Source organism: Helicoverpa zea, chromosome 23 (genome assembly GCF_022581195.2).
Source record: "Helicoverpa zea isolate HzStark_Cry1AcR chromosome 23, ilHelZeax1.1, whole genome shotgun sequence".
Classification (NCBI taxonomy): Eukaryota; Metazoa; Arthropoda; class Insecta; order Lepidoptera; family Noctuidae; genus Helicoverpa; species Helicoverpa zea.
Window position 1 is genome coordinate 9251154 of NC_061474.1, and position 60948 is coordinate 9312101.

Here is a 60948-nt window from a genome sequence, read left to right on the forward strand (position 1 = left end):
GGTCATTCACCAACCAATCAACATCATGTTGCAGTACGAGATTCACCACCCAGGATTCTTGCCTGTGCTTGCCTGGCTTGATTCAATGCGATAGCAGTGTTGCATCAGGCGTATCAACTTTTGCCACTAGAATCTTCACATTTTGAACACGTGGGCGATGCAGGGCAATCCTTAACAGATGTGGGCATTCGGATTGTATCCCACTTCTGATGTCGGCGTCAGGATCCGACATCGTTAAATAAAACAAAGGGGTTCTCACACAATCACTTGGTTTATTCCAATTAACACAGTATTAGTCACTACAATTATTTATCACTAATTTGTGGGAGGTGTGCACTCGGCAACGGTCGGCGAACGAATGACCCGAGTCGTGCGCGCGCGCCGTTTTATATAAGGTCCACCGTTGACAGATCGACGGTTGACACATCGACGGTGGCGCCGTCATGTATATATGAAATCTACTTCATATCCTTTCTTAGAGCCTTAACTGTCTGTGTTGAAAAGTTCATTGGGATCGGTTGTGTAGTTTTATTAATGAAAGCATGATAGACAGTCAGAGTTACTTTTGATTTTATAATATCGGTAAAGCTTTTAAAGTAATCCTACTAATATTATAAATGTGAAAGTTTTTGAGTATGTATGGACGCATGTTTGTCTTGCATTTTTTCACGCAAAAACGGATGTGCCGATTTGATTGAAATTTGGTATGTAGTTAGGTGATACCCTGGATTAACATATAGGCTACTTTTTATCAACACAACACGCGAGCGAAGCCGCGAGCAGAAGCTAGTTGATTATGAATAAAAATACAATCGAAAAATGAATCAATTGCATCAACATAATTTCAAGCTTCTGCAAACTGTTCTGCAAGTTTACTTGTATCATTAGCCAATTAACGCGTATTTCATTGTCACTATTGAAGAACCATTTTCTCTAAACAAAAGGTATCTTTCAAATAGAACCGTTTTCCTCCACTTCTTCACTGAAAGTGCAATTTGTCTAGCATTGTTCTTGGAAAATTGTTGCACCGTATTCTTAGAAATGCTCAGACGAATATATTTCTTACTAGCTTCTGCCCGCGACTTCGTACGCGGATCCTGTCCCTTATGCCAGCGACTACGGGGTCAGCAAAATCAAAGATCTGAACCGTCTGATATTGAATTTTAAGGGCCCGTTGACTTGAAAACAACGGAATACGGATAAACATTAGAAACGTTCCATATATTTAATTAAATTGGACTAAACAAAACGCTGAGAACTGAACCGCAATAGGCGTGATCATAGGGATAAAAGTAGTGATTCTAATAAGTCTGCATTTAAGTTATGTGGCAAAAATGTTACACGTATTATTACGTAAAAAAACATTAAATAGATGACAAAGTCGTGGTGACTTAGTGGAAGTCGTGGTGGTTTAGTGGGTAGAGAACCAATCTCTCAAGTATGAGCGTGCGTCTTTGATTCCAGGTCTGGCAAGTGCCTGCCAATGCAACTTTTCTAAGTTCGTATGTACTTTCTACGTATATTTTGGATACCAATAACCGTTATTTGGAGGGGATGTTAAACTGTAGGTTCCGGCTGTCATTGAACATTCTTGGCAGTCGTTATGGGTAGTCAGAAGCCAGTAAGTCTTACCAAGGTATGTTGGGTTGAGCGGGTAACCAGGTTGTGGAGGTCAGATAGGCACTGGCACTGGTACTCAGTTGCATCGTGACTGGAAGTCGACCATAACATAATTGGGACAAAGGCTCTTGAGATAATAACGACAATAATAATGAGATATAGGCACCGCAGGACATCTGAGGCTGATGACGGGGAGTAGCAACCCCGCGGGGCTATACTATATGCTGAGTTCTCCAGGGAGAGTATCCCCCATCTCCGGCCGGTCGGAGTGAACCATGACGGGGGTAGGTCTCACGCCTCTGGCTTGGCTTGGCCGTCCAGAGTGGAGTCGCTAGAGCAGGATTAGTAGCCCTGCTCGGAGGGTAGGTGCCTCATGGTAAGCACAGGGAGCGCGTAATCTGTGTTTAAAGTCCGCCGAGGTATCCTCACGCTTCAGGTTCCCGGGGGCCCAGTAAGTGAGGTGGCGAGTCTCCACCTGCCATTTTTACATGTACCATTGACATCCACTAACATCCCATCACAAATAGCCCAAGTAGTTTCCCTCAATAGTTAGCAATAGTTTAGCACAGAACCGGGGATTTTCTTTTTTTTAACGACGTCCACCGGTGAATGTCCTTGGGTTCATTTCTATAGTGTATAAAGGGATAATCGACGGTATTGTGTCACCATTTCATTAAAGTTGTCTCAAAAGGGCTTCAGCGTGTTGGCTTCGGCCCCACGTTTGCCTCCCAAAAATTCGGAACTCTGTAGTCCCGAGGTCTGGAAGAGACATACAAAATAATAATGAGATATAACGCAACAAAGTCGGAGAGTGAGGGCTCGTGACGCCACGTCTAAGTATGTAAAATTTGTACTAAGCAGTGACTTAACGAAGCGTTGTTGTATCTTCGTTATTATTTGTTTGTGAGAGAGAGAGAAAAGAAAAATACGTGTCCATTATTTTAGGATAGGATTCACCATACCTATTTCATAACATTCATTTCTATACATTTCAAGTGTAGTATTGCTCTTGAAGTTTCATATCAGGTGTTCCAGATCTTCGATGTTTATACATCAATAGAGAGTGCTTATCAGATTGAACCACTTTTGCTAAAACGTCATATCTTCATATGCTATAGTCTAGCTGGACTCCTGGAGTTCCACATCAGGTGTTTTACACCTTCAATTTGTATAAGTCAACAGAGAGTGCTTATCAGATTGAACAACTTTTGCTAAAACGTCATACCTCTATATGCTATAGTCTAGCTGGGCACCTGGAGTTCCACATCAGGTGTTTTAGATCTTCAATTTGTATAAGTCAATAGAAAGTGCTTATCAAATTGAACAACTTTTGCTAAAACGCCATACCTGTATATGGTACAGAGAAGCTGGGCTCTTGGGGTTCCACATCAGGTGTTCCAGATCTTCAAATTTATTATCTCAACTAAAAATGCTCATCACATGAAACAATTTTTGCCATGGCACCATTTTTATATCTCTTATAGTTTTGTTGGTCTGTTGGAGTTCTGCATCAGGTCTTCAAGTTTCGAAGATATATTATAGCCTATATGTTGACCAGGCTTAATACTGATACAACAAAGAAAAAATCATTGAAATCCGTTCAGTAGTTCCGAAGATTAGCGTGTACAAACAAACAGACATACAGACATACAGACATACAGACATACAGACAAACAGACAGAATTTTTTTTTGGATTTGTGCTCCATTACTGTTTCTAAACCCCACCCAATTATTATTTTTTAAATATATTCAATGTACAGACACAGTTTTTTTACAGATTTATTATATGTATATAGACTATGGAAGGTTATGTTTGGGAATAAAACTAGCGAAATACCGCAGTTTTATGTATGCACTGAAAATAGTAGTTTACCACCTGAAAATGTTTTTGAAATTTTAGAAATGTGAATGTTTGTTTGTCAAGCTTATACAATAAAATAGGTATCCTTGAGAGGTATCTTTGAGATGGTTATAGTGAAGTAGCGTAAGCTAGAATTTTTACTCGTATTCCTTTGGGAATTGTTCATTGCATTCAGATAGCGTTCCTCGATAAATGAGCTATCTAACACAGGGATAATTTGTCACATTGGTACACTAGTTCCTGAAATTACCGTGTTCGACCGAACAAACTGTTCCCTGAAAATGTGTCGCTGAAAACAGGCTCCATTTGGCTTCGCGTGACAAAAATTTAAAACCATTGTATTTTTTTTTTAATAAGAATAGTAATTTATTTCTAATTAGATTACGCCCGCGTCTTATTCGGTTATATCGCGTTTCCAAGACAACTCTTCAAAAGTCCGGGATAAAAACTATCCTACATACTTTGTCAAGCTCAACTCTATCTCTGTACCAAATATTAAAATCAGTTCAGTGGTTTAGACGTGAAAGCGTAACAGACAGACAGACGAGAGTAACTTTCGTATTTATAATGTTAAGGGGTATGCAATATATATTAATGTGGAAGGTTATGGTTACTTACCGTGAAGGTAACCATTTCTAGGAAAATGATATTAACTTATATATTGAAAGAAAATGCTGAAGATAATAAATAGACCGGTCAATTGGTTTGTTCCAAGGATTCAATTTCAATCAACAATTCACTTGCTTGATGAATTCAGGATTTATTACCCTCATTGTAAACTCAGTTGCCTGAAAATTGCAATCACTTTGACACAGATTCTAAGGTTTGGTCCTTGTGATTAAATTTTTAGGGTCCCGTACACAAAAGGTAGGGTACCCATTACGACCCATTACTATGTACTGTCGTACCAGGAATAATTATCTTGCTCAAAATGAAAAACTGATTCGATATCACGACGTTTATTGCTTGGGCTCGAGAGGTGAAGTGACACACTTCAATATAAAAAACTTATTCTATGGAACAAATCGAATACATTTGAAATGATTGCCCGGTCAGTATCAAAAATATCTAACGAATAAAACCTTACAAATGAAAAAGTTTCTAACTACGTTACAGTACCTATTACTTCGTTGTCCATCCGACCTTATGCCACCAGGCTGCAGTTTATTGAACCGTGATATCTAGACCATCGAAACTATACATAACATGCTGCTCAAACCAAAAAGTATTTATTTAAAGTACCCTGAAAAAATAGCACTTTTTAAATGACAAAATTAGATGACACCCGCCCGTCACCACTTCCTATAGGTTATTGCTGGGAAGAAGACACGCAAATATAAAAACAAAATAAAATAAATGCTTAACGTGAATTCCCATATTGCATAGATGGACTGTATTCTTTTAGGTTTTTTAACCGACTTCCCAAAAAGGAGGAGGTTATCAATTCGGCCGGTATGTTTTTTTTTTTTTTTTTTTTTTCTATGTATGTACATCGATTACTCCGAGGTTTATAAACCGATTTACGTGATTCTTTTTTTGTTCGACTTGGAATAACTGCCAGTTGGTCCCATAGTCATCAGGTCAGGATCTGATGATGGAAACCCTGAGAAATCGAGGGCAACCTTCGAAAGTTGTAGGCATACATAGGGTAAAAACTTGATACTCAGGTGTACGCCCAAAAGCACTATTCAACAGTGAAGATTTGGAGCTGATCTGATGATGGAAACCAGAGAGGGTCGAGGGAACTCGACAACTGAATATGTAAACTACCTCGTGTTTGGGCTTAAATTATTTGTATTGACAAAACCTTTGCAACAGTGAAGGTTTGGAGCTGACCTGATGATGGAGACCAGAGAAAGTCGAGGGAACTCGACAACTGAATATGTAAACTACCTCGTGTTTGGGCTTAAATAATTTGTATTGACAAGACCTTTGCAACAGTGAAGGTTTGGAGCTGACCTGATGATGGAGACCAGAGAAAGTCGAGGGAACTCGACAACTGAATATGTAAAATACCTCGTATTTGGACTTATATTCTTTGTATTGATGAGAACTTCCCACTTGTATGGATAGTGACAACTATTCGTATCACTGAAAAGCTTTAAATAAAAAACTTTTTTACAAAAAAATTAAACCGACTTCCCAAAACACTAAAAAGCAAAAAAAAACTATTTTTAGGTGCATCGGCCTAGAAGTCGGTGGCAAAATTAACTTAGTAACATCCATTAGACACCGACTTCTAGGCCGATGCACCTAAAAATAGTTTTTTTTTGCTTTTTAGTGTTTTGGGAAGTCGGTTTAATTTTTTTGTAAAAAAGTTTTGGCTCGATACTTAAAACTTTAGGTTCGGAACCCTCCATCCTAAGTTCGTCTCGTATTTGACCATTTTGTCCTTCACCCATAAATAAATAGCTCATATGTACTGCACTCAAAATGCACCTATACAAGGTGAAACAAGGATAAAGTAAAATTGCAGTAACTGAGATTTTGAGTTATTAGATGCTTGCTAGCTAGCTGTGTGAGGAAATAGGTATTTTAATAGGTAATGCAATTTTGTATCCTAGCTAGTTGTTTTCCAGACGTGTTTTCTTACTAATGATGGCGTCCACGGCAGATTTCGGCCACGGCGGCTGTTCTCATTTAAGGAGATCAGCCAGCTGCGCAGGACATTATAGTGCACGAGCATTTGCGCAGACACAGGTGCACTCCCTATTCCTTTACTCTCATTACCCGATGGGACGGCAATCCGACACGACCGGAGAGAGATCAGGCGCAGGACCGACATTTACGTGCTCTCCGATGCACGGGTGAATCAATCACCAACTTCCAGACTACGGGCTGCTTTGTGAAAGTTCAAGAAAACCCACAAAGCGATTTCGGTCCGACCCGGGAATCGAACCCGAGACCTCGAGCACAGCAGCCGCGCTTGGGACCACTAGACGAACGAGGCAGTCTTTTTTTTTCTTACTAATAGGTAATAAGTAAAATGCGAAAGTTACTCTTATCTATCTGTCCGGCTTTCAAGCCAAATCGATTAATCCATTGTAAAAGAAAAGTAGTCAGATAGTCTAGTCATATAATTTTTTATCCGGGTGCAGTGAGTAATTCTCTCGTGGTGTGGGTGAAACTGCGGGTGAATGCTTGTCACAAATAAAGATTTATATACATGAATAATAATTTAAAAAATAACACAAAACAATATTGTCACTTTATTTCAGTAATTTTGACAAAGTGATTTAACAGAAGCTGTGATTAAATGATTTTACGACGGTCTCACTTAGGCCCGGTTTTATAGACCAGCGAAAACAACAGAAGGGTCGGTATAAATAAAAAACTTGTTGGTTCCTGCTGCAATCTCGTATATGTCCCATGATAGCAAATTCCCGCAACGGGTTAAAAAGTATCCTAAAAGCCCAGGCTCTACACTATATTTTTGTGTCCTTTTATTTATTTTTAAGTTTTGGCGTAAAAGCGAGACAGACTGAAAGATTAACTTACGCATTTCACAAGAACATTAGGTACATAACATAATATTTTAAATAGTGGAACTTCTGACTTTTCCTCTTCATAAAAGAAGTCCAAGAGCTTTAATTAAAATCTGTATTTTTTTTTACAACTCGACCACGATCCGACATTTTAGACTAAATTAGATTTATGTTTCAATTAGTTTTTCCTACCGCTTTGCTTATAGTTCTTTGCAAAGGCGCGTGGGACGGTATTTTCTCGACGTTTATTTGTCAGGAATTTTAAAGTGGTTTCTTAAGCATCTTACTTAGAGATTACCTTGAAAACTAGCGCCTTCCAACTGTTTCCAAGAACTATTAAAAGTTTTGAGAACGCTTAGGTTTTAGAATTCCGTGCCGTTAAGGGAAAAACATGACCCTATTGCGAGAACTTCGATGTCTGTCCGTCTGTAACCAGTAGTATTGTTGCCGCTACAGCAATAGATCGTACAAACTATTACTAAATAACTATTGTTCTAAAAGGTTCACATACAATAAACGTGATCTTTTCTTTCGGTTTATAGATATAGTGATAACTGTAAGGAACCTTTTATACGGGAATCTGACTCGTACTTGGCCGGTTTTTTAAGTACCAATTTTTCTTGTCTGCAAACGTTTCAAGCTAAAATATCCACTCAACTTCAGACATCAATTAGGTACCTCTATTTGTAAAAAACCCAGTAAAAAGCATGGAAATAAGTTTCCCAATAGATGATACGATGTTATTACCATCGAAAATAAACCGGTTAACATCGGATCAGTGCATTCAAAAGTCTCTTCACACCGCAAAAGGTACCAATAAGTGACGTGCACTGCAAACGTGACTAGAATGCAAGTATTCGCATTCAGGAATGCACCTGCATAGCATTTTTATCAGCATTTTGTGTTTCTGTAAGGGTGCGTCCACATCTGGCGAATGCGCCGCGAATGCGCAGCACGCGAGCCGATCGCGAGCTGTCCGCGAGCTGCGCGCGTGCATTTTTGTTCGTGCGCCGCTTCTGCGCCGCCCGCGCGCAGCTCGCGCGCGACCTAAGCGCCGCACGCGAGCGGCGCGCAGGCGGCGCGCGACGTCTGACATCTTCGATAGTACTGAGCCAATATACGGAACTGTAAGGGCGAGAACTGATTGCGCGCAGATCGCGCGCCGCTCGCGCGCCGCTCGCGCGCTCTATACGAGCCTTGCGTGAGTTGCGCTAAAGAGGCGCACCGAACTATTGCAGTGACTGCACGCGCGCAGCTCGCGGACAGCTCGCGATCGGCTCGCGTGCTGCGCATTCGCGGCGCATTCGCCAGATGTGGACGCACCCTAAGAATTTTTCTTTGTTTCAGAAAATAACATGATACATTTTTAGAATAAAAAAATACTAGAAAATTGTGCTTTATTAGTTGTGTTGTTTAAGAGTCGTGGTGGCCTAGTGGGTAAAGGACCAACCTCAAGTACGAGGGCGCGGGTTCGATCCCAGGTCAGGCAAGTACCAATGCAACTTTTCTAAGTTTGTATGTACTTTCTAAGTATATCTTAGACACCATTGGCTGTGTTTCGGATGGCACGTTAAACTGTAGGTCCCGGCTGTCATTGAACATCCTTGGCAGTCGTTACGGGTAGTCAGAAGCCAGTAAGTCTGACACCAGTCTAACCAAGGGGTATCGGGTTGCCCGGGATACTGGGTTGAGGAGGTCAGATAGGCAGTCGCTTCTTGTAAAGCACTGGTACTCAGCTGAATCCGGTTAGACTGGAAGCCGACCCCAACATGATTGGGAAAAGGCTCGGAGGATGATGAGGATGATGATAGTTGTGTTGTTTGCGTAATAATAAGTAGGTACCTATATAAACTGTTTCATATTTAGACTAGAAAAAGTTATTATTATTATTACGTTGTTTGCGTAATTTTAAGTATGTAAGTAGTTAGGTACTGGTGTTATATTAGCTATTCCAAAAATGAGTCTAACTTTTAATAGAGCCTTTAGTTTTAGCTAATTCTGAATGTATTCCGCGTATATAAATGTTTGTTAGTTTATAATTTCAAAAAGTTATGAACATATTTTTAATAAAATATAGTAGTAGTAGGTTATATTAATAACGAGTGATAAAGAGGAATGGAATCGGAAAACATATTGCGCCAACCCCAATGTATAAAATTGGGAACAGGGCTGAATGAAATAGGTAGAGTGATTCATAGGTAAGATTTAAGTAATAATGTATACCCCTTGCAAAGGCAGGAAGCCCCATACTTCTTAAAAAATATGTTCTCTTCAAAATCTCCACTCTTGTTCAGTGTCGTTGAAAATAATAATCATCATGAGCTTTTTTATGGGCCTCAAGGCACAGGTCTCTCCTCATACAGAGAAGGAATGAGCGTTAAACATCATGCTTGCTTAAGGCGAATTAGCGATTGTAGACTTTAAAATATCTACAGGTTTCTTCAAACATTTTTCGTCACTTTTACTCAAATATTACATGACTAGCTTTTGCCCGCGACTTCGTTCGCGTGGAATAGTGACTTCCAGATGGCATATTTTTGGCAGATTTTTGGTTTTACCCACATAGTTCCCGATCTCGCGGGATTTTTGAGAAGTTCCCGCTCCCGCAGGATGAATTAAAACAATAACATGAACCGAACACGTGTAATGACACCATTGCGCGATTAACGCCATCTATCTACGGAGCATAGGAACAGCTCGACATTTGACCAATAGATGGCACTGTATGTCCGTAATAAATTTTATTTTTTATTTTTATTTTTTGTAATAAAGACTATTCTATGTCCTTTCTCAAGTTTCAAACTATGTCTGTACCAAATTTCACACAAATCGGTTCAGTAGTTTAGGCGTGAAGAAAAGACAGACAGACAGACAGACAGAAAGACAGACAGGCAGACAAAGTTACTTTCGCATTTACCATATTAGTTTGGATGATGATGTCCTTTTAGCCGATTATCGGCCCTGACAGCTGTTCTCATATAAACAAATCGGCCAGCTATACGTAACTTCGAAAAGATGCATTGCTGCTTGCCTCACCGGGAATCGAACCCGCACACGAATACTTGAAAGACAGGTACTTCAACCATGACAGTACCAAAATAATGGTGAAAGGAAATAAAAGGAAATGTCTCGTTATTTCTTTATTATTTAAATGTTTTCATTTCATTAACATCTTTCTCTCTTGTAGACGTACCAGTCTGAAAACAGAAAAAAAAAACAATTTAAGTAAGAGCACACTGCCAACTTTTAGTCGGCCGATATTTTTTTGGGCTCATAAATCAGTATGAAGATGAATGAATGATCAGGTATTGAGCTGTACAAGACCGACTGAAAATTTAATTATTAATCAAGATTTTCCTGATATAAAAAAGTTGCCAAATTTCGAGTCAACTCTCAGCCGACTATTTAGTTTGCAGGGTGTGGGTAGGGTACCTCGAGAAACTGTGTTTTTCTTTGATTTTCTTTTGAAAGAACTGAGTGCGAAAATGAGTCATTTTATACTTTAATCTACTTCTACAAGAATGTCGGTACCTAGTTACCTAAATTTCTCCAAATGAATTTTATTTTATATTACATTGAACAATTCTTGGAGTACTGAGAACTTTCTCAACTTGGTCATGTTCAGTAAAAACGGAAGGCACAATATTTGAGATGTTTCTAAGGATAAATAGACAGCATATTCTTATTGTTTTTTTTTTTTCTTCACAATCTTTACATTGACTACTATTTGATATTATGCGGTTTCATCCACGTCGCTTGCCGCAACCAGGTAAAAAGTAGCCTTATAATTTTTCAGGCTCTATACTATACCCTGCACCAAATGTAATTCAAATTGGTCCAGTAATTTTACAGACATACAGACTTTCTTATTTCTAATGTTAACAAAAATGCACCTAAGTAAGATAACACGCATGGCTTCTAACAATAATCCATTTTTATTCCTTTTCCGATCATAAGCAGACAAAAACATACATACAGTATTATACAGTTATTGGAAAAAGCCTATAACATAAAAATGCTTTTTAATTCGTTTCATTTTCTTTGGCTCACAGCCAGGTGGATAGTTAAGCTGAATTGCAGGCAGCCATACTTTAAGCATTATAACTTACAGGTATGTAGTACTTAATCCTAACTTATTTCTGGCACAAAGCCAACCATTCGTTTAAGTTACTGAATCAGCTTTATCGAGACTTTTCATATTTTTTGTGGTATTAAAATGGATTTTTAAGCAGAGTTATATTATTATAAAATTGAAATTCAATGTAAAGAGAAAGGTTATCATCCGCCTAGCCTTTTGACAACTATGTTGGGGTCAGCTTTCAGTCTAATGAGATGCAGCTGAGTACCAATGTTTGACATGGAGCGACTGTCTATTTGACCACTGCCAAACAGACATCTGGATGACTTACCATTGGTAAGACTTTTAGTTAAACTTTCTGGCTTCTGACCACAATGACATGTTAAGAAAAACATTTTAGTAAATTAACATACACATTTCGTATAAGCCATCATCATCATTATCATTATCTGTTCAGCCTTTTCTCAACTATTTTGGGGTCGGCTTCCAGTTTAACCGGATACTGCTGAGCTAACCAATGTTTTCAATGTTCCAATATATTTAAATAGGCATGCCTTGTTTATTTATAGATCTTAATTAACCATCAAAGTCAATTAGGTTTCATCAATTTATAACCATCAGTTTCGGAGCGAAAACTCTCGTATTTCTATTTTGGTATTGGTAACACTCTTAATTATTTACGAATAAATGGGCTTGGACAAACAAGCTATTTTTAGGATTATTGCTAACTCGTGTATCCTGTGATATTGATAGAAAAACAGATAATTAAAGTTTACACGAGAATAATTATCCAAATTATTTATACATAATATAGAACTACCTATTGACTTAACACATGTTTAAGTATCAATATTAACATAGCTATTTATATAAAAAAGGTAAAGAATAATCTATGTAAAAAGAGATTAGTCGCTTTTAAAATCACATATAAATTGTAGCTCGTTAAAAACTAGTGAATTAATGATGAATTTTTTTCCACTTTCAGTATTATTTCTATAACTAATTGATTAAGTGTTAAACAAACTAATCCTAACAATATTGTTATAAATATTGGAACATTATAAAATACAATGAAAACCAATTTATGAAATACATGATGTCTGCCCGGGGCTATTGGCTCGTGTATAAAACATTCCTAAAATTGTATGTTATTTGTAACATATTCATGTTCACTTCATTTAGTTATTAAATTGTTACAATGTTCGAGCTTTCTTACGTTTTACGTTTACGGATATTGTAATTTTTCTATTTTTCTATTAGTAAATAGCTTTCGCTCTCAATTTCATCCGCTATTTCCCATACCCGCATTAAAAGTAATAATTACTTTCCCTGTTTCTAGGCAACCTCTCACTTTTGAACGTGCCTATTTTGCCTCATTTTCATCAAAACTAAGCATTAATTCGTTCAAATTAAGCTGAAAATTGTATTTTTCTGTCAAAATAACAAAAGATTCACCAAAATATTTCATATTCAGGTATAAATACGCATGAAGGTAAGATAAGCAATTTTAACTTTGAAACGTCGTGTTTAAAAAAAATCTTTATTATTTTTTAATACATACTTGCAAAGGTGCCATTAGGAAGGTAGGTCCGGCGCCTTTTTCTGGGTAAAATACGTAAGGCAGGCGTGACCAAACACATATTTGATACATCTGCTGAAGACACTTGATATTACAAAAAATGGGCGCATCCCATGGGGTAGCCAGTAACGTTCCGAACACCCACGTTATTTTCTTAGGAGATTTTCCGTTATGACATCTCCGCTTGTTATTTTGTTTTTCAGTGTCTATCTTCATTTATTTATATTGTAGGAGAAAAACCAGAACACATGTTACCAATTAATTGCTATTTCGGAATAATTTTTTATTACATTTTTACAAGCAATATGAGACCATTATTTGATGTAATAGTCCATTTTCGTCTAGACTAGACTGTTACATTTTATTGTTATGACTTTTCTATTGAAATAAGTGTATCGGCACGTTTTTGTCGTTCGTCTTTTTTGAAAATTAATTGGGAGGAATATAGATATTCTCTGCTCTAGATATTCTCGTGATTTATATTAAATTCCACAATAATATCAATTATGAACATATTAGATTTGTCTGTCTCAATAAAGTCAAGAACTAAAATGATTAAAAATCTTACACAATTTAGAATTTAAAATTTAAGTTTTTTACTGGAATAGTTTTTAATTTATAAATGTAAATAACTATTGAAATAAATTATTTATCTCTACAAAATTACATTTATGGTGAAATAAAAGCTTAATGTAAATCATGCTATTTGATCCCTAACTTACATAGGCTTTATTTTATCCGAATGGGTGAAATCATTGCCACTGAACACGGGTGAAATCGCACGAAACAACACGTCATGATGTTGTAAATTGGACGTGGTTATGCAGAAACGTTCCAACCCACAAGTCACCCGAAATCGAGTTATTGTGATTGAACAGCCTAAAATTTAGCATATGGTTATCTAAACTCAATATAATTCAACAATAAAACCTCTAGTACCTTTACTAGTTAGAATAAAAAAGAATACAACTGAAACGCGTAAATGCTTATATCTCAAATTCAAGTTTAATTTGAGATATAAGCATTTACGCGTACAGTGGGTTGGAACGTTTCTGCATAACTACGTCCAATTATGAAAACGAAAAATGACTCCTGTGGCTAAACCACTGAATAGATTATGTTATTTTTTTTACAATTCACCGTAGAATGTAATAAAGTAGGTATATGTGATAGGATTTAATGTGATTAGGTACGACACACCCGATATGATGAAAGAGGTCAAATATATAGTAATGTTTAGACTTACTTTTCCATGTATTACAATTCTCATATTGCATTTCGCAATAATTGTTGAAATCCAAAAAGTTGCCGTCGTAACTCCGAGCGCAGATTGGTTGTAGTCTGTGAACATACATAAAAACATGTATTGTGTAAAAACTTGGTTTATATGTGAAAGGCGGAATCGGTACAAGTTTTTTTATTCTTATTAGATGATGTAGATAACAAACTAATCTAACAAAAAGTCTTAAAGGTTTTCTTGACAGACTTATATAAATTACTAGCCGTTCGTCGCCGTTCGTCGCCGTTACACCCGCGTCCCTACAACCTACAACTTGGATAATCCATATCTGTATCCAAGGTTTCAGCGTCCTGCCAAATTTTATCAAAATTGGTCCATCCGTTTGCGCGTACAGAAGTGACAAACATACACAGCACTGTGGAACTCTAACCTACCGAGACAGTAATTTAAACAAAGCTACTTATTTTTAGTGCTATTTTTTAAATTAATAATGAATTCACATACTTGTAAGCCTTAGGACATCGGTCTAAGAAATTCTTGCATCCTTTAACAAAGAAGTCTGTTGCCCAGAACTCCGTGTCCTGTGGGTACTTGATTATTGTCTTTCTGTATATCGACTTTGCATGTGTATTGTATAAAATAATGAAGACTGTGAGGAAACCTAGAACAAATAGAAGAAGAATTACTAAAGTTAAGAACATATGTAAACATTTCTAAAATGGAATATAATTAAACCACTTCTAAGTTAGTCATAACAGTCGATATTCGTCATAAAGTCAAAAAATACTACACAGTTTTTCATGTGGTGTTCAACAATACATAGCCATTACATAACAGTGCCAGTGCATAGCCATACAATTCATGAGAAAGGTTGCGTCTCAATTCTGTAGGTACCCACAAGACTAGACTGGGTTGTGCACTATATTTATAGCTATAACGATAACCAAACTGCAACCAGCCGTTTTTGCCACCAATAATTCAAATCGTTACATGGACAACTCATGCTCAAAGAGTCACTTTTCTTCACCAGAAAGGTTCAAGGCCTAACCTCAATTGAGCTAACATTCCTTAACTAATAATATCGTTAATTTTCAATAGTATATTGCTAGTACATTACCCACCACGCGCCCCCACATTGCCTTTATATTGAGAAGTAAACAGCTACTGTTTGAAGGGAATCATAAATTGTAACGTGAATGTTTTCAAATTGGCGGATGGAGAGTTAGGTTTGCGTTATACTGGTTTAGCTGAGCGATAGATTTTTGTAGCTCTATATGTCACTAAGTTCTGCGGCATTATTCACCTCCCGTGGGAAATTCTTCGTATATATTTATTTATATAGGATAAAAGGAAGCTTGTAGTTTCCTACATAACTATTAATTACTACTGATTTTTAAAATCGGACAAGTTGTCAAAAGTTTTTGAATTATCGCAAATTGTGCACATTGTGATACTGTATATAGAGGTACCATACCTTTTTATTTTCTACTACAACTACTTTCTGTGATTAACATGAAAACAGGCAACCAAGCTCTTCCGGTTTTTAACATTTGTACCGGTAATTGAAATGAATATCTTAGAATCGCTTCGCTTATCACTGTAACAATAACCTAAACCTGAACCTATAAATTTTACGATTTTAATACTATAAACTCAGTTTTAAATCAAATTCTTAGTTTATCGAAACTATAATTTACCTTGTTACGAGAACTACATGCAAAAATAGACTTTCATACTTTATTCTTTTAACAACTTCCATAATTATAAGCTGGGCATTTTATCATCCGCCTAGCCTTTTGAAGCTTACCTATCTTGAAATATCTTTTATTGAAAATATCCCTTGCCTAGTTTTGTACAAGTAATACTTTCAAAAATATTCAAATGCCAACCGGAACCCACAAAAACGTGCCTTCCGAAATACTGAGGAACTCATTTGGACATTCATACTCAATCGCTCCCAAACATAAAAACACTTTTTTGCCATTTGCGTAAGAAACTACAGATTATGAATACAAATTCATTTTCTACAGCTTAAAAATTTCTCCCATAAAGCTTTCTATAGCTTCTGAGGAAAACTTCGATTTCATCAGCTCACGTATTCTAGATAAATATAGCAATTTGTTCGATAATCGCATATTGACGTGTTCTATGCGGCACAGAAAATTATGTATTTTCGATCTCCGTGGACGGATGTTTTTGACTTAATAGGATAATTTAAACCTATTCGGATGTTGATTGAAGCTGTGATTGTCGGCTGTTAGTCGATGTGTAATCTATCTATTAAATATTCAGTTTTACCGACAATCACATTAACTTTGACTAGAAAGTGATATCCTGGAATAAGTTATTTAAAATTAATAGAATTAACTATTATATTTAGTTCACTGGTACTCAGCTGCATTCGGTTAGACTGGAAGTCGACTCCTACATAGTTGGGAAAAGGCTCGGCAGATGATGATGATGATCTAATTTAGTTTTATTGAGCATTTTATGTTTTTTTTCTTTTCGGTCTCAAATGGAAGCGTGGCAAAGAACAACTAAGAGGATAGATCGATCGATAAGGTTCGTTAAACTAGCAAGAGCAATCGAAAAAAATCTTTTGCTTTAGATCGCCCATTTCTTAAGAAAGGTAATGATGTAAAGTCAAGTAAAGTCGAAAAATGTACGAGAAAGAAGTGCGATTTGGTATTTAAGTAGGTGTAGCCGCGAGGCACAATAAATTGATTTAATATAACTTAGTACCTTTAGTGGAACAGTTTCATTAAGTGCCCTGCGGTTTTAAAATTTGCTATCAATTCCGGATTTGGTTTGAGAGAAATTTTTATTGCCATTTCAAGGTAAATATTCAATTTTAAAGACCTAGTTTTTTTCTGTTGACCGCAGTTATTATTGTAAGCTATTGATCTAATATAGCAAATGCGAAATTGTTGCATCTTTCTGACCTTGTTCGACTTTTATAAGACATCGATTTTTTTTAAGCAATTTGATAATTGGCATATTTTTACAAGATAGCGTTTTAGGCCTACGTTATCACTTTCGAAGGTTTTATTTCGTGTTAAAACCTTTATTAAAATGAGGCTTCGAATGCCCAAAATCCTACGTATTTGCTGGGAAAAAGTTGCGCAACATACTCCCCTAAGTACAACACATGGCTATCTAGGTATCTTTAAATTAGGTATTGACGTGTGTAGTGTGTATGTAAGCATTATCTTAATTGTACACATTTGTTTTTAACGTTAAATAAAGTAAACAAAGTATAGGTTTGAAGAACCAGATTTATACAAAACTGTGCATCCAGTTAGACTAGAACAAAGTTGAGAAAAGGCTTGGCAGATGAAGATGTGCCCCATGCAATGTACCTACTAAAAAAAATATTTACCCTGCTTTTCTTCCCTTAACAAAAAAAAATTCTTCACATTATTTACCATGAAATGCAAATCCAGACAATTATTTTAAATTACAATTATGGTGGTTTTCGCTTGTAACGGTAATGGAATGTCTCCCAAAACGTGTAATTTGTTTTATTGTATGCGGAAGAGAATTCTGTGCAAATATGTTATAAATAATTTGTGTGTATGTGTTTTGTGTTGTTTATTTCTGTGAAGAGAGTAAATGTTTACAGGGACTTGCAGTTATGATAAGGTTTTGTATTCAAATATACCGCAGCACCCATTAAGTAAGCAGGTAGGTATGTAACATCATGATACAAATAGCTTATATACTAATGTTAGTATCATTGTAAATGCGAAAGTTACAAAGAAGTATCTAATAGTTGGTACTCATACACTACGTAAAAACTTCTGAATAAATTTTGATTGAACTTGTCAATAATATAGCGTATACATCAGAATACTTAACATATAGGTTGCTTTTTATCCATATTTTCGAATTTTTGTTCGTCAATTTGCGCGTGAAAACGAAACAGAGATACACACTCATAATCTTTTGCTTTTCATCATCATCATCTCAGCCATAGGACGTCCACTGCTGAACATAGGCCTCCCCTTAGATCTCCACAGATATCTGTCGGAGGCGACCTGCATCCAGCGTCTTCCGGCGACCTTTATAAGGTCGTCTGTCTACCTTGTTGGTGGACGTCCTACGCTTTCGCTTTTAATTTATTGTAATATTATAAAGCCCTACAACTCAAAATTATAGCAAAACGTGCTTGTCATCAATTAGGCCGCCATCACATTAAACCTTCTACTTAAAGCCAAGGTCACAGTTAAGTCGGCCATTTTTCACGCACAGCTCTGTTTAACTGTCGGTCATAACCGGAAAACGGTTCGTTTTTAATCGCGTTTTGCATGCCACGAAACGCCCTTTTGCCCTTAGCTTCGTAGATCTTTAATTTGGGGAGAATTAAGTTAAGTAGCTTTATATTTTTGGGTGATGTGAAAGTCGGACAAAAATACAAAAAAAAAATGTACCTTTACGAAAAAAGGTCATTATATTTAAACAAATATAACTTATGTTAAAAGGTTTATAAATTAATATTTATTTATTAAATACTTCTTGCACATTTGACAACAGTGCACTTAACGCCTTGGGCAATTCTCCCAGTCTACTTTTGTCGGTGGAGAAATAGTAGTAGGTAGTAGATCCAAAGCATTTTATCATTCAATATCATATTTTCATCATGTTTATCACAAAATATTTCGAGAAAAATGTGAGAGAAAACAACTGGTAAGAGTATATTTTTTAAAGTAATTTTTACAAAGGAAGATAAATCATTCCTCAATCGTAATCATCATTAAGAGATAAAAGTGTTAATTTTTCATTTTCATAAAGACAATACGGCAATTAGAGTATAATGTTCGATTCTATCTTTATTTTAAACGAATCTTTATAATTATGATTGCTTAGTCTTGATTAATGAAAAATGTATATAATCAAATGTCATATTGTTTTCTTAAAATAGAAAGTCGTGGAAAATTGGCACTCTCTATTCATTTTCTTAAAGGTTTTATAAATATTTTTCGCAATATGGATCTCACTTAATACGCAGTCTCGTAATACACGTAATGCACTTTTAGGCAACCTTCTTACTATACTATCATTGATCATCAACCTTATACAACCCAGATTACGCGTCAAAAAACTTTTTCACTTATGTAGGTGTTTTGTACGATAGATTTTCTTCCACTGACAAAGTATTCTGTCTTAAGAAATCACATAATTAAGCACTTGACAACGTTGAGTCCTACAAAAGTGGTGGCTACATTATTTATCCCACTTACCCACTTATCTTATGAAAGAAAAGCAAAAACAAATAATAATAAAAATAAATCATTTCCGAAATGACGTTATCTAACAATTTATTGTTATGTGATAGTATCAAACACGTAGGTACTTAATTTATTTACAAAGAAAAAAACAAATGTGTATGCTACTTACGGAACACGCTCGTTTTTCATAATGAAATTATTAGTGACGTGAAAAGTTCAATATCTGCAAAACTGTACCACAAAATATCCGAAAATGTCATATCGCAAACGTAAATCAATTCAATTCACCATCAAATTCTTTAAACGAATACCTATCGATCAACCAAACAGATTTTAAAATATGGTCTAGCTTCGTACCAAAAGCATTTTTCTATGCAGATCACTTCTACAATGCACAAGGAAAACACGTCTTTTCTGAAAAAAAAATAGTTTTTTTAGTTAAACCTCTTTAGATCTAGGTGCACGATATGTACTTTGTTTACTAGAAAAGAGCAAAGAAAAAACAAATTTGTATGCTACAGAACACGTTCGTATTTCATAATGCGATTTCTAGTGACGTGCAAACTTCAATATCCGCAAAACTGTATCATAAAATATCCGAAAACGTCATACGGAAAGTTGTTTAATATCCGAAAGTCGTATTTTTACGGTATCTAAAATTGGAGTAAACAAATTTGTATTTTGGAATATTGGAAGTTGCATCAATGTAAGTTTTTTGTAAAATATATCGGTTTACAGGAAATTGTGTTAGAGACAAGTAATTTCAATATTTCTTTAGTCAAGTCTCTTACTAAAATACTCATTTTAATACCTGAATTTCATCCCATCAAATCACTGGTGAATACACACACAGTGTATCAAAATAAAAATAAAAGTATTATTATGTTATGTAGAAAAGAAAAATAAAGTTACTCTCTTTAATTTGTTCTTCGATTCACGACTGTTAAACTCACATTTCTAAAGAAACTTATCAATTGGATTGCAAGTGAATTAACGAACTTTTATCCTCTTATTCACAGTAATAACTCAACAGCAAAGAAAATAATATAAAATTCAAAAAGTCTAACTGCTAAGAAATTCTTTCTTATTTTAGAACTAGTATATTTCTGAGAGCATAGCAAAGTAGTTAGGACTTGAGTAAGGTTAAATATTAGTTTTAGATCTCTTTCTAGGTATTCAACGATTGACTGGGACCGTGTTGGCATGTCTTTGTAATTATTTCCGTTCGTATTCTTGTTTACCTTTATATTTAGTTATGTGTTTAGTTAATATTTTTCTACCTCTTCAAAACACGTTAGATCTATGCTACATATATATGCAACACAATACGGCATTTCCGTTCTTCCAACCTTTTTAATTAGCAACAATGAACTCCAATTAATTACGTGTTCAGTATAGAGTCCAAAATAAAAAAAATCAGAAAATCCGCATTGCAAATATCCGCACACACATCACAGCACAACACTATTCCCATACTGTTTACCTATATTTTATACAACATCCGCTTCAGTAACATTTTTCACACATTACTGAATAATTTAAGGTCGTATCGTATGAAATGAGTATTCTATTTAGATTATGTTTACAATTGGGTTGCGTTTAGTTTTTCAAGGTTAGCCATAAAATTGTTAGTGAGTATTGATGCGTGAGTGAGCTTCTAGTGATTGGAACATTGAAAGATTTTTTATACTTGTGCTATTTTTGGGAGATAATGTCATTGATAATTGAGCATTTTTACATGGAATCTTTTCAGTGAGTTTTCGTTATATAAAAATATAAAATTTACTACTTCTACCTTACTGTTATATTGAAACAGACGAACGCTCAAGTTTTTTTGTTGCAATTTTATTTCCGGGTGTAAAAAAAGACTTACACACAAAAATGTATATAAAGTTATGAAGTAATTACAAAACAAAGTTAACCTTAACTATGCATGCAAAATAAAACAATTCTTCTATCCCTTCCAAATTTTACTATCACCAAAATTCCTACAATAGTCCCCGACAAACTCGTACTACATCGTACAAATATTTTCCATTTCTATCTAGACCCAATTCCATTTGATGCTATAGTTATGTAAAATTCTCGCGACTAGGACCAGGCAATCCACTTTGTCGCTACCCTCCGTATATCAATTAGGTATTGGGTGGTAGTGGGTAACTAAATGTATTTAGGACAATGTTACCTTGTTTAATTTTAGGTAGGTACCTATGTTAAGGATACGATTTTCTTATATATTTTGACTTAGGTATTCTACAGGAGTCGTGTTAATTCATTTTCTATTTTCACTGCTAGGTAATTATTATAAAAATAAAGTACGCCATTGATGGTAAGAGAGATTTTTGTTAATTTTTTACACCTGTACTTTTGTTTACCTATTTATGTTCTACAATTCATAAAATATTATATTTGCTGTTTTTGACACAATTTGACAAAAATGTAGTGTAGTGAGAAGGTTTTGGGAAGGTTAAATAAATTGCACATAATTATTATTTAAATTAACGCAAGAATTGTGGAACTTAAAATAATCAATATTTTAACTTTATAAAGCCTTAAAAGTAAGCTGCAAATTAAAATGATATAGGAAAATGGATCTATTTTTCGTCGTTTTCCTCAATTAAATTTAAGACATTGAGGAACCTACATTTATTAAATCTACAGATCCTGAAATTATCGGCGAAACCGGATAAAATAATGAATTCCTTTAATTATTTTACTTCAATATATTTTCACCTTTTAAGTATAGCTCGAGTAAAGATATTTTCTTACTTGCTTTATTTTGAAATGGACACGAAAATAAAAATGTCACTTTAGACTTCACCACACTTTTCCTTTTCACTGACATATCACGCTCTGAACTTTATTTATTTATACGTTCATAAATTTGTAACTTGGCAACGACCAGAGTTCACTGACCTCTAAGTATGAGTTACTTGGAAAATGCAAGTGTAACGTAATACAAGGGAAATCGGGGGATCAGATGTATAGCTGTGTTTGTAAGTAAAAGTTGAATTTATTAGATTGTTAGGGATTTTCCATAAGCCTAGCCTTTTCTTAAATAAGTTGGGGTTGGATTCCAGTTTAATTGGATGCAGCAAAGTAACAGTGTTTTACGTAGACAACCCTTCATCCCTTGGTAAGACTTTCTGGTTTCTATATAGTTTTGACTATCCATAACTACTGCCAAAACGTGTTCAAAAGACAGCCAAGACCCTATTTAATACGGGAGAAACTTGTCATGACAAGACGGTCACCCATCCACAGGTGGACCACGCCAAGCGTTGCTTGACCTTATGAACCCACAACACGACAAATAACACAACGTACCTACAAAAGTTATTTTTAGAAAATCATACAGAATCTCGAAAAACCATCCAAAAACCACCATAACCGCAAAATGCTCTACTTAACACCATGAACTTTTACTATCATGGTAAAAGAAATCCCTTCAATCAAAGATTATTCAACATTTAATACGGAATAAACTAAAAGAAAAAGTGAGGGAAACCGCGGGACAAACCATAGCTATGGCGTATCGTGTTATAGTTTCAATTCTAGATCATTTAAATAGCGAATCAGGAGCGTTCGTTTGACATTGATCTTGTAACCACCGGCGCTCGCGCATTGCAAAATAGAACTTTTTTTTTGTTACATATTTTTTTTTATTTTATTTGTTTTTTTTTTTATTAGTTTGATAGGTAAAGTGAAGTGTTGTGTACATATTTTTTTCTTGGGGTTTTGAGAATTTTTTTTTGAGTGAGTATTTTTAACTATTTTTTGCTTCGGTTTGAGAATACTTGAATTAGGTATTGCCCAAACTTCTTCCGTCTTACCACAAAAACTTTTAAACGTCAGTTTAAGTTTTGTCTAAAAAAATGACAAATTATGACGTTGACATATTTTATGGTTCATTTTTCAGCCACAATTTTTTTAGACAAGTGTAAATCAGGTGTTTAAGTTCTTGTAGTAAGGCCACTTATATTTTCCGCGCGTAACTTTTAATGAAAAAATCCCAAAAGGCATTTTTCTGGAGTAATGTACTTACATATTTTTTTTATGTTGAATTGAACTAAAGAATGATTGCTTAGTACATTCATTCACGAGTATCAAAAACAGTTTCGTGACCGATGACCGTAAAAAAAATTGGTTACTATCAAATTGTTTAGCGAATCGTCAAAGGCCTATTTCATAGACTGGTAAAAGAAATCTTCGGTTTTGATTTTTTTTTTAATGCTGACGTCATACATACATACATAGCGCACTTAGATATTACAAATAGATACATAAATATTTCTGATTCTGATTCTCAAGAACGCCTGTGAAAGTATACGAAGATCCTTTTGGACGTGGGTGAAACCACGGTAAAAGGCTAGTATATACAAACATTTATTACTTTTCCATTTCTCACATAATCCGTAAACACGTTACTTGTTATAAATACATACATTTCTTAAGCCTTTTACATAATCCAAAAGAAAAACGGAAGATTTCCACGTTTCGATTTAATTCCAAAGAGAAAATAAACCATTCCTTTTAGGTACTGTATTTATATTATTATTTTATTGAATACGTAAATCTTAATAAAAGCAGATTGAGAAAATAATCCTTTTCACAAACACATTGAATCGCTGAAATACGAAAAAGTAAATGTTCATTTTTCGTTTCTGAAAATCTTTAAATTAAGCTCAGCTTACATCTTAACAATTCGTAATTATGTATACATACGTTTTTTTAGTAAAATAAAATATACATATAACGTTTGATACTTTTTTTGTCAAATTAATGATGCTATATTAACAGCATACAACATCTGACAAGTCCCAATTATGTGTCATACAAAAAAAGCTTTTTCATAATTTTCGAACATCAACCAATATTAAAAAATCTTTTCAATAATTATAATTTTCTAACATTGAAAATTAAAATTGAAAATTAACCTGAATAGCACAGAAGTAAATCGATTACATAGCCTTTAAAGACTTTCTTGAAAATTCAGGTAAAAGGGTCATTTGAAATAATCAGAACACATTATCCTTACTTATATGGATTAAATCTAATCTAAAATAAGTATACACGGCACAAATACGAAATGCCATTACATTTACAGTAACGTATAATCGCTGAAATTCGGAGATATTACGCGGGTACAGAGAGACTGAGCATACAGCAAACTTTTAGTCGGCCGATAGTTTGTTTGGGCTCATAAATCAGTATGAAGATGAATGGTAGTACGCGCATTACAAAGGCCAGATATTTAGCCGATATGAAAACTTTGATTGGAAACAAGATTTTCTTAAAAAAAACATTTGCCCAACCATTTTGGTCAACTGTGTGCATACTACCATTAAATGTCGGTCCTGCGCCTGATCTCTCTCCGGTCGTGTCGGATTGCCGTCCCATCGGGCTATGAGAGTGAAGGAATAAGGAGTGCACCTGTGTCTGCGCAAATGCTTGTGCACTATAATATGTCCTGCGCAGTTGGGTAATCTCCTTACATGAGAACAGCCGCCGTAGCAGATAATCGGCTAGGAGGAAATCATCATCATCATCATCACTACCATTCATCTTCATACTGATTTACGAGTCCAAGCAAACTGTCGCGTCGGCTGACTAAAAGTCAGCCGACGCGACAAAGGAAAAAGAGGAGGAAAGTAATCACATAAGATCGTCCCAATTGAATGGTGACCTAGATGGACTGTTTCCAATTTGATGATGACCATATACTTTGTCACCCATTTAATGGTGACCACATACTTTGTCTCCAATTTAATGGTGACTCCATACTTTGTCACCCATTTAATGGTGACCACATACTTTGTCTCCAATTTAATGGTGACTCCATACTTTGTCACCCATTTAATGGTGACCACTGGCCAATGTATGGCCAATGTATTGTACGCTCATTTTATTATGTTAATCGACTCGCCAACGCACCACCACACAGGTCGACAGTCTGACAACGACTGACTCCCCACCGCTCGATCCGGTATTTATAACCGAGTGACGTATGCGCACGAGGCGTCATAATAATGACATAACCTATACAATGATGCACATGTACCTGCATACACTACATCTCTCCCTTGTTGTTTTGATTTTAACCTTGTTTCAAAAAGTCCAACAATCAAACTCATAAATATTTTGGTAATTTCTTAAAGATCTATCAAACACCTGCAGCACAACAAAACCACGCTATCAGATCAGTCCACCGATCACACTGCCATCAAACTGATTTACTTTGTTCCGTTTCCATTTCATTTCCCTTTCCATTTAAGGAGACGACAGATATCGGTGATACTGCAGGACACTACATCCCTTCCCTTGTGAAATAAACATAAATAAAAATCCGTCCCTTTGCAGACGGTAACATACCAGCATCTGCTTCAGGGTCAACAAGACAAATTCGTAGCAGTGATATCAGGCCGGAAAGTTTAACTTCAGGTTTTGTAGCCGCTGTTCCGGCCCTGTATTATATCTACACTAGAGATGATCCGTCCATTTGGCAGACATCCCGCCAATCAGTCCATGTGAAATCAAGCAAGTCTCAAATATTGCTGTACCTTCAGATAATGAGCACTCATCTTGCTTGGTTCGACTTCACTTAAAACTGATACAGAATGCATTGTTCCAAGGTAAAAGATCGGCATTAGGGTACCTCATCAATGCTTTTCACTCATTCAAAACCGTACGAGCCGTACGAGGAAAGTAATCACATAAGATCGTCCCAATTGAATGGTGACCTAGATGGACTGTTTCCAATTTGATGATGACCATATACTTTGTCACCCATTTAATGGTGACCACATACTTTGTCTCCAATTTAATGGTGACTCCATACTTTGTCACCCATTTAATGGTGACCACATACTTTGTCTCCAATTTAATGGTGACTCCATACTTTGTCACCCATTTAATGGTGACCACATACTTTGTCTCCAATTTAATGGTTTAAATTGTAGTTCTATGTACGAGTTAAGTACTTTGTGTGCCTTGTAAGCAAGAGAATGCTAACTCAAGTAATTTTGGTAATATGTATATTATTATATTATTTGGTAATATGTATGTATATGTATATTATTGTATATGTATAGTAGTGTGCGCTCAAATTCTGGGATATTCCGCACGTAGGTAGGTATAGAGAGGCTAAAGCCTACATATTTGAAGCCTTGCTTGTTTCTCGTATTGCGGTACATAAATTGAATTTCAATCTGTGTATGAGTGGAGACGATTTGAGTTTTGTTTGGTTAGGGTTGTTAGACAATGCGTATCTAATATTTTTAATACTGTAGAGGTATGAGAGCAGAGAGTAAAGCTCATCATACCTCGCACTAAAGGGAGGATCCTCCGACCGGACAGGTGTTTTTGTCCGGGCTACTGCCCGATAGTTGTTGTCGGGGTGATCTATGCGTATTCAATGTGCGCGCGAACACTGCATGTGCGATGCAGGATAGTTGTTGAAAGTTGCGTCGACGAATGTGTAGTGTAGATGGCGGTGTTGTCAGCTGTAGTGCCGCTACAATACTAAAAATCAGTTTCAAATGGTGACAATTTGATTGATGACAAAATCACAGACAAGTCAGCAGCCAATTTGACAGCAAATGAAAGTATATAGGTTGCAGACTCTTCTTATATATCTCACTAGCCGTTTTCCCGCTATTTCACTTGCGTCCTGTGGGATAAAATATAGCATATTACTATACTACTCGGCAGAGTGTAGCTTAGCAAGAGTAGACGAATTTTTTTAAATCGATCACGAGTCATTGATATCTAAGAACCAGTTAGGTATTATAATAACATTCCCTTTTAGTCCGTATATCCGTATGAAAATGTAGCAGAAATATTCATCCTAAAAATCCAAAGGTACAGCCCTAAAACCCAGATGCATGCGAAATATGGTGATCACCCGATTTACGTGCGCCGCCGAACGCGAGCAAACTTGAGAACATCTGGCCTATAGCAGATCTGATATATCCATAGTAGTATGTGCTATCATTTAGCGTTACTTGCAAAACTTAAATGTGCTATTATTACGTGCTCCTAAAACGTCAGAATTTAGCTCTTAATTGCATTTATACATTACAATAATTAAAAAATATAGACATACGAACCACTTAAATTGGCTCTGATCTATTGAAAAACTACGAGCTTTTGATTTACAATCCATATTTTAATTTATTTCCATATTAAGTTTAATTCTAATTGGTCTAGCAATTCTTCTGAAGAAGCATAACTGTGAGAAAAAGTCGACAAATTACAAAAAATAATACGAAATTCACACCATCTTACCACAAAAAAGTTTAGTTCATTTGTTAAACCTCCTATTTCATATAACTTAATTTTCAACTCTATTGTCGTACAAATAAAGTTCATAATAAAATCTTCCCAATTTCGACCTGCATTAGACAGTTCCAAAGTATTATAAACTTTGTGAAAGACAGAATAAAGTTTGGAATACAAAAGCCGTCTTGACAGTTTAAGAGGCCTAAAGATAAACTTCCTACTATGAATTAGCTTGGTTATGACTGATCGTTTTTTTTACGAACTTCTGGTTTTTTTTTTGGGCGTCACTATAAAAGCTAAAGAATTGGTGAAATTAAAAAACCTAGTCTCAGAAACGACTAGAATGATTTGGAAAATATATTTATTTAGCTCATTTAAATAAAGATAACTTTTAACCGTTTCTGTCTTCACTGCAATAATTCCTTAAATCAGTTTAATTCATTTCACCGTAGAAGACAAAAATCTTTTAACAATAAAATAAAACTAACTTCATTAATATATCTAAGACCTTCTCATAACTTTGACAAATAATATATAGGTATTTATACTATGCTGAACAACGGTAAAACGTACATGCTGGTCAATCTGAAAACATCATTTTTTAAACTCGGTTAGAACAGGATAAATTCATGATCCACTTTCCGTTGATTGCAGCCCACTGTGTAAAGACAGAGATAACCATCGTCTCATAATAACTTGACGCCTCGTTCCAAGATGACAAGTTAAACCATCAGTTAAAGTAGTTTCACGGTTACTGCGGCGAAATCGCAATCTTTTTGTAATTAGGAGAACTCGCTTTTGTAAGTTAAAGACACTTGATTTAGATAATCGTAATTAGGTATTTAAATAGGTTATAAAGATGCGTATTTTCTAATGATGAACAAAATAACCTGCACGGGTTGATTGATACTAAAGTTAAGCAACGTTTGGTGCGGTCGATGGTTGGATGGCTCACCGTCATATGAGCGTCATATAACAAATTCCTCAGAGTTTCAGAAAGCACGTTGAATTGGTGTATTTTGGCAGTCGTTGCGGATTGTCAGAAGCCTTTCTGGCTTCTTAGCAGTGTTACCAAGGAGAATTGGGTTGCCTAGACAACTGGGTTGGACACCCATAGGTATAAAATTATAGTACCCAACTCCATCCTGTTACTGGGACTGAGAGCTAACCTCAACAAAGTATGAGAATAGATTAAGCAAGCCCAGTTCCTATAAACGAGTAATTATTAGTTTTTTGACATATTTAAGCCTCATAGAATAAACGTCAACACTTCAAAATATTATGAGGTCTATAGAGCAAGTTTTTATTCTAACAAGTTTTCTAACTTAATCTTAATTTCTAGACCAGCTAGCAAAACATGTACAATTATAATTTCACTTATTTCAACGCGACGTTTTCTTTCAAATTGCATGGTAGCCATTGCGTGTTTGGAAAAAATAATTTCTATAATTTTCTCTGCGGTTACAAAGTACGGATGAAGGGGATTTTCAAGAAAATTGTGGTGTATTTAAAATTAGCTTTTCTACTGGAAAGCCCATGGTTGATTGGTATACATGACTTAATTTATTTTTCACCCTACAACTCAAGAAATAGGACGTTTGTTAATCTTTCACCCAAAGACATCTAGTCGAATTTGGATGTTCTCTAAACACTAGTTCATATAATTAACCTTAACTATCTGTTTTTCATCGTTTCACTCGTGCCAGAGAGAACTATTTCCCATACCAAGATGGAAATCAAAAGTATTCTATGTACTTCTCCTGGTTTTAAGCTGTGTCTGCATACATTTTCTACCAAATCGCTTCAGCAGTTCTTGAGTTTTAAATAGTGTAACTAAAACGACTTTCATTATAGATTTACCATTACAAACTTACATATAATGAACCTAGTATTAATTACAAAATTACACGGGGTCAGCAACCCGATAAATTTTCCCCTATCACACCATAATTAATTGAAAGTAAACCATAGTTATTTACTAGCAGTATCAATATTAATTATATCTTGACATATTTAACACATGTTATCGTAAATGATCGGCAGTTGACCCTTATAACGAGAGTTTAATTAATTATTAGTTTGTTAAAATATGAAGGTAGTTGTTATAAGTTTTTGGTTAGCAATTTAGATCAGCAATTTATATAAATGGTTTGTAATATGTAGAGCGTTTGAAAATCAGTTAATATGGGATCTTTCCTTCTGCCAAGACTTCTCTCAACTTTGTTGCTCCCAAACGTATGTGTTTTATTTTCAACTATCTTTTCCCCCTGTTTTTCTTTGTTCGTTCTCTTTATCTAATCCTTATTAAAATACCAGGAGTTAATTACATCAGATTAGCTTGGAAGGCAATCCCTACATAACTGGGAAAAGGTCGGTATGGGTGATATCATCTAACTAAATAATGCTTAAAATATTTTAAGCTCAGTGGTTTAAAATATCAATACTTAGTTTAAAGAGAAAAACAATCTTAATGTTTTATATTCTAGTTAATTGAAGAGTCAGTGACCCCTTATCTAGTTACTATGTATTGAACTTTTAAAAACAAAATAACGACAAAACTTGAATTCTCAAAAACAATTAAACTCAGTCATTTTAAGGAATTGATTTCAAACTTTTATTATTATTCAAGTTATGATAGACTATCTAGTTCTTGCGGTTTTGTTCCACTAAGAAAGAAAGAAAAACCATTTATTTACACAAAAGACGGCATTTCTTACAATTACAGCCAAAGTACACAAAGTCGTGCCTATTTTTAAACGTATTTTTTTTCCAAAATTTTTATATTAAACTCTCGAGCTTATACTTTTAAAATCCCCGTTAACTTTCCGTTTCCGAGTTAATTAATCAAAGAGTTATGTGATTAAAAATATTTACAAGGGGAAACCGTTCATTGACTATTATTCAATTTATCAAATTGGATTATTTATTATCGAGATCAGCAGTGCGTTCAAATAAACAAACAAATGTTTTATTTCAAATTCCGCCAAAATATATAGTAATTTCAAATGTAATAAATGGACAAAAGAGTTATATTAGTTAGAATTTGTTTGTGATTTTTTCAAAAATATTGGTCTGAATTTTCAATTAATAATAATTTATTATCAAAGGTTTGTTTTACAGTACTTGTCTATCAAAAAAATTATTTTGACATTTCAAAATAATTGCACAAAAACTGTTTCTGAAAACTAAAAGGCTAACTGAATAGTGAACATTTTCAGTGATTAATAATAAAACCTTTCAAAAGATTTTAATTGAAAAGTTTGTTTGTTTGTTTGTTTGTTCGACAACTAAATAACACAATCAACGAGTATTATTTTAGAATATCGTTAATAACTGTATTTCGAAAGCTTTTGATAGAGTTGAAAATACTTTTTATTTATTTATTTATTTATTTATAATACTTTTTGCACAAATAGTACAATGGCGGACTTAACGCCTTAGGCGTTTTCTCCCAGTCTACCTTTGGGTGGTGGGGAAATAGCAGTGGTAGGTGCAGTTATTAGATATTATCTACATGCAAAGAAAATAAATATATATATATATATATAGAATATATGGACAATAATAAATAAAATATATACATACATACATATTAAATATATACATTTGCCATGAGAGACAAAGGAATAAAAAAAAAATAAAAGAAAATAAGCTATGGTAGCGATTCTGCCAATTTCTTGTGAATGTGGTCGCGTAATTTCTTTTTAAAGGAATATCGACTGTTAACCATCCTGATTTCCAGAGGAAGCTCATTCCAGAGAAGAATGGATTTAACGAAAAAGGAAGAATGAATGATGTCTGAACGGTGAGTAGGGCAGTGCAGAAGACGATTATTTGAAGAACGAAGATTTTTGGAATGTTGAGAACACATATATTGGAAGTGAGGAGTTAAATAAGAAGGTGAAGTGGGAGAATGTAGAATAGAGAAAAGAGTAGTTAATGCCCTCATCACACGTCGTTGTCTTATCGGTAGCCATTTAAGTTGCGCTCGATACGCTGACACGTGATCGTACTTGCGGAGATTAAAAACGAATCGAATGCAATTGTTGAGAAGCCGGTCGAGTTTATTGAGCAGATCTGCATTCAGGTCATAGTAGCAAACATCACCATAGTCGATTATTGGAAAGATTAAGGTTTGCATAAGCGTCTCCTTAACCTTGAACGGCAGAAAATTTTTCAAGCGATAGAGGAACCGTAGCGTGCAAGTAACTTTCTGACTGACAGCTGCAACCTGTGATTGCCAATTCAACGTGGAGTCAAGGTGTAGGCCAAGATTTTTCACAGTGCAGCTGTACGGAATGAGGATACCATTAAAAACTAAAGGTGGTAAGCCAAGACCATCAACCCTGCTCATAGCTCTCGAGCCCCCAATAATAATAGCTTGACACTTGGTAGGGTTAACCTCCACCCCAAACCTGTCAGACCAATTCTTCACCACTTCCAAATCTGCATTAATTTTGTCAAGCGTATCAGTTAAGTCAGTGGCCTTGGTGTGTCGATAAAGCTGCAAGTCGTCGGCATAGAGATGATACGAACACTGAAGCTCGAGAGTGAGTAGATTTATAAATATCGAGAATAGAAGAGGTGAGAGTATGCCGCCTTGTGGAACACCAGCATTCAAAGTACACCAAGTTGATGAGCCTTCATCCACCCGAACAGACTGCTGGCGATCCCGAAGATAAGATGAAAACCAGTCTAATGCTTTAGAAGAGACCATCGAGTGGGATAGGATAGATAATAAGATATCATGACTGACGGTATTGAACGCATTCGAGAAGTCGACTAAAACCAGTACTGTCAGGTTAGCGTCCTCCGTAGCCCGTCTAATATCGCCAGTCACTTTAAGGAGGGCAGAGGAAGTGCTGTGGCCAGGCCTAAACCCAGATTGTAGTGGGCTCATAAGTTTATTTGTATAAACAAAACGCGCAAATTGCTTATGAGCACAAGCCTCAAGCACTTTGGACAAGAAGGGAAGAATAGAGATTGGACGGAAATGATTGGGGAGAGTGGGGCTGGAAACTACTTTTTATGTAACGTTTTTAATTAATATATGTGAAACTTTATCATAAAAGCTTGTTTATATAGTACATAAAATTAAAAATAATTGTACATTTTTTTACGACATAAAAATCATTAAATGACCCCTCCCGCTGTGGGTTAGCAGCGGTGAGGGAGTGTCAGACTCTTACTGACTAAAAACCGTCGTGTTCCGTCGTAGGCCTTTTATGTACCAGGGCCGCGGTAACTTTTTCGAACAATCCCGCAGAAAATAATTGTAGCTAATGTTTAAATTATTCCGATTTTTGACGAGTCTCATCAATTTTATGGTCTCCATGCTAGTTTAATTACTATTTAACGTTATTTTAAAGCAGTTTTCATCGAGAAAAAGTCCGTTTCCTTTGGAAGCTAGTTTTTCTTTATTCCACTTCTTCTAATCTAGAGAAACGTAAATGTCTTGAAGCTGCTGTAATTAATATAAAAACAGCCGAGAGACGCTAATTAGAGGACCTTCCTTTTAGAGAAGTAAAAGTATGTTTAGTTTGGAGAAATAAGTACTACCATATTTCTGCATTCATTTCAATTTTTCTGACTAGGAAGTTTGTAATGAACTTAACTCATATTTTTACTTTCTTATAAATAAAGGGTTATTTCTTATGGTAAATAAAATTCGATACAATGTGTTTTATTACTGCTTTATAATCTTTAACTGCTATCAAAACTCAATCAAGCTTGTGCAACAAAATTCAACTTAAAAATTTCCCCTACCATGAAAACACACCTTTATTTCACTTTCACCTTTTACGAACGTAAACAAGCATTAAATTTCGCTTATCATTAAACTTTGAATAACCAAACTTCCTGTCTAATGGTCTAATAAATAATAAAGAAACAAAAACTTGCGGTTCGCGTCAGCAATAAAAGTTAAGTTATTTATCCGAAGTTTTAAACAAACAGATTAAATTACCCAAAATAAGGTCATACGGATTTTAAATTGTTTAGAATTCATGGACTTTCATTTCGTTGCCTATGTTGTAAATCTTAGTTTTAACCTGATTGTGCAAAAAAGAGGGTAATGTTTTTTGTCTATGTGTGGGTACTTCATATTGGCCAGTTAAATGACCACTAAAAGATAAAACTTGAATCTCAGTGTTTATTGAATATCTTTTCGTTACGGGTAGAAGCCAGTAACTCTTACAACCAGTTTTACTGAAGGGTTGCCCGGGTAACTGGGTTCAGGAGGTCAGATGAGGCAGTCACTCCTTGTAAAACACTGGTACCAAGCTTTATCCAGTTAAACTGGAAGCCGACTCCAACATATGTAGTTGGGAAAAGGCTAGGCAGATGACTATAGAAGATAAAAGTTACATCAACAAAAAACTTCCAGATAACTAAAACTATAGTAACTTCTATCTAAACCTATTAATTCTTGTTTCAGAAACCACAATGACGTCACCCAAGCCAGTACTCTTACAAGCCATCCTACTTCTCACCTTACTACAAAAAATAAACACTTTAGAAGACGGATACCTACGCTACGTCAAAGATGGCTGCTTCCTCAGAGGAGAAGCATTATCCTGTGTCAAGTACAAAGCCGTCAAAATAGCCAAAAACACCATTTTTGGTGATAACTTTAAAACTAATGAAACTATCAAAGCTAATAGTGTAGTCAGTCTAGTACCTTTAGATGAAGAAACTATTCAAGTACTAGGGATCAAGGAAAGTAAGGTAGCAGAAGTTGGTAGTGAGCCGAGAGGAATTTTGTCCGAATGGGCGGAATTGGCGAAGTACTTTATGAAGCTGGTGCAGGAATTCTTCAGGGTGAAAGGCTTGAAGGTCAATCTGCCTGAAGGCGCGAGGACTGTCGAAGTTGAAGATGATAGTGGTAAGTGTAGTTTGTTAGTACCTAAATAAGTTTGCAATTCTGAAGGTAGTCGTTTGACTCCTTACGCATTTGTTCATACAAATGTTATCGTGAAGGCTTGCTTGTCCTAAGTAGGCTACTATTGACAAAGAAATATGAACGAAGTTAACACTACTGCACATAAGTACAAAAGGCGTTAATTTACTTACTTCAGAATTGCAAAGTTACTTGGCACGAACTACATAAATGTTTCTTTATGTTCTTTCCTTATTGATTTTTATCTTCTAACTAAAGCTTTTCCATGATTCCTCGATCTTCGGTTTACTGATAATTTTAATATTGAGCTTTCAAAGGCAATAAAATAACTTTACACGAACTGAAGCCATCAATAAAATTACTTGATAGCTAATTATTAAATTAACTTCTGATATTGACAGGCATTTGAGAGGGTGCTGAACATTTATTTTGATTTAATATTTATTAGTGTTAAATAATAAAATAATATACTTGTTATCACTTGAACAAAATGATCTATTGTGACATGCAATATTTGAGGGTTCTCGAATTTAGTGTTAGGTTAAAACCGTTTAATGATAATTGGGGAATAATATCAAAAATATATAAACACCTACATAAATACAGGTAAGTGCCTACCGCTATCTACCTGAATTTTGGCTTTAATTTTATAAGTGATTCGTCTGACTATCGATGCTGGAATAGAAGGAAATGCGAGAATCCTGCCATGTTTCTTCTTCCATCTTTCTTGGCAATGGTATATTTTTAAACCATCCCGCAAACACTTCTCTTTATAGGCTGCTACATCTTAAAAATAATGGTGATAAGAAATAAACAACCTTTCGTTAATTTGATTACTGTCAAAACGTCACAAATTTTGACAGGCACGTCTATTGTAGTACACAAAATTGCACTTGACCTTCCAACTCAAAAGGGTAACAACGGGGAAAATTATAGTAAATTATTTAATTATAATTTCAAATTATTCACTGTTACTATACAGAATAATATTCTTTAATATATGCGGGGTTCTGTAGATCGTGATTTTTGATAAAATTCGGTTTAATTTTGTTGATTGTAGTTTAGTGTTAGTGTAGGGTAACACGAAGGTTAATAAGGTTGCTTAATGTGATTAAGTCACGTTCAAACGATGTTTTTAACTTAGCTAAAGTGTCGATTTATGAACTTGTTTAAAGTTATTTTTAATTTTGATGAATCTTTCACCTTAAAATTACTATTAGTAGAATCTATCGTTTATATTTATTGTTCAAACCACTCAATTACGACAATTTATTTTGGTAAACAATATGACCTGTCAATACAATTGACAGAAAACCATAGCCATTAACTACAGCAAAGAAAGACAATAAATAAAGAAATTGATTACCCAATTAGCGGCCAAAGGTTACCTTTGTCTAATAAAGTATCCAATGATCAGGGAGAACAAAATGACAATCGGGGATGTCATAACGGAAAATCTCTTAAGAAAGTAGAGTCGCCAAAATGCGAGTGTTCAGGGTACTAGGAACTTTACTAGCTCTTATATGCCTTCTTTGGAACCCACATATTTTTTGTAAAATCAAAAACCTTCGACAAATGTCTCAAGGAATCCGAACGCCTTGTTAGTTAGTTCACTCGTATCACATCGTTTCAGTTATGTCTATGTATTTGACCTAGAAGAAGACGCCTGACCTGTCTTTCTTTTGGCATCTCCGCTATCTTTTCTTTCTCCGTGACATTGACCCTCGTCACTACTAAATAAATACCTTATAAGTACATCAAATATTTACTAAGAAAAACATTTAGGGAACAAAATTAGGAGCTTGAGATCGATGCACCAAGTAATGGAGTGGACCAATTTATAGAGGTCCACGACTATTTGCTGAAGGAACCCTAATAAAAAGTTGGTTTACGTGATCCGGTGGCTTGTGGTTTGTTACTCAATCAATGATATAGGGGAATGCAGAAGATTCACATATTTTATTTATCTAAACACCCTTTAAAAATGTTAGGATTCTTTTGTTACTAGACCGGATTAGTAGAACCATATAGTAATATCTCTAGATATGCTCATGGAATGTTTTTTGTAGTTGACTATTCCTTGGAAAATTGTATGCTTTTTTCTATTTTATATTTACCTTCAATTCAAACCTGAATTTTTCCGAGTATTTTCCACTATAAAATCTAAAAAATATGATGACTTTATAAAATTTTCTTACTCAATTTACCTTCTGCGACATATTTCTGTATACCTATTCAACTCCCCATATTAGATACGGATGAACCGCAATATTGAAATACACAATATTATATGGAGCATAAATTAGACCTACTCGTTTGACAAATAATAAATTCCTGTAACATACTCATTTCTAGACTTTTCCACGAAGAGCCTATAATTTGAATTTGTGTCATTCAAGATTACTTAGTAATTGTGATGGGAAAATATTTTATATTTTAGCTGCTTTTGTATTCAGTTCATCAAACAAAAATTAGTTTCAAGAACTGAAATTACATAGTACTCGGAAGGGGCTACATTTTTCTCCTGAAGTCATAAATAAGGCTTAGTAACAAATAAATAAGGCACTAGCTCAAAATGGCAATCGCTTCATGTTAAGAGTTGATTCGCAGCCATATAATTGGTACAGGCTAAAATAGAATTAAAGTAGGTTGGGAATAGGCTCTGAAGATAATGAGTAGTTACTATGATTTGCAATTGCTTCAACTTAATAAAAGGGAAATTCTTTACTGCAGCGAAATGCGTAATATTTTCGGTTATCAATGCACCGATATATCTTTTCGGCAATTTGACGGCTGATTTTATGATTTTAATATAGTTTAATGTTGTTACTCAATCTGAGACAGCAATGTATTTAGTGTAACACAGGATCATCGTATACCATTGTTTATAATTATGTAATAAAAATAATACTCCGTAATTATGAGCTCTAATCCCTAACTTTCCTAGCCTATAATCTAGGCATTCTAACTTCATAATTTTCTAAGAAAACTAAGCTTCAAAGAACATTCTATAAAACCCTTTTCTAGTCTGTTTTCTATGATATTTGAAATTAAAATCCTTTGAACAATGTAGTGTAAACAAACTCGTCAGTAAGTTGTTGATGAAAAACTTTTACCGGCGTCAGAGAAGAGGTGTTATGTTTTTCTTGAGTCTTTCTTTGAATGTCGATAATATTATTAGGTATAATGTTGAAAAGGACTTAGCAAGTTTGAGCAGCAGACGTAATATGTTAAATATGTTAAGAATATTTAAACTTTTATGACAGGGGGTTCTATAGGTAGGTAAGTTACTCAATTGGGCCCTTAAATAACACCTACTAGTTGTTTTCACTCACGTGCCAGTTTAACTTCTTCGTGATGACTTATTATAGAGGCTGTTACAAAAGAAAACCGTATGTAAAACGGGCTTCAACGTTCCTTCAAAAAGATTTCATTTAAAAAAGCAATCCGTAAAATCACTTTCAAGATGACTACCTTTTTTTTTTTTAACGACGTCAAAAATCATCAAATGACCCCTCCCGCTGTGGGTTAGCAGCGGTGAGGGAGTGTCAGACTCTTACTGACTAAAAACCGTCGTTTTCCGTCATTGGCCTTTTATGTACCACGGCCGCGGTATCTCTTTCGAACAACTCGCAGTCAAGATGACTACCTACCAAATAAACTCTTTTTAATACTCTAAAACATAACGGTAAACGTTAAAGTACTAGCCTGCTTACGTAGACATTTCTATGACCTAGTAACTACAAAGGTTCAAGAATAAACTAAAATTAGAACATCTGACATTTTATCCAAGTCCACTTTGTAAGTCCTTTGATTAAAAATGTTTTGTAGGACAAGTTAGAAAACTCGCACACTGAAAACTTTTAGTCGGCCGATAGTTTGTTTGGACTCATAAATCAGTTTGAAGATGAATGGTAGTACGCACATTACAAAGATCAGGTATTTAGAAAGTATCAAAATTGAAAATCGTTTATTTTTTGGCTGCAAAACAGCACTTTTGAACTTTAGAAAATTTCCAAAGGACAGTCCTCAAAACGCCCACCCTTCCTATGTTTTTGCTGGGAAGTGGTGCAACAAACTCCCCAGCAACACATGTCTGTCTGTAGGTTAAAATAACCTTTGAACATTGTTTGATATATTTTGTATAAAATGTGTATATTACAGTATACAGACTGAAAAAACAAGATTTTCTTACAAAATATTTCTTTGGCAACTAACTGTCGGCCGACTATTTAGTCTGTAGTTTACTTTTATTCGCAGTTTATCTGTTTGGAATGCTGGCTGGATAAGCCGTCTTATCTAAGTCCTGTATTCTGTCTTTTCAATTGAAAATTATTTTTGCTGACTGAAGAAATGTTTTAGAAAGTTTTTGCTGTCATTTTCGGGAAACTGCCTTTAGGTTGCTAGGTACTTAAATAAACTTATCTTGGTTCATAAGTCTTTTTATCGTCCCACTGCTGGGCTGCGGCCTCCTCTCACACAGAGAAGGATTGAGCATTAATCACCACGCTTGCTCAATGCGGGTTGGTGAATTCAGACTTTGTTGTCCCGGTTTCCTCGAGATGTTTTCTTTACCTTTATTAAGTCTTTAGTGTCGAAATATAAATAAAAATATCTACCTACATAGTTATAGCTTAGAAAAATACATTGGTACTTGCCTGATCCGGAAACAAACCCGCACACTCATAGTTGAGAAGCCGGTGTAATAGACCACCATGACTCCAAAACATCAGTAGATCAGAACATCAAATTATTTTACAATATCTATACTAATATTATAAAGAGGAAAACTTTGTTTGTTTGTTTGGTTGTAATGAATAGGCTCAAAAACTACTGGACCGTTTTTAAAAATTCTTTCACCATTCGAAAGCTACATTATCCACGAGTAACATAGGCTATATTTTATCCCGGTACGGGCAGTAGTTCCCACGGGACGCGGGTGAAACCGCGGGAAAACGGCTAGTTTTATTTATAAAGGTCAAGTAATTTCCCACAACGATGTAGGGTGAAAGCGCAAGTTTGCGGTCGCCCACAAAAACAAACAGAGCAAGCTACGTCTGCGTCAGGACTGCCGTCACAACTCATCGATCCTCTTAAAATACATAAAGAGAGTCTTTACCTAATTGCTACCAGCTACCATTAGTTGCTACCAATTGCTACCCTCGTGGTTTTGAAGATATTCCGCATCCAAAGTTGACAGCCATTCTGATATCAGGATGGCTGTCACTTTTCTCAGTGTGAAGAAACGGACCAAAAGTATTGTGTTTTTTTTTTCACCCAGAGTTGCTACCTGATTGCTACCCTCCAGAATTAAATTTTGGACCACATCGATTACGCGGATAAAAAGATATTAAAAAAATGAGAATTTGCGCCTTGCCAAAATAAAACCACGAGGCTAGGAATTGGTAGCAACTAATGGTAGCTGGTAGCAATTAGGTAGCAACTCTCTATATGTATTTCGAGAGGATCGGAGAGTTGTGACAGGGATCCTGACGCAGACCAAGCTACGCCGATAATGATGTCGTTCACCCTTCTCGGCCATGTTTAGATTTGAGCTGTTTAACCTACGGGTGCAAAAGAGGGTAATGATGTGTGCATATCGACTTTGTGTGCCTTAGTCTGTTGTGGTGTTATTTATTGTCGTTTTGAGCTTTAAATAGAAAGAGTTATGTAGTTATGTAATATTAATTGAAACAAAATTCAAAGGTAAAAGTGAAATACGACAATATTATGTATTCACAATTACACTGCTATGAAAATTAGATAGAAAACTCTGTTTGTATTTAAACTTTTTTTGGTGGGAAATCATCAAATGACTTCTCTCTGTGGGTGCAACGTGAAGGAGTGTCAGACTTTTACTGAGGAAAACCCATCATGTTCCTTCTTAAGCCCTATATGTACCAGGGCCACGGTAACTCTTTCGGCGGCTCTTCTCGGCCTCGTTGGTCTAGTGGTCGCAAACGCGGCTGCTGTGCTCGAGGTCTCAGGTTCGATTCCCGGGTTGAGCCGAAATCGCTTTGTGGCTTTTCTTAAACTTTCACAAAGCAGCCCGTAGTCTGGAAGTTGGTGATTGATTCACCCGTGCATCGGAGAGCACGTAATGTCGGTTCTGCGCCTGATCTCTTTCCGGTCGTGTCGGATTGCCGTCCCATCGGGATAAGAGAGTGAAGGAATAGTAAGTGCACCTGTGTCTGCGCAAATGCTCGTGCACTATAATATGTCCTGCGCAGCTGGCTGTTCTTAAGTGAGAACAGCCGCCGTGGCCGAAATCCGATATTTTTTTTATACTCTTTCGAACAATCCCGCAACCCCGTCCTATTTGTGGTTGAAATTATCAAAATTTGACATTTGGTCTGGTGGTTGCCATTTCATTTTGAGCGTCATTGGTGGTATTTTACTGCATACGTTTTTGACGTATATCTTAGTGAAAAGTTCAAATGCAATTTTCATTTAATAACTCTAAAAATTTAAACTATCACGTACTTCATAATAGACGCGGATAAAACAGTTTTACATCAAAATAAGATTTGGTTTTCCTAATCACCTTTAAAAAGGCAGATTATAAAATTATCCTTTTTCTTTGATTCCCAGATAATGATGACGAAGTTAAATCTGAGACTAGAAGTATCCAGAAACGCGATATCGGTCATTCAAAATCAGGTTCGTATTTTCAAAATTTATATAAAATACTAGCCTTTTTCCCGCGGTTTCACACGTGTCCTGTGGGAACTACTCCCGTATTGGGATAAAATATAAAGTATGTTACTCGGGAAGACTAGCTTTCCAAAAGTGAAAGATAGTAAAATAGGTCCAGTAGTTTTTGAGTTCATCCATTACAAACACACACATAAAAATACGATTTTTTACTCTTTACAACATAAGTATAGATAAAAGTCAGTAATAAAACAAATAAATTGAAATAATATGCTCAAAAATTTGGCACAAAATGACCAAAGTTTGAAACTTAAAAATGTTTCAACGGGCTTAGATTTTATTTATTGTAAAGTTTTTTGAAAAATTACGGCAATTTTCTAGCTCTGAACAAAAATATGTCGTTACTAAAGATATGGTGAAAATTTATCTTGTTCTGTTGGTCTATTATTGTATTATTTTAAGTAAAGCTAGGTACTTCAGTTTTGCAAGAATTGTAAGTATAACTGGACTTTCCTTATCATTGATAAAAAATGAACAATTCATATTGAATTAATTGTTTTCCGCGGTTTCACCTGCGTCCAGTGGGAATGATTTGACGTATACCCGGATAAAAATCCAAATGCCTTCTCTAATTATTGAGCTATTATATTAATATATTATTATTAATACATATTACATTAGAGAAGAAAACTAAAAAAAAAGACTGCCTCTACGGGGTAAAATATAGCCTACGTTACTCGGCTGTAGCTTTCCAACTGTAAAAGAACTTTTCAATTTGGTTCGGTTCAAACAAACAAAAAATATTATTCTTTTTTATTAGTCAAGATTATGTGGAACATAATGTTTACCTTTATGAAATTCGTTAGTACACCAAGTAGTTTTATGAGAAATGTACAAAATATGGAAAACTTTCAACCCTTAATATACTAGCGGTCTATAGAATAGAATCCAAAAACTTATCCCATTCGACCAATGCTACACTTTAGTTCTTATTCACAACAATACTTCAAAGAGCTTTTTTAACTCTTGGCACATCAAGAATTTGTAACTTGGCCAAATAAATGTCAGCCAGTTTCTTTAAGTTATTTCTGCGGTGGTTTCAGAATATTTCTGTTTGTAGTGCAAAACTGTTGGCAACTTTCTTACTTTGAGGTAGTGTCACACTTATCAAAGACTAGCTTCAACCACCGGTTTCTCTCGTGTCCCGTGAAAATTGTTTCGTGTACCCGGATCAAAATCCAAATGCCTTCAACTATTATTGAGATAATATGTAAAACTGAAAACAAAAAACAAATATGTCCAGTATTTCGGGAGGATAGGTAGTTCGTTGAAACAAAGAAACTCTTCAGTTTTATAATGTTAGCAAATACATATAGCTACGAATTATTGATTATGACATAATATTGGAGTTTTCAGTGCGTTTGTGATGAAGTTGTTAAGTGATCAAAAATGTAAGTATAGGTGTTGTAAGACGATATCTGTTAAGTGGAATACTACCTTTATTTATGTAATAGGTATAGCAAAGTATTAATTTTCGCTGTAAATTAAATTTAGAATTAGGTATTGAAATTGAAAGCTAGTTGAATTCGAATTGGATCTGCGATTTACAGTATTGTATTTGGATAACTTTGAAGAAATCGTTTTATTTTAGTTATTCTGCAATATCGTGATATTTTGTTCAGATATTTGAGAATATTTTAATTTGAATAGTCGAGACGAAACGTATTACAATTGTCGAAAAATCTAGGTGGCTATTTATAACTTTATTTCTTTGTATTTTTTGTTCCATTTTTCATTATTAGTTTTTCTAGTATATGAGGTACAGAAGTATATGAATAACTATCTATCTTTATACTGTTTCTTGAGAAATTAACGTTACTTCAACGCCATTTCTTTGTGTTTATTTATTTTTATCTCTTATTATCTATTGCACACTTATCAATTAATACACTATTAACAAATACAGTTTATGTACAACGGCGAGCTTAACCCAGAATTGGGTTCTCTTACAGCCAACTTTAAAACCATAGAGATATCTAATAGAAGTGTATGAAGATATTTTTTGAGGCACTGAATATAATTTTACATAACCTTTTTTCATACAAACACAAGATGATTGATTCACTTACAAATACATAAGTAGGCTGTGTAGTTTACATAGAACCATAACTTATTTGAACAGATTTTAACAACCAACCCAAAAATCGGGGCAATTATCATAAATAATGACCAAGACATTGCCACAACCATGAACCCACGGGGTCACAACTATTGAGGTCAAGTCGTGAGACCTGACCCCTTTGGGCAGATGTTTCCGAACTAAACTGTGTTTGATAGAATTTTACGTTACAATTGAATTGAGGGCGTGTAATGGGAATCGGTTGCAACTGAGTGTAATGGTTTAATTGGTATTTGATTTGTTTTGCACGAGTTTGATGTTTAAGTAAGTAATGTTTTTAATGGTAAAGGAGATCATTCAAGTCTCGAACATTTTGTACCCAAAAATGAAAGTGCCGGCCAGAATAAAAAAATAGTAGATTCTTGTAGAGGATAATGCCCTGAAGATTTTTTACTATTACAAGAATTGTCTACAATTAACCCCTAGACTGCTATTTGACTTTGAAAATCCTAAAAAATCCCACAATGTTTGGAGTATTACATTACGGCCCCAAACTGGAGAAGCCAGCCGCTGCCTTCAAACGACTCCTGCTTAACCTGGGAAGTCATCAAATGACCCCCCTCTCGCTGTGGGAAAGTCAGACTCTTACTGACTAAAACCCATGATGGGGAAACCAGGGCCGCGGTAATATTTTCGAACAATCCCGCAGCCTCGGTAGGCCTTGTCCCCGCAAAAATATCGTAGGATTCTTGTCGAGGATGCCCTGAAGATTTTTTACTATTATAAGGAACGTTTTCGGTTAACCCTCAGACTGCTATTTGAGTTTGTCGTGAATAAAAATCTATACTTGAATGTTACAGCAAATAACGTCCAAAGTATTTTTTTTACTAATTGAACGTCTACCATATACCCCCCCCCCCTGCTACACCGAGGAGACTTACTGATTTAAACCCATCATGTTCCTTCTGATATTCTACCGGGGCCGCGGTAACTCTTTCGCACAATCTCGCAGCCCCGGCAGGTTCTGACCCTGGTGGGCCCCACTAGGGTTTGCTGACTGTCTGAGGAGGGCTTGGGTCAACGCTCGCCGCCGACACGGGCCTGTAGTCTCCAAGGCGGCGAAGGGACGATGAGCCTCTCTAAACTCACCGCCCACAGACCGACGTCTACGGTGGCGGGATTCTTTTCGACACCCGACGCGCGTGGTGTCTTCCACGTCCACCTCAGCGGCTGGGATGAGAGGCGCGAACTCTCAGTTAGGATTATCGCGGCCCTGGTTTCCCCATGATGGGTTTTAGTCAGTAAGAGTCTGACTTTCTCATGGCGAGAGGGGGGTCATTTGATGACTTCCCAGGTCGAATAGGAGTCGTTTGAAGGCAAAGGCTGGCTTCTCCAGTTTGGGGCTGTAATGTAATGCTCCAAACATTGTGGGATTTTTTGGTATTTTCAAAGTCAAATAGCAGCCTGGGGGTTAATTGTAGACAATTCTTGTCATCATCATCATCTTCCTGCCCTGTTCCCAAGTCATTTGGGGTCGGCGCAACATGTCTTTTTCTTCCATTCCTCTCTGTCAGACGTCATACTTACATCCACTCCTTTTTGCTTCATGTCTTCTTTCAGGCAATCAATCCATCTTTTCCTCGGTCTACCTCTGCCTCTCCATCCCTCCACATTCATACTTAGCACACTCTTTGTAGCATGCGTTTCACACCGTCTCATCACATGCCCATACCAGGACAAACGCTGACCTCTCATTTTCTCTGTCACTGGCGCTACTTTCAGGCTTCCTCTGATATACTCATTCCTCACTTTGTCCATTCTGGTAACACCACACATCCATCTCAACATTCTCATCTCTGCTACATGCACTCTTTTCTCATCCTTCTTTTTCAATGCCCAACACTCTGATCCATACAGGACGACAGGTCTTATGACGGTTTTGTAGATTTTGCCCTTCAGTTTGAGAGGCATCCGTGGGTCACAGATAGTGCTAGTTACCTGTCGCCACTTCATCCATCCAGAATTGATCCGATGCGTAACGTCCCTGTCCACCTCACCGTCACTTTGGACGAGTGAACCAAGGTACCGGAAGTCGGAGCAGGCTGGTAGGGGCATGCCGGCTAGGGTTATGGCCATGGGTCTTGATATACCGCCAAAATCGCAATGCAGATACTCAGTTTTGCTCTTGCTGACCTTTAACCCTACCGTCTCCAGTCTTAGCCGCCATGCTTCCAATCTGCTCTGGACCTCTGGTCCACTCTCCCCCACCAAAACAATGTCATCGGCGAAAAGCAATATAAATAGTAAAAAATCTTCAGGGCATTATTCTCTACAAGAATCTACTATTTTTTTCTTCTGGCCGGCACTTTCAGTTTTGGGTACGAAATGAATGTTCTCCTTTGGCTTCGATGGGATATTTTATTATTTACAAAACAATATTGTAATGATCATTTGAATAACTCATTTTGGTCCTGTTGAAGGTGGTCAAATAGAATGACATCAATTGTTTAGTTGTAATTGTAACAGTAGAGTTCAAGGTTCTATTCCCAATCTCGGAATTATTTATTTGTATTTGAAAAGACAAAAAAGCCATCGCATTTGCAAGCTGCTACTTACCTGTAGTACCTACCTGTGGGAATGAGAATATGAAATTTCATCTCAATCAGTTCAGTCTTTTAAGTGTAGAATGTGTGAAGAGGGAATGAATAAAAAAAACTCACTTTCACGCTTGTGTTAGTAAGGATAAGAATTCATAACTTTATTTAATCCTTTTGCAAAGTAAGCGTGATAATATAAAACCATTAGAACAATGAGAATAATCAGTTTTAAGATAAAATCTCTTGAAGAGAACTTTAATCATAAGTTCAAATACTTTTTAGATTATAAATCAAAAAGGCAATCTGCTATTCGGGTGGAATTGAAAATTACTTTTCATTTTATAGTATTCACTAGAAATTATGCTTAATCTTCGGATCTTATTTTCTTTCAAATCAAAAGTAATCTTGAAAATCTACTTTAAAAGGTGCTTGATAATTATTTTTCTTCATATCTTTTCGTGGAATATATTTTGCTATTCTCACTATTTTTTCAAGAGCCAATATTTCAAGTATTTGAATAAAATAAAATTATCCTTGTGAAAGGGTAAAATCATAAAAACCTGTTCAGCTAATTTCACAAATTGATCATTTTGTAACTTACATAGGTATACACATTGATCAAAATTTAAAGTGTATTTAATATTATGCATTTTGATAGCTCTGCCTGCGCCAAACATGAGAAGTACTTCAGACACCCGAATAAAAATACATTTTTCAATACCAAGATAATCCAACTCAGTTCAGCAATTTTACCACTCTATTTATTTATTTATTTGCATATGCTCAATACTACCTTTTAATTACATTACGTCCTTCTCAATTCCAGCCCGAGGCAAGAAGAAGAAGCTAGCAGTGATCATCCCCCTACTGACCTTGTTCGCTGTTCTGAAGATGAAGCTACTCCTCATTCCAATCCTGCTGTCGGTGCTGCTCATCAAGAAACTGCTGCTGATTGCTGCGTTGCTGCTGCCGAGCTTGCTCAGCACTTTGAAGGCTTGCAAGGTATGTATTTTGAAGAATAAGTGTCTTTAAAGCATTTTCAAAATCAAATCAAAATCAAAATCAAATTGTTTTTATTTCAAATAGGCCTTTGCAGGCTCTTATGAAACGTCAAATTAGTTGCACGGTTCCAAAAAGTTGGTCTCATGGAGAAGAGCCGGCAAAAAACGTCGTTTTATTCGTCTGCCGGGGCTGTGGGGTTGTTCGAAAGAGTTACCGCGGCCCTGGCACATAAAAGGCCTACGACGGAACACGACGGTTTTTAGTCAGTAAGAGTCTGACACTCCCTCACCGCTTCTAACCCACAGCGGGAGGGGTAATTTGATGATTTTTGACGTCGTTAAAAAAAGCATTTTATTCGTTAATTCTGTAGAAACAACCAGCACCGGGATAAAAAGAGCTTATCAACCTTATCAGACTCTAGCTAGATTATCTGGTTTACCAAATTACGTTTTTAAAATAAGTACAGAGTGCTGATTCCGAGTTTTTTGAGCGTTCGCAACTCGATCCGTAATTATAACTCTATTGAAATAAAGAGTCGTATGCTGCGTCACATGATTTAGGTATAACATCTTCATTCATTTTGCCGGTTAATAATGTTTACACTCGCAAAAGTGAGCGCGACTGTAATACGACCAAGTACCGATGACAGTCTTTATTAAATAAACAATTCAAAGATAAGTGCTACGCCATTCAATGGTGTAATAATCTTCGCATCGAAAAATTTAACTTGCAAAACTCGCACTAGGCACTCAGTATTGTGACTATTTGTGACATGTAAAGGGACAGCAAGAACTGTACTTAAGTACTTAATACTTTCGCAATTATTGATGTTAGTAATTATTTGCATTATTAACTTTTTAGTGTAGCTACAGTCAATTTGTTTGTGAAAAAAATATTAACCTACTATCTACGTTGTTATTCTTTCCTTATCAGTATGCTCAGGAAGTAACACTATAGTTACTCAGTCCAAAATAAAATAAATAAAGAGAAATAGTTTAACAACTTCCCTACATTTTCAACCCGTTTTTCGAATTTTCACTTAACACAATTAATTATGCTTGGTAATTCGGCTCCATTTCCCGGTTTCCGAGCAAAAATGCAAATTAATTTAAACGAGAGTCGACTTTCTAGAACCTTCTATTTTTGTGTGCATTGTTTAATTAGACATTTTCTTTTGATTTCGTTAAGGAAATTGCTAGAATGGGCTATTTTTATGTACACGTGGGGGTATTTGAATTTTCTCAATGAAACCGACCTTTCTAAAGTGTTGTTCTTGATCAGTGGAAATATTTACGCTTGTTATTTGTTTCTGGTTCAAAAAAAAAACTCATTAAAAGAGCTATAAGAAATTGGCTCAAACATAACATTTATTTAACAGTTTGATAAAAAATAATTCAATAAAAAAACTTCAAACAAATAGCGCGGCATTTTGAGACGATTTTTCACCATAATTATGGTTTTATAGCTAAAATTAATGTGACATAGCGACCACAAAATGGCCGCCTGCCTTAAATAGTGGAATGACGTCACCTGCTGAGGCTGTTGTTCGTGGTTAGCATTTTAGGCGAGATTTAATGCTTTTAGATAAAATATGAATTGACCCAAGCAATTATTTTTTTTTTTTACAATATTCGCTCACAATTCTTTACTGTTTAGTAGAAACATTATGTGTGATTTTACCAGTGTCATATGAGAGCAACATTTGTAGTGTAGGGCACCCAGTAATTTTCAAAAGAACAATTTTTACTAAAATATTAACACCAACACAATATTCTCTCTCATACTTTTAAAATTCGAAAAGATTGGTACAAAAGTCAATTTAAATTGAATCTGTTTGGTTAAAACCAAGTTGATTCATTTATTGCTTGGTCTGTCGCAGTTTCATTTCGTGTCGAACCAATTATTGGTACCAAGCACGGAGAAAGAAATGATGAGCGGAGATGACATAAGGAAGGTAGGTCAGGCGCCTTCTTGTTGGTCACAGTAGCGTTGGTAGGTACAGTAGGCGTAATCAAAATGATCAGTTACTAGAATTAAAGAGGCATACGGGTTCCTTGTCAAATCACGACCAATTTGATAAAGATGGTCTTGATGGATTGGTGATTTTATGCTAGTCTGAAGTTCTAAAACAGTAGCGTCGCCAAAATGCAGAGGACTGCTGTGGGTTTTTTTTAAACCAGGGTGGGTTCCAAATAAACCCAAAAAACAGATTTAATTTGAAAGAACCCTAATATCTATTTAGTTCACACATCATCATCAATTTAAAAGTCCAGCTCTTGTCGGTGCAGCTCCTTCCATTTACGCATTTTTTAAGGAAGTTCAGGAGTTGGCGCTAGATTTAGTTCACTAGTAACTGATAATTTTGATCACTCTTACCGTGCATATTTGACCTAGATGAAGGCCCCTGATCCACCTTATGGCATCTCTCATCTTTCCTTCCTCCATGGTCCCAAGCAATTACAGTCCGAATCCTCATAAAACCGTATTGCAGTTTTAATTAATCTGTGTATTGTCGATAATAATAATTAATTTTAGACTTGAAAGTGATCAGTATTATTTTGTTTGTTTATTTAGTTGCAAAGTTCAATAGATTGTTTTTACTATGTAGTTTGAGTTTCAAGAATTTGTGCTTTGATCATCCCTTCTTTGAGATTTAGGCTTAGGTACTTTGGTTTATTGAAATATTTTTTAAAGTACGTATATTCTTTATGTTTGAGTGGATATTTTAAAGCTCACGATAGTTATATGCTTTTCCCTCTCTATTCGCTGTGTGCTTTTTTTATTGAATTAAGTATTTGCTATAATAGCATAAAGAATAATTTACTACCGTTAAGTCTAATTGAATTTTTAATCCTCAGTAATCAATCCGGCCATATTTTTTTTTACAATATAGATTATATTATAGGTATATAACAATCATTACAATTTTTGCTAGCTTTTTTTCCGGTTTCAACCGTGTTTTGGGAAACTATAACAGTTTCAGTGATTTCAGAGCATTTTGGATACAAACACACAAACAGTGTTTCCTCTTTATGATATAACGATGACATTTTACATTGCTTATATTATTTTTTTTTCGGGACACCTTTTCACACACGGTCGGTTAGCCCCATGGTAAGTTATTAATTAACTTGTGTTATGGGTGCTAACACAACCGATAAACTACATATATACATATTTATAAATACATATTGTAACACCCAGACCACGACCAACAAGCATGCTCATCACACAAATGTCGACCGAACCGGGAATCGAACCCGGGACCTCAGATTCGGCAGTCCGGCTTGGTGATCATTTCGCCACAGAGGTCGTCATATGATTCAGTATTTCCTTAAAAAAAATACTCAAAGTGATCTAAAAGATAATTTACCTATGAGTAATGTTTTAGATTCTAAACCCAATCCTAGCTTCTTATCAGGCACTTCGGCGCAAACGCATCAAAATAAATAAATTTATCTGAATCCACTTGATGCGAGCTTTCACAGATACGGACGTCCTTGGTACCAAATTGTTTTTATTTTTTATTGCAGTTTTTTGTTTGTTTGTCTGTTTGATAAATTTGAATCTGTATTACTATTCTCATTCTGAAGAACTAATTAAAAAGTAATTCTAATTTAATAAATATGTAGGTTTGATTAGTTTGATCAATATATTTGATTTGTAGTAGCAGCATAGCGTATCAGTAATAGATATTTTTTTTATATATAATTCTTTATATTCAAATATAATTGGTATTATCCATTATCTTTTAACCGACTTCCGAAAAAGGAGGAGTCTTGATTAAATTGCGATTTTTTATGTGGCTATAAAATTGAACAATTAATTATGTTAAATAAATAATGTCGGGACACCTTTTCAGACACGGTTGGTTAGCCCCATGGTAAGTTATTAATTAACTTGTGTTATGGGTGCTAACACAACTGATAAACTACATATAGCTACATATATACATATTTATAAATACATATTGTAACACCCAGACCACGGCCAACAAGCATGCTCATCACACAAATGTCGACCGAACCGGGAATCGAACCCGGGACCTCAGATTCGGCAGTCCGGCTTGGTGACCATTGCGCCATAGAGGAGTAAAATAATTAATCTTGGATTAACCTATCTATCAGTAATATCAATCTCTAAAACGTATAAGAGGAACAAATCCAAATAATATTGCTAGTTTCATATAAAAGTTCATATATTGAGCTTAGCACTTGTCAATTCAATGATAAGCAACTGATTTCATGTTTTACATGGTGTAAGTAGTTTATATGCATTGTGCAATATGAGTCTGTTTTGCTGATTCATCGTACAATAATAGTCATGATGGAAGTAAATTTGGTAACCTTTTTGACACATCTAAAGTCTACAACCTAAAGCATTGGTGTAGTTTTTAAATATTAATTATTTTGTCTCAAATACGAAAATCTTTTTATTTCAAATAGATTTTTGCAGGCTCCTAATAAAATAATGTTTGACACTGTTGCACGGCTCAAACATATCTTTCCATAGAAAAGCCCTAAAATATTGCAAACGAAAACGAAGTAAAAACATGCCCTCTTTCTAGTTTAGTTGGATAAAAATATTCCTAACTTCACAATACCCAATTATGACCAATACACATCCCATGCGCATTATAATCTCCTTGTATGTCATTAAAAACCTAATTAGCCCACTCAAAATGCAAAATCCCTTCCCACAATGCAAACTTTTCACCAAAAATAAATCTTTTAATTTCCGACGCTAGAACACGTAGGACACCCACGTATCGTCAAAATGAATTGCTGAAATCCGTGATGCAAAATACTGGACCATCTGTTTCGTGCGTGGGTAACACTGGTTTCAAGCCCACGTCCAGACACGTTTCACTAGAACTTTTTTTTTAATGGAAAATAGTAGTTTTTGATTGTATTCTTGTTAATGTTATGAGCTTGCTGTTTCCCGGCTTGGACCCCGGATTCGCGTATCGTCGAAACTATAGGCCGTACCGAGATACACATATGTTACTCGAGAAGAATGTAGCTTTCCAACAGTGAAAGAATTTTTAAAATCAGTTTTTGAGTTTATCCATTACAAACGAAAATATATAATATTTTTCCTGTTTATAATGTTAATTTATATGTTACTAAGGGTTACTCCAGATACACTGAAAGTGGTTTCGGAACTTTAGGGTAAAAACAAAGTATTAGTATACATAGATAGTATCTAGTTAATAGTAAGCAAAACAGTTTGAAATAATGACTCTATGATTGGTGCAGGTTTCTTTATAATGTGCATATGAATATATTTTTTGTTAAAACATTCACATTATCTACAAATTATTTCTAGGTATTTTGATTGAAACAAAAGACTGGTAATTTAGAAGTTTTCGCCCTTACTTCTGCGAAGAACAAAGAAAACAAATAATTATGAATTCAGTGGGATTGTTCTTAATTGGGATATTATTTCTGTTAGTTTGTGTCATTATCAAAACTGGTTGTTGAACTAAAGGCTATGGGTTCAAGTACCAAGGTCGGACATAGGGTCATTGAGTTTTATATAGTAATATAATATTTTTTTATTGGCAGCCTTGACTTTGGATTTGAAGGGCAAGTTCATGATAGTTTCGGAATGTTAATTGGTATAATTCTTTTCAAGTAGGTATACTGAAGGTTTAAAAACCTCATAATATATTTTTTAGGTTTACTTTTTTTCCGATTCTCTGAATAACACACTATATACACTAAACATTTTATTCGTAGATAGATTGTAGACATAATCCCACCTATGTTTTTTGTCATATCGCATCAGCATCAGCTTTTACCAGACATAGTGTACCCAGACGGACAATTAAATCTATATGGGAGACTTTGACATTAAAAACCTTGTTTTAGAGCCACTCACACGAACATATAGGTAACAGTTTAGTTTCAATGTAATTTTATCTCCCTTATGTAATGTTTTTTCCGTGCATAAAAGATCACGTAAATATCGGCCCTGCAGTTGATCTCTCTCCAGTCGAGTTGGATTGTCGTCCCATCTGGTATGACTGTAAGGTTGTGCGTAAAAAAAAAAAAGTTGATGAAGAATGCACTTTTGTCTGTATAAATACTGGCGCACTATAATATACGAATCCGCCGTAACCAGCCTTGCATGCTTTATACGTTTGTATGTTTTCAAAACCATTTGTTTTTCTTCTTCCCCAGCACTCTCACCACCCGATGTCCTACTCCTACTTCGGCAGCAGTGACTCCAGCGACTACTCAGCGGACTACAACAACAACTACGCGTACTCCGCTAGCGGGGGCTACGGGAAGGACTGGGCGTCTAACAGGGCTTACAACATGAAGCATAGGCCTACGCCCTCGCCGGCTTATATTACTGCACCTGGAACTGTTTAACGCCATTTTCTTTTTAGTTTAAGATACATAGGTCTGTTTCTCCATTTGTTGAATTAGGAATCATCATCATCTCAGCCATAGGACGTCCACAGCTGAACATAGGCCTCCCCCTTAGATCTGCACAGATACCTGTTGGAGGCGACCTGCATCCAGCGTCTTCCGGCGACCTTTATAAGGTCGTCTGTCCAGAATTAGGAATGGATCGGTTGTATTCCAGCCAAGGCCAAAAAAATATCAGAACGGAAATTAATGTTTCAACATGACTTCATATTAATCGCGCTTTTCTTAAGATAACTCGTTATTGAGGAAGGTATAATTATGTTTCATAATTATGTTCTCAAATTATGAACTTTCTTAATTAGGTATCTTTAATCAGAAATGGTGAAACAGATCAATAATATAATTTATTTTGGATGAGAGTTATATTTATTGCTATGATATAATGTTAAGTCAATATTTAACTGTACTTATACTGTACCTCCCCACTCAGAGACATTTGATGGTTACTTAAGCCATTCCTTAGTGAAGGATTTGTATGACATTCCGTCACTAAGGAGTGACTTAAGTAATCATTAAATGTCTCTGAGTGGGGAGGTAGACTTATTAATTATTTTGAGCATGCGCGTTATTGATTTTGAATATGTGTAGGTATTTGATTTGTGTTTTGCATAGTAATAAATACTTATTTCCTTCGACACTTCTAAAAAACTTGAATGTAAACCTTGTATCGTTTTCCAATAATTAAATACCTTATTAACATTTTTAACAATTACAGAAAGTGACAATTAAAAAGCGTTTCAAAATTAAATTTCCCAAATGGCTCGTGACGTCACCGTCCATTCTCATTACAATGCATCATTACTCGCCGCGGACACGTGATGATGTCACCAATGCATGTACAATCAAGGACATTAATATCTGAGCCACATGACAGATAATAAGGCCGATTTTCTGTAGGACACTCTGACTAGTATTTTTTGATCGATTTTTTTTTGTAGGACGTGTGCGTTGCACTATTTAATTGTTATCAGTGTGTACTATTTTTTTTTCCTACAAAAAAATATCGGTATATTGGAGGTGGGCACTTCTATTGCTTTAACCTGCATGATAAAACAGGTAGAAAAATTACAAAGGTCAGCATAAAAAACGTTGAATGAAGGGAGTTATTATTTAACGTCAAACCTAAGAGGATAACAAACATCCGAGTTTGTATTTATCGTGAAATCAAATCAATTCAATCACGTGTAGTAAATTTATTTAATCTTAACCTGTTTACCTTGAAACTTTTACGTGAAAATTCACAGTACACAGTATTCAATTGTTTTAAGAAAACTGTCGTTTATGTCGTCGATAGAATTAGCTTAATCATTATTGTCCGCGACTGTACGTACGTCAGTTTGGTGACGTAACACTGCAGTGTTGGAAACTTTAGTCACGTGACGCAACGGAATATGCATGAGAATACATGCCTGGTTTTTGTGCATTTGTGAAAAGTTTTTTGAGAGTTAAAAAAGTTCCGGTTATTCTAAAAAGTATTTTTACTGGGTTTGATGTCCAAACAATATGATAACTACGGTTCATTCGTAGTAGTTTTACAGTTGACAGACTTTTTTTCATAATGTAAGCCTGTGACTAGATTTTCACGTACTTCACATAACATAAGTGTCACAAAGAGTGACATTTATGTTATGTGAAGTACGTTATGTGTGAGGAAACCTTTCTTTATTAATATTTGTATGTATTGTATTTATAATTCCTATGCTCTGCAGCATAGAGCTCTTGTCAAATAAGTTTTCCGGTCTGATGTTAAGAGGTGGGAAATGAAAAAAATTTGAGGTCACCGCTGCATTTATTTTCATATTTTTTTTTTTCATGTGCTGGAACTAAAAATTGCAAAATAATTTTATTCATGTGAATGTATGGGCAAAGTAAACTAATTATTTTTATTTAAATATCGACTGTGTATTTATTTAGTTCATAATTGATAAGAAACTGTAACTATGTTTAGGATAAAAACTATTTATTGCATTTAATTTAGAAATAATTTTAAACTACAAATTAATTTATTACAAAAAGTGTACAAAGTTTTATAATTTAATAAATTATTAAAAGTATATCTGTCCACTTTATCTGCCCTTAAATCTATAGTATATACGAAAAAAGACGAAAAAATAACGATGATTTTATAAAGAATTCAATTGTTATTGTATTCTATGTATGTAAAGAAAATGCTATGGTAAGCTATGAAAACTGAACAAAACGATATACTACATAAATATTTTTAACAATTCCCATAACCTATTGTACTTACTACACATGGCTAACTCATAAGATTTACCCACTTCTGACAAAATCTAAAGTTTCCTTGTTATACGGAACCGCGAAGGGTTTCTAACAAACCGTTTACGAGTCTATAAAAACTTCTACTATTTGCCCAAATGGACCCTTTGATCTTTTGAAACTAATTTAATACCCTCTTGTTTTATTGTTCGTTCAGTTAGAAATCTTGTTTCTTAAGGATTGTTTGAACAATATAGAGAAACTTTATGGTAGAATCTTTGGTAAGATAATATGTTTTGGCTCGTGATGTTGCCTGTTTTATGTAAACTTATGGGATAATGTATATGGATTAACCAGGATTTATCAAATATTCTATGGCAACAAGGATAAGTACTGCCATCCACCCAGATCGTGGCAATGATGCCAGCCCTTTGGGAGTGCTCTCAGTCGTCAGCGATGAGGAAGAATTTTTTGAACTTTTTTTGGGTTAATTTTTATTTAGTAAATTATATGTCAAAATAAAATGTGGATTTCGGACCATATTTACAAACACGCCAATTTGTTCCTTTTTACTTTCCAAAAGATACACTGTATTATTATGATTCTATAAGTGTAAGTAACTAACTAATACTAATATAGTTTAGAGGTCTACAAAAATCTTAAAAAACATCTTTTCAAGTCTTCTGTAACTCGAGCTGTAAAAACAAAATATTATTTTACTTACGGCCGGTTCACACATGTCTCCGTTTTACTGTTCCGTTTTATCGTGTACGTTTTTTTTCGTCGATGGCGTATGTAGTTGTATGAGTGACTTCACACATGGCACAGTATTCTGTATACAACTACATACGCCATCGACGAAAAAAAAACGTACACGATAAAACGGGACAGTAAAACGGAGACATGTGTGAACCGGCCGTTATACAACAGTATTATTTAAATCTATCATTTAGCAAAACGTACCTAAACAGACAATAATTCAAACCACAAGTACCAGGAGTCCATAAACGCATTGCAAGTGACTTCGATTCCACTCCATTAATGTTTAGTTCACATTCCCAACGTTTTATTGAGTACCAATAAATAAAACGAATTGTCATTTACTTAGAGCACCACTTCTCTTCTTTTATGCACTCCTGGTAGTTGAATTTATTTTGTTCACTATCTTTTATGTGTAGTAGTACCTATACCAACTAGCAGCTGTTCTGACAGTACTCGTTCCCCGCAACTATGCACTTACTCAGGCTCTAGAATATGTGTAATTTGTCTAAAAAATAAATAAATATAATAATTAATAAATAAAAATTGTAGTGTAACGTACCATACATAATGGGTTTTTATTGCTGCAATTATTTATGTTAAGTACATAGTTCTGACGTAAACGAACAAAGGATTTTTTACTTTAAACTTTTTCTAGGTAACAAATTAACACAACACTGAAATCATAGACCTTGCATGACAGATAGAATAGCAACTTGTGAACAGCAATTGGTATCAAAAGTTGTCGCATCCAAGTAACTTCATAGAAAACGATCAATTCTTACAATAAGTACAGTATATCTCATTCTCCAAACAAGCAAAGAAAAACCTAAAAGGAACCAAAATAAAGAGAATCTTTCTTTCTAAACAAATACCTACACATCTCTCAAGACGAACAAACAAACAAACAAAACGAACAAACATACAAACACACTACGTCATTGTCGTTGATACAGGTGCCTTCAAACTTCAGGAGGTGCTGAACAAACATTTGCTGTTCTTTAAAGGTAACAAATAAATGTAGCTTATTTCTAGGTATACTAGAACTGAATTCGAGGAAAAATACGATAGTGAGAGAAAAATATAAAAATTGTGCATTTAGAAGTTTTATCTCATATAAAAGCTTGAGAGACATACCTAAGTACATATTTGTGGGTGTTAATGTGCATGCGTAGTGTCTTTGTATGACTCGGCGACATGATTGAGCGGTCCCGAACTTACGCATATTAAAATAAAATCTGTAAGTACATACACGGAGTGTGGCTTCACTACATAGTATACAACAAATTCGCATTTTCAGTCCCCGTGTCCCTTTGTACTCTTAAATCCTTAAAACTATGCAACGGATTTTCATGCGATTTTTTTCAATAGATAGAGTGGTTAAAGAGGATGGTTTATATGTATAATAACATACATTAAATAGTGGGGAAATACTGTTACCCGTGCGAAGCCGGGGCGGGTCGCTAGTTAATGAGATAAAACATTTGAACCTTCGTTTGTAATTATTTCACAATCAAACGAAAATACCAATTTCGATAAAACCTAAAATAAAGATAGCTTGAAGCCTGAAAAATCGTTGAGTTACCACTGTTTTTTAATAATACACCGTCGAAGGGTGAAAGTTCTTCCAATACAGTTTAATTCCTAACTCGGTCAAACTTTGACTAAGATTTTTCAGGAACTCGCAAATTAACCCATAAATTTAATTCCATGAAAATGAGCCCACATAAAAATGTTAAAATCTTTCTAAGCTAATTAAATCTTGGTAATTAAATTTCCAACTCTTTTCCGCCGTTATTAATACTTTCCCGGTAAAACCCTGAAGGCTCTATTCCGACTGCCACTTCCGTTTCAATTTAAGGCTGTAAAAAAACAAAATTCATTTCCTGCCCCTTTTTCATGGTTTCCTGAGTTTTGCGAAAAATTAAGTAGATGATGGTTTGCGTATTACAGAGGAATAAGGATCATGTTAGGAGTAAGGTTTTCGACATGACTGAATGGATACAGAGGAAGGGACCGACCAATAAAACGGATGAATATATTGTGAAAATCGATATGGATAGAAATAATGTTATTTTTTTATTTATTTAACAGAATACAGATACTTATGATACGATGGCCAAATAAATTGGGATTAGGAAGTGGATGGTGATTTTCAAATTATTGCTTCATACCTTTTCGCCAAGGTTCAACAGTAAGTCCCAATTAATATACTTACTAAACTTTTAGATAACTGGAAACACGGACGAGAGTAAGTACTAGAGAAGCAAAAACTTGAAAAGGAACTACAGAATCAAAAAGACAATACTTCTTTGATAAAATTTACTTGGAAAATATTTTAACTTGACCAGACAGCTGTGTTTTATGCCCTAAAAGACTTACGAGCTTCTTGAAACTTTCAAGTATAGCTACTCTAAAGAAAATAAACTTAGAAGTATGTACCAAAATATAAAATGACATTTATTACTGCATAAGCACAATGAAATACGTCTCAAGTGACCACGCGGTTTAGTGATGTGCCGCAAATTCCCAGGACACGGGATTTTGCGGAATACGGGAATTCATTACAGTTTTGGGGTGACGCTTGAATATGTAGGATTGGGTACAGCAAATGGTTAGACTAAAGATAAATTGTTTTATACAGAGACAATTTTACGGGAACATTAATTCTTGTATGCGGGAACTTGGGTTGTCGATATTCTTTATTTGTTTTGTTATAAATTGTGGGGCCGGGATGATATTCAAAGCTCTCTTTGTCATTACCATAAGCCAGAAAGTCTCATAACTAGTCTATCAAGGGGTATTGGGTTGCCTGGTTAACTGGGTTGAAGAGGTCAAACAGGCAGTCGCTCCTTTGTAAAACATTGGTACTCAGGTGTATCCTCTTAGACTGAAAGCCGACCCCAACATAGTTGGGAAAAGGCTAGGCAGATGACGTGTATAAGTATTCCTACTGCAATGAAAACTGTCCTCTCATTTAAACATTGCAATAAATTTATTTTTATTTGTCAACCACTTAATTATCTTTAATTAAAGTTGTTTATTTGTAAACCACTATAATTTAAATTTGGTTAAATGAAACAACAAAATTCACACTAATTTATCGCTAGGGTTAACCAGGCGAACCCAAATAAAATGTAGGTAATTGGCTTCCTCGTAATAATGTGAACGCATTTATTACACGTGTTCAAAGCTTTTTGGCACTTAAATATATTTATATTATATTAATATTTTAGTTGTTTGTGAAAAATAATTAACCTAGTTATTAATTCAACACATCTGCATCCACGTGGATATTCATTAAACCGATTTAATAGATTTTATTTTGACTAATACTATATTAGTCCTCTGCTGGACATGGTATCTTTAACATCTAATCAAAGCAAGGCATTGGCAATGCTATAGATACCCAACAAAATTATTATATCGGAACAACCTATTAGAATCCGCTGTTGGCTGTCAACAAGGTGATCCACTCGGGCCTGTGATTTTTAGTTTGGCGATTAACCCAATTATTCGGCAGCTAAATTCTGAATTTAACGTGTGGTATCTCGACGACGGGACCCTGGGAGGCAACAGAGATACTGTTCTTAATGATTTAGTTTTCCTAAAAGATAAATTCCACGACATTGGCCTCGACCTCAACCTTTCTAAATGTGAACTTTTTATACCCGACTCGACTGACAGACAGACTATTCTTCAAAATTTCCTCTCAATAGCTCCTGAAATTAAACCGATAGACCAAAGTTCTCTTTGCCTCCTTGGATCGCCTATACTGGAAGATTCATTTTCGGATTTTATTGAGAAGAAAATTCAAAATTTTAATAATGTTTCGGAAAGGCTACTCAAAATTAATATGCATGCAGCCATCACCATCATACGGTACTGCTGTTTTGGACCAAAATTTACGTATAACTTGCGTGCTTCCCATTTATGGAAGCACACCAGCCTTTTGGACAAAATCGACGAAATTATACGACATACACTATCATCCATTTTAAATGTGGCCTTGGACGACAGAGCTTGGTCTCAAGCGACTCTTCCCATCCGTATGGGAGGACTTGGCGTCCGTAAAATTTCCAGTGTAAGTTTACCAGCCTTTATTTCCTCGGTCCATGGCACTGAGAAATTGATCAGGAAAATATTACCCACCACACTGGCCAATTTTGAGGTACCAAGCCTGACTGAGGCTTTAAATGCTTGGAAAGTCGCATGCCCGAACACCGACTTACCCGCCAACCTGTCCTCCCAGAGACAGTGGGATGAGCCGCTCTGCAGAGTAATACGGAAAAGTTTAATCGATACGTCAATTACTTCTGCAGAGCGAGCGCGCCTACTGGCTGTGGGTGAATGGGAGTCGGGTCTATGGCTTCTTGCACTTCCGTCCTCAAACACAGGCACCATGTTTGATGACACCACCTTCAGACTCGTCGTTTGCCTCCGACTAGGTGCTCCATGCTGCTCTCCTCATCGCTGCCACTGCGGGGAAGCTGTCAACAGCCTCGGTCACCACGGCCTGTCGTGCAGCCGGAGTGCCGGCCGCATACCACGACATGCCAACATAAACGACGTGATCCGTCGCGCTCTTGTTGCCGTCGGCGTGCCAGCCGTACTCGAACCAAATGGCTTGGCACGCGACGATGGCAAGAGACCAGACGGCATGTCGCTATTTCCGTGGAAGGTGGGTAGGACTTTAGTGTGGGACGCGACATGCGTCGACACTCTTGCGCCATCTCACCTTCCCGGAACTGCATGTTGTGCTGGCTCCGCCGCTGCACAAGCAGAGAACCTCAAGCGGCGCAAATATAGTAACCTTGTAGGCAATTACATGTTTGAGCCGTTTGGGGTTGAAACTCTGGGGCCGTGGGGTCCGAGGGCGCACCTTCT

At 35.5% G+C, this 60948-nt stretch overlaps 1 protein-coding gene across 1 annotated transcript; it reads left to right on the forward strand.

The window, feature by feature from the left end:
* The first annotated feature begins 33816 nt into the window (after positions 1-33816).
* LOC124641728 lies at positions 33817-53572 on the forward strand. The gene is made up of 4 exons (XM_047179894.1): positions 33817-34255; positions 40862-40930; positions 46467-46642; positions 52828-53572. The coding sequence occupies exons 1-4, from the start codon at positions 33817-33819 to the stop codon at positions 53020-53022; spliced, it is 879 nt and encodes a 292-aa protein (XP_047035850.1). The 3' UTR covers positions 53023-53572.
* The last annotated feature ends 7376 nt before the right edge of the window (positions 53573-60948 follow it).

Coding starts and splice junctions, on each gene's coding strand:
- LOC124641728 (XM_047179894.1), top strand. CDS start 33,817: ATGACGTCACCCAAGCCAGTACTCTTACAAGCCATCCTACTTCTCACC. Junction 34,256..40,861: donor CGAAGTTGAAGATGATAGTG/GTAAGTGTAGTT, acceptor TTTGATTCCCAG/ATAATGATGACGAAGTTAAA. Junction 46,643..52,827: donor GCACTTTGAAGGCTTGCAAG/GTATGTATTTTG, acceptor CTTCTTCCCCAG/CACTCTCACCACCCGATGTC.